At 40.7% G+C, this 71,642-nt stretch overlaps 2 protein-coding genes and 1 pseudogene across 4 annotated transcripts; all 3 read left to right on the forward strand.

Annotated features, from left to right (window-relative positions):
- Window positions 1–3,363: 3,363 nt before the first annotated feature.
- On the forward strand, window positions 3,364–19,643 carry LOC308394759 (axin-1-like; annotated as a pseudogene). The gene is made up of 13 exons (XR_013974792.1): window positions 3,364–3,543; window positions 4,464–5,145; window positions 6,673–6,866; window positions 7,074–7,229; window positions 8,403–8,537; window positions 8,659–8,755; window positions 10,893–11,030; window positions 12,531–12,921; window positions 13,654–13,831; window positions 14,494–14,670; window positions 15,681–15,977; window positions 16,075–16,224; window positions 16,309–19,643. The product of XR_013974792.1 is annotated as an axin-1-like (transcript).
- Window positions 19,644–22,810: 3,167 nt separating this feature from the next.
- gtf3c1 (general transcription factor IIIC subunit 1) lies at window positions 22,811–45,879 on the forward strand. Its single transcript, XM_080880884.1, has 39 exons — window positions 22,811–23,259; window positions 24,898–25,110; window positions 25,777–25,953; window positions 26,070–26,213; window positions 26,478–26,577; window positions 26,659–26,782; window positions 27,213–27,392; window positions 28,207–28,322; window positions 29,519–29,571; window positions 29,678–30,069; window positions 30,193–30,261; window positions 31,394–31,631; window positions 31,711–31,864; window positions 31,984–32,087; window positions 33,122–33,213; window positions 33,568–33,942; window positions 34,087–34,232; window positions 34,818–34,915; window positions 35,014–35,110; window positions 35,321–35,504; window positions 35,594–35,690; window positions 36,206–36,338; window positions 36,429–36,516; window positions 36,621–36,682; window positions 37,237–37,345; window positions 37,428–37,570; window positions 37,664–37,806; window positions 37,880–37,964; window positions 38,058–38,170; window positions 38,258–38,317; window positions 38,400–38,493; window positions 39,014–39,186; window positions 40,014–40,622; window positions 40,941–41,083; window positions 41,984–42,088; window positions 42,178–42,467; window positions 43,355–43,908; window positions 43,995–44,178; window positions 45,480–45,879. The coding sequence occupies exons 1-39, from the start codon at window positions 23,039–23,041 to the stop codon at window positions 45,675–45,677; spliced, it is 6,660 nt and encodes a 2,219-aa protein (XP_080737010.1). The 5' UTR covers window positions 22,811–23,038; the 3' UTR covers window positions 45,678–45,879.
- A 2,358-nt stretch (window positions 45,880–48,237) lies between these two features.
- Window positions 48,238–50,890, forward strand: LOC308395209 (intercellular adhesion molecule 2-like). Of its 2 annotated transcripts, XM_080879957.1 has the most exons (5): window positions 48,238–48,384; window positions 48,681–48,716; window positions 49,272–49,541; window positions 49,709–50,035; window positions 50,269–50,890. In XM_080879957.1, exons 2-5 carry the CDS (start codon window positions 48,704–48,706, stop codon window positions 50,520–50,522), a joined length of 864 nt encoding a protein of 287 aa, XP_080736083.1. In that variant the 5' UTR covers window positions 48,238–48,384; window positions 48,681–48,703; the 3' UTR covers window positions 50,523–50,890. The 2 variants fall into 2 exon arrangements, with proteins under 2 accessions (XP_080736083.1, XP_080736082.1); XM_080879956.1 differs by having other exon boundaries at window positions 48,238–48,716.
- The last annotated feature ends 20,752 nt before the right edge of the window (window positions 50,891–71,642 follow it).

Consider the following 71,642-nt stretch of genomic DNA (forward strand, 5'->3'; position numbering starts at 1 on the left):
ACCAGCCTGTTACCACACAAGAACCTGTATCTGCAGGTGCAACGAGTGTATGTGTGTTGACTGTTGATGATATAGGCCAAAATAATGTGCATACATTTCCATAATGAAGTGTGTTTGCCTTGGCTGTAAAGTCTGCCAATCAAACACACTGCCATTCGCTAAACCTTGCCGCCCGTCTTCATTACTGTCCTCTGAAAGCCTTCTCTGACAATTTCACAGCGATTATCTGTTTAGAGACGATTACATGGTTTTAAATGGCGCATGCCAAATAGAGTTTTAAAGTTAAAGTGCTGGAAATTTCACCGTGCTTTTGTTGGATTCAACGGCACTCGTCGAAAGGGCGAACAAAATTAAACAATGCTAACAAAATAATAATAATATCTTTGAAATGTAAATATATTACAATGGTACAGTGAACATGTACAGAAATGAAAATCAAGATGAAGAAAATAATTTTGTTCTGGATATGTTGAAATAAACGGAGGCGTTTATTGTGTTGGGTTAGTCTAGAAATATGATTTTTTTTTTTATTAGCCTTTGACCGCAACATGTAGGCTGTATCCAATATTAAGAGAGTTACATTTAAGAAGTATCAGCTCTTATGACATAAGTGGAGCATTTACACAGCAGGATTTTCACATGTAGTAGTAAGTTAACATGAAATTGAGGGATCTGTTGTTTTTAGTTGCACACGGTTAATTCATGTGACTGGTAAAAGCTTTTTACCAACAATGTCATGTCATAAGGGTTGAAAACTATACTGTTATATTGTTCTGCTCAAATATACACGATCAAATAAAAGAACCAGATATACAAGAGGGTTACAATTTATTTTTGAATCTCATATGAAATAATAAAAATAATAATTCAATTCACTTTATTTATACTGCATCAATCACAGCAACAGTCCCCTCGAGATGCTTTATATTGTAAGGTAAAGCCCCTACAATAATACAGAGAAAACCCCCAACAATCAGTAAACCACTTATTACCAAGAACTTGGCAATAGTGGGAAGGGCAAACTCCCTTTTAACAGGAAGGATGATGGTGATGATGATTATTGTTATTATTTCCCAGCTTCGAGTTGTTATGAAGAAGCAGTGCATCGAGGAGTGGGCAGAGATGAGGACAGGTGTCTGGACCTCACCTGAGCCACCGGACCCTGCTCTCCTTCACATGGGACAGCTGGCCTGACGACCCCTCAGGAGGCATAGTAAGCTCCATGCATCCTTGGTTTGGTTTTATTATCTCCAAAGAGAGTAAATGCTGCTTCTTCTGATTTTACTGGCATGGGCTATTTTCATTTTCTGATTCAAATTCATACCAAAAACAATTTGTTAATGGACATTTGCATTAGTGTATTTTCTCATGTTTTTGCTGTTGTCAAAGACGAGGAGTGCTGTGAATTGAAATCATTCTTGCTGATTATAGAAATTAAAAAATTTGGCAGTGTGTGCAGTAATTTCTTTAGTCTTGTTACTTACTAAGACACGTGACAGTTTAATCCACGTGTAAGGCACATTTACATCATGCAGTAACACATGGCTCATATCAGATATTTGCAACACATCTGTGGAATAACATTTAATAAGGCCACGTTCAGGTGTTCTTTTTTTCCCAGCCTGATAACTGTAGTCCCCCCCCCCCCCCCCCCCCCCACACACACACACACACACACCCCCACACACCCTTCTTTCTCTCTCTCTGTCTCCCTCTCTCTCTCTCCGTCCCTCCAGCAGCCGGTGGGAGCTCGGTGCTCCTGCATGACTGACAGCCCGGCGGAGAGGAGTGACATGCTCAGGTGGCGGCAGCAGCGTGCTCCCTCTGTCCTGTGGGTCACTGCGCCGGCAGAGATGGGCTCTTCGGACTGAGCACCTGTTCAGACGCAAAGACGCATTAGAGGTGAGTCGCCTTGTTTTGTCATCGCGCGTTGCTCAAAAACTGTCTCACCTTTAGACTCACAGATTGCCTGGAGCAAAGTGAGCCGTAGCCTACCTGATCTATTGTGGTGCCCTGGTGCTGTTTGGGGATTCTGGCTCATTTATTTATTTGTTTGTTTTTTCTTTTTCATCCACTTTTTTTTTTAAATGTGCGTGACAGTGTACGGTGCAGTCGGCTTATCGTGAATAACTTTTTTATTGGAGTCTATTAAAAGGCTACCGTTTGAATTACACTTCCATTCATTTAGAGATATTGTGAAATTGCTCGTTCTTGCCAATGGGGGCGCCGTTGTGCACTTTTTTTGGTTACCTTGACATAGAACGGAGACATATAGAACCGACACGAAGTACAAACTCTTCTTCATAACTCATTTAATGTACCCACAGTGGTGAAAATTAACAAATAAACTAATGAATACATAAATAAATACTTCAATCTTACTTTTTTAACATGTCTTTCTCATTGTGTTGAGAAGCAGTAGTATCAACTTTTTACTCCAGAAGAGTAAAAAGATTTTCACTATTTTTATAGCTACCTACATACAATCATTCTACACAAAGTCGCCATTGCAATAATAATATAATCATATAATCTGTAATAATACTACACTTATGGTTCCAGATGTATTTTTTTTCCTGTGATACTTTTGCATGTTTCTTGATGATATGTCTGCACTGTTACCTGCAACTAAGTAGGTTCATAAAATGGTAATAATAGCAGTAAAGGGCCTGCGCTAACATACATTTCATAGTAATAATACATAATTCAAAAAACATACATACACTAATGCATCAGAGAATGATTGAGCATTGTCAGAAAAGCTCCAGTTGTAACTGGTTGCTGGCAACATTCAAAGTAAGCCTTTGAATAGTGTAGTTACACTACACTATTCTACACTACCATATGGCCTGCCTTCTAAGTGCAAAGCCATTAAAATATCAGAAGTAAGAAGAACCTAATTTCTCTTTGCTAAATTGCAGGATTTAGGTGCGTTTCTAAAATAGGTTAAATTTACTTGGATATTTAAACCTTGTGCAGTTTGCACATTTTCCTTTTTCCATAAATGCTGTTGGAGTCTAGTTGTACTTTACTACATTGACTTGGCGGTCATACTTTGGTTTTGAAACAAACACATTTTCAGTAAATATCCCATAAAACAATTTGAATTAGCTCTACATTGCTGCAGAATCAAAATGCTGCATCAGTCAGTTTTGCCTTGCATAGTAAATAATTTTACATTTCTTGTATTCTTGTAACTATTTGGAAATTATGCACGCTGGACACTTATAATAACGTTCACGTATCGCTGCATTTATCGTGGATAAGATTAAAGAATCTCGGGTATTTTTTCGTGTGTTTGGCGTTTCTATCCGGCGCATTTCTAGAAACGTACTACGCTCCGCTTACAGTCGGCGTGCACTCACGTACTCGCTCTGTATTATTGCTCTGAAAGCAGCCACCATGGGGAGTTAAGGGCAAGACGACGGGTTATTTTCGTTAATATTTAATCTCAAAAGCTATCCATATGCTGCGTTTTGGAGTACACTGTTCGCGCCAGTATCCCCAATGCAGCGGATTACGGGGAACGGGCTTTCAGAGACGGTAGGACGTAAACTTTTGTGGAAAACACGGACGTTAACGGACCTAGCTAAGCTAGCCAGCTAATCAAAACTAGCTAACACATCAAGCTAGCTGGCGCTGCAGCCAGCAGAGTCAGAAACGTGCCCTCGCTTTCTTGTTTTGTTTGATCTTATGCGACTAGATTTGTTGGGGTTAACCAACAAGAAAGTTTGCGTTGCTTCTGTACAAATGTGCTCTTTACGAGTACGTTTATAGTTTCCTCTAGTGCTGAAGTTTTTTTCCTTTTTTTGCACGGAGGCCCGTGTTGTGTGGAGTTTGTTTCGGTGCCCATCCCCCACAGTCTTTGCAGGCCAAGATGAATGAGATTCTCACTTCAAAGCCCTGGCATTGGTGGTGGCATTGCTACAAGGCTAGCTAGCCATTTTAGCTTGTTAGCATTAGTTGGTTATTTGCAAAACAGTGTCCAGCAATACCGAGCGTGTTATTTGACAGGAGTTAGCGCTAAAGCTAGCTGCTACACAGGCGAAATAAACTTGTTGGTGAACTTAAGCTTGGATACTCAAGTAAAGCATGTTGAGTTCGTCATCGTTAAACTGGAGATTGAGTTGGAGAAATACGAGATTATTTAAACTAAGGTGTATTTGCTAGTAAGTTTAGATGCCAAGTTAACAAACTAGCTGTATTTTCAGTTTCTATGACTATATTCTCATGAGTCTCATACTGTTAGTATCATACTTCGTGTGTCTGCTCATCATCTAACGTTATTACTCAGTGATCTCTCGCACTCTAAATATATACATACTGTGTGTGTATTAGTGGGGTGACACAGTTCAGTGATGAGGTGTGACTCAAGTCATCATTCTCACCTTAGCAATAATATTTGTATTTGAGTCATCACCTTCCACTGCTACATCTAACTGCTTTTCTTGTTTCCATTGCAGGGTGAATTGTTTGCCAGCCAAGTCATTGCTAAAGGGGAATATCTGACCTCTGCCTTGTGCAATCAGAGACATGAGCGTTGTCAGAGAATTGCATGGGATCGGGTACAGGGGCGGGGGTGGGGTTGTGGCCTCCATGAGTGCCCCTACCCACTTTACAGAGGATGCACCGCGGCCCCCGGTTCCTGGTGAGGAGGGCTCAGACGTGGACACCCCAGTCCAGTCAGTCAGCACCCGTCCAAACACCCTTTCCCAAACCGCAGGCTATCCCCTGTCGTCTAAAATGGGGGACCCGTCAAGTTATACACCCTCCTCCTCGTCTGCGACCCCACGTCGCCCTGACTTGGACTTGGGCTATGAACCTGAGGGCTCTGCTTCACCAACCCCTCCTTACCTGAAGTGGGCCGAGTCACTTCACTCCCTCCTGGACGACAGGGAAGGCACCCAGCTGTTCAGAACCTTCCTGTGCCAGGAAGGGTGTGCAGACCTTCTCGACTTCTGGTTTGCCTGCTCTGGGTTCAGGAAGACCAGCCAGGACAAGAGGGCAAAGCTGGCCAAGGCTATCTACAGAAAGTATATTGTAGATGGGAATGGGATCGTCTCCAGGCAGATCAAAGCTGCCACCAAGAGCTTCATCAGAGACTGCGTGGGAAAGCCGCATCCCGATGCAGCCATTTTTGAACAGGTTATTAGAATTTTATATTGTAATATTTAACAGAATGCCAGTCAGGTTGAAGAGAACAGTCTAGTAGATACTGTTATTCATTCCTGACAGCTATTATTTTGTTTGTTTAAATGGCCAGATTTGGCTAAGGAATGGAAACTGTAGCCATTAAGGTGCCAATGCTAAGCAGTGTTGCAGGCCGACAGGTTAGGAAACTGAAACTGAATTGTGGATGTTGGCAAGATGGTTCATGATGAAAAAAAAATCAGACAATGGCTTTCATATGGCTGTGCTTTCAGTTGACTGGTGCTGGGAACTTATGTTTTTCGCTCTTCTCACTGCACTAGGTCTATTCCTGTCAAGTCGTTATAATTTTAGTGTCAATATTTACTCCCAGATTTAAGGAACTTAAAGCCATATCTATTTAACCAGCCCTTATACAGATCAGATTTTGTAGTGAGTATCTTTATTTAAAAACATGGAAAGTAGCACATTTATAATTCACAGAGTTTGTTCTTGCATGTATTCATTTCCATTGAATATTTAAAACAATCTCAGAACAAGGAGCTTTTGCTGTCTTGAAACGTGTTAGATTTGTCAGGGCCGTTCAGTTCTGCTTTATTGACTTTAGGGTTTTATTTAGGGGGAGGGAACAGTGACTCAAACTATAAGCTTACCCAGGTTCCCACGGTGTAAGTGCAGCTATACTTCCTGAGTACCTCAATCAGTTTCTGATCTTCTGACAGTGTTCCTGTGGTTGACAGGGGGCATTCATCCTGACAGGAAAAGTAAAAGAGCAAGAGAAGTCACACACTTGTCGCTGTTTTGTTAAACTACAGATTTGTGTTTCCTTGTGCTTTGTTTCTGCCTTAATGAGCAAACCACACCAAAGGATCATCTGCTCCTCTCTGCCCTCTTTAACCCTGAACACTTTCAGTTTTGCGTAGATGACTGCTCATTTTTATCTTCTTAATGTTGAGACCACATGTATACTCTATGAGACTTCTATCACCAGTCTTAAAGACTTGAGTCTCATAGAGTATACTTAATAATGTTATGTTGAGTAAGAATGCATGGGTATTACTGTGATGGACCAAATGAAGCTTGTTTCAATTAGCTTTCTTTATAGCTGTTCCACAGACTTGCGTTTGATTTTATTTCCGTTGCTGTTTCCCCGCAAGTCATCAAAGTAATAAAATCCAAAGCTGTGTACTGTTCAACTAGAATTCAAACCAACTTGACTTGTGCGAAGCCACATCGAGGGATGCACTTTGACCCTTTCAGGTTTATTGCTTGCATGTGGTTTGACACACATTGCTTTTTCAGTCTGGAATAGGTGTTAGCCTAGCTGTGTAGTCTCTGACATAAATGCTGGTATATCCTGTGTAATTGTGTTGGTCTGTAATGAGTATTCATTTGGCATGAAATATATAGTTTGAAAGGGCAAAGCCTTTCAGTCTGGGAGCACTGTGTCACAGTGAACTTAGTGAGAGGTGAGAAATAATGTCTTCATTTTTATTGTACCAACTTGGTCTTTGTGTGTTCCAGGCTCAGACAGAGATCCAGACCATAATCGAGGAGAACACCTACCCTTTGTTCCTTAAGTCAGATCTGTACCTGGAGTACACACGGACAGGGGGAGAAAGCCCAAAGCCAAACCCCAGTGATCAGAGCCCTTCATCAGGACCAGCCAAGCCTGTTTCTGGGTATTTGCCTACACTCGCTGAGGATGAGGAGTGGAGGTGAGAAGAGAAAGGAACCTGAGACTTTGTGTTATACCACATTTCAATTCTGATGCATTGCATAGGATTTAACTGTAAACTTCACTAATCTGTCTCAGCTGATCAGAACAGCTCTAACAAAGTTTTGAAGCTGAAATTCATTTGTCTAAATATTTAAAAGTAATATAATTCATCTGACTTTTTTTAATAACATAAATGTGGTCTTAGGTGTGGAGGAGGAGGAGTGAGGGAAGTGGAGGAAGAGAAAGATGAGGACGACTGTGGAGACACACCAGCTTGCAGGTTGACTCAGACCCTGCTGATGCAGACGGCACCACAGAGAGCCTCAGCCAGTAGGAGGAGGCAGGACAGCAGGGAGTACAGGTGTGTGTGTGTGTGTGTGTGTGTGTATACGCCTGCTGTTTTGCAGTCATAACATAAATAATATCTAAACATTTATTGAAACTTCCATGCGATGTCAATTTTTAAAAAAAACAACATAGTCTAGATCTGAATGTTCTGTGCTAACCAGTCAGCTTCGATCCTTTGCGTCTAGTGTTTCCCATGTCCTGCAGTTGGACAGACTTGGACTGCAGCTGGTTACGTTTGTATTTGGTTCTCTGGAGATCTGATGCAAGCCCTAGATTCAGCTCTAAGTAGAACCCACAGCAGGCGGAGAGCTGATGCTACTGGGCTGAGCTCTCTGAGACTTTCAGAACAGAACAGGGACCAGCTGCAGTCTAAGAGAGTGGACTCAGAATTGATCTGTTTGAGGAGGAACTTTGTGGAGAGGCTGTTGATTGTTTCTGTATATGTTCTTACTAAGTAGATGTCAGGTTATGTTTGTTTGGGTTGGGTTATGTTATGTTTATTCATTTTTAAAATGCTTGAGTGCCCCTCCTTTCACTTGCATACATGCATGTGCGCGTACATAATCACATGCCCTATCATGTCCCGTGGGAAACGGTGGGTGTTTCTTGTTTCGTGTATAGCGGTGTAGATGACCTAGTATTATGCAAGAGTAATATTTTGGTAATTAGAGTTTGTCATTTACAAACATTTCCAAAATACATCTATAATATTTTTCATTATAATAAGTAATAATATATAATACCTGTTGATATTCTTATAGTGGAAATATTCATGTGGCAAGGCTGAGACTTTTTTCTGTTAGCTTCTTTGTAACCCTTTCAAGATTGCAAATAGCTCTTTTCGGGGAATCTTTGCAGCACACCCACTTATATCAAGAGTAGGTGGCATTTTGTCTTATTGCGAAATCATGAACACAAGTCTTTCTTGAGAAGAGCAAATTTAGTGTGCAGCCAAACTTTCTGAGCCTTTTTTTCCATTTTGTGTATTTAATCGGGACGCTTCACACTTTTGAATTCACAATTTTGAAGCCTTTAACACATTTTTTTTTTTAGCACAATTCACAAGCATCACATCAGACATGACTAAGGCAAAAAAAAAAAAAACTGGTGCGAATGTTTTGTAAGAACCCCTGAAAATTTAACATGGCTCCTTCGCATGAATCACGATGTCTCAATTCTTCTTCAGGCCATGGAGAGAGCCGATAAACCCATACTACGCAAACATGGGTTATGCGCGGGCTCCAGCAACCAGTGCCAATGACAGTGAGCAGCAGAGCATGTCGAGCGATGCAGACACAATGTCACTGACCGACAGCAGTGTGTAAGTACTCACAGACAGCCTGCTGCGCCTCGGACAATACTACACTTTTGAGTTTTGTAAAAATGTTACAGATCTGTAATTGATTTTTGTTCATCTTTTTTTTCCCTCTGTGTTTGTGTAGAGATGGTATTCCTCCATACAGATATTGGAAACAGCATCGTAAAGAGATGCATGAAAGTGCCAAAGCCAACGGACGTGTGCCCCTACCTCATATACCTGTGAGTACAAACAGCAATTCGCTGCAATATCAGTTCTTGTATTGCTGCATGCACAGTGAAATATGTGCAGAATTTGACACTGGAATGCAGTTTTAAAGTTTTTCTGCACACTATTAGGCTTTTATGTGACAATACAACTTTGTAATCTTTGCTAAATTCACACCTGTTCGTATTTTTCATACTTTTTTTTTATGTTTAAGTGCTTTCAGTGTATCATTCATACACGGATCGATGCATTGGAGAGCAACTTGGGCTTGGCATCCTGCTCAGTGCAAAATATCATGACGATAATAAATAAGTGATGCACAAGTAAATAAATATGTTAAGTAAGGCCCTTCTTGTTGTTCTGGTTCAGCATTGTGATCGATGTGGGTTGAAAAGCTGGTGTGTGTGTGTGTGTGGGGGGGGGTGTCCTTGAGCGAATGCTGCGACAGGCTGTGAGAAGGATGAGTGGGGACGTTGGCAATGCCCAGACTGCACTGGTTGTAAATGTCTGATGGGAGTTGCAGCATGTGGAGGAGGCGGAGGGTGCTGCTAGGCCTTTTTTGATTAAGGCTGTGGTGGTGTAGTAACTGGAAGTGATGTCATCAGTTTGGCATATCGGCAGAAATTACATGCTTTTGTTTCTACCACAGAACCAACAATCAGTGGAAGGTGAAACTGATTGTCGAGAAGTCAGCAATTATCTCATTGTTGATGTTTTTCCCTGTGTTGAGGTTAAGGTTGTCAGGCTGTCAACTCCTCTGTGTGCTGACTCATCTTGATTGGCAATGAGGCCTACCTTAGCAAACCTTTTGGTGTGGTTGTGTTAAAACTAGCAGAGCAGTCATGTATCCACATCTTGAACAATAATGGGCTGAATACACACCCTTTAAAGCGATCTTGTATTCAGCATATTGTGTTGTTTTCTTCCTTTTCTGGCCATCTGCCATCTCTGTGTAAGAAAGCCCAAGATCCAGTTCTAGGTACCAGGTCCCACACGGAGCAGGTTCAGCTTCTCCACAAGCTGCTGTGGCAAGATAGTGTAAAAAGTTGACTTGAATCAGTAGGATGTGTATGACTTTCTGTATTGCAGGTGAGTCAGACTGAGGTGGTGCAGGGTGGATATAATGGCATCTTTTGTAGGCTGGTTTTCTCTGCATGCAAATTCTAGGGGTTAAAAGGGAGATGTGACTTATTATGTTGCAAGACAAGCCTTTCAAAGCATTTCACATTTCTTGGGGTGAGGGCTAGAGGGTGGTAGTCATTCAAACAAGCTGGGTCAGATTTCTTGGGTACAAAATTATAGTGGTGCCGTTTAGACAAGTGGGAATGTTATTTTTGTCTGAGGAAGATGTTGAAAATGTCCTTGTGAAAACATCTTTCAGTTGTTCTACACATTCCTTCAGAACATGATCTGTTTGGCAGGTGACGACGGGAGCCCTTTGTTGTTGGTGTATTGAGGTTATCTGGCAGTGCGAGGTCATTACAGCATGTCTGATCGGTGGGCTTGTAGCCTGCTACTGTGTTGAATCGCTGCCAGAGGTGCTGTGTGTTTTTTGGTGTCAGTGAAGTGACTTGTGTGCACATTCCACAGTTTAAACTGGAAGTAAAGGTGCTGCATCCCATGCAAAGCTGAGGTCCTGGTGCACTACCAGCTTGTTGGTCAAAATGAGTACAGCTAAAGTTCAGCAACTTATTGGCACTGGATTTTTAAAAGTTCAGGATCAACTTGGACACTGATTGAAATCACCAGCCCCATTAAAAACTAAAAGCACTTGATGTACAGACACTCAGAAGTGACATCTGAGAGGCATCTGATTGATACCAGTTAAAACTTTGGAATAAAACATAGTTACATATTCCTAAATTCTGGGTTTGAAGAAGTAGGAGGAGTAGATGTAATGGTACTATACACAGCAGGCAGATTTAGCTCATAATGTGAGGTGGTCTTAAGGCAGTATTTATCTGCAAGTAGTTGAGAAGGAATTACCATAACTGTCACACATTGCTAACATTGATTGTTTGCACAAGTTAAGTTTTCCCATTTGAATGTGTTAAATGCATATTAGTTTATAAGTTTGCCATTTAAATTATGGCAGCAGACATATGCACCCGTGTGTAGTATGTAATAATTTCTACTTGTGTCAATACACAGCGCACGTATCGAATGCCAAAGGACATCCACGTAGAGCCTGAGAGGTTTGCAGCGGAGCTTATTAGCAGGCTGGAGACGGTGCTCAGAGAGCGAGAGGCTCAGGAAAGACTTGAAGAGAGGCTGAAGAGAGTACGGCTGGTGAGTACACGATCATATATATGCACCCTGCAATGTGATTTTAATTCTTCGAAATTAAAACTTTGTAAGTGAAAGAAAGAGTTGTTTCCATTTTAGTCAGCCTGCCTATGCAGCTCTGTCACTTCTATTCCAGACTCACAGCTAGCTTTCTCATCTACAAGGAGATTTACACAGTAGAAATTTAGACAATGCATTATGCCATATATGCAGAAATGCCTGTGAACAGTTTAGCGATTGATTCTACTCTCTTGCAGTAGGGTAGAGTTGTATGAAGCAGTAGGGCTGCACAATTAATCGTTAGAAAATCGCGATCTCAATTCATACTTATGTGTGATCTCATTTCCAAATGACAACGATTTAAAAAAAAAAAAAAAAAAAAGATGACGATTGTACCGCATTTTGATCCGGGACATAATCTGCATGAAAACAAGCGCTCACTCTTCCTGCTCAACAAATGACAAGGGCGGAGGCTTATACCACGTGATACAGAAGTCAGCTGGCAGGGAAAAAACAACGGAGAGCACGTGAGAGATGACGAAGCTGTAAAGCCCAAGAAAGTGACAGGAGAAAATCCGTCCCGGTCAACCACCCAAACATCAATAACAGGAACCTTATACAGCGCCTCCCTATACCTGTCGAACTCCCGCAGGCACAAAGAAATTACGGAGGCTATCACTTATCACCTGACCAAAGATATGGCTCCCATCAACACTGTGCAAAACGAGGGATTTAGGAAAATGATCAACACCCTAGACAAACGCTACACGGTGCCGTCCCGCAACTATTTTTCAAATGTTGCACTACCTGCTGTATACACGCAGTGTCGAGCAACGGTGGAGACGTAATTGTTTTTATGTTTAGTCTCAACTGTTACGAAGTGGATGTGCAGTTAATAAGTGCAATAAATATTTATATTAGAAAAGAAAATCGTGAGCGAATTGTGATTCTCATTTTATGCAAAATCGTGCAGCCCTATTAAGCAGCAACACATTGTTATAACAAGTGACAAACAAGATTCTTGCCAGAAAAACTTGCCATTTCGGTTTCTTGTGACCAGCCACGGTGGGAATTTAATATTACACTCAGTTAATCTGGCTCTAGCATTCCACTTTAACAGTGATAGCTTCTGTATAGACTCATTGCTGCTGGTAAGAAGAGAGACTATGCCATCAAGAGAAGAGATAATCACTCTGGGATTATATATCGATAGTTTAATTATTGGTGATTCTAAGTGAGTTGATATCAGGTGAACTGGCACAACAGCATTTTTAGATAAAGTTTGCCCAATTCTTTTTTCTTTTTCTTTTTTAATTTACTTTTTTTCCCTTGGGTGTCAGGTTACTGCCACGAAGCCATCCGGCTTGTAATACACAGGCAGAAAGGCTAGGCAAAAAAAGAAACACATTTATTAGCCTCCATCACCTTAATCATTGTCTTCTGTATTGATGTACAACCCAGTTTTAAAATTGAAAAACTAAATGTATTTTCTGTTCTTAACAGGAAGAAGAGGGGGATGATGCTGACGTCTCCATGACAACCTCAATGTCTTCTCATAGCATGTCTCTACCCGTCCCCTCATCGTTTCCACCTCTTTATGGTGCCCGTTATTCCGAGACAACTGCTAACACGGCAACAGTCGCCACTTACGGAGGCCTGGTCCCCATAGATGATCCCCATGACGACGACCCAGAATCTATTTTGGATGAGCATGTACAGCGGGTGATGAGGACGCCAGGCTGCCAGTCGCCAGGGGCAAACAACAGCACCTTAGCAGGAGGGGGTCGGCACACTCCTCCCAAATCATCGCGTTCACCTGACGGGGGAATCGGGCCGCCTCACTACCCTGCACACAGAGGTGCAGGTCACAGTCTGCCTGCTGCTGGAGTCAAAGGTAAGAGGCTGTGAAGGGGAGGGAGAAATGGTCGAGCACGATTTCCACGATCTAAATGTGGGCCCAGGTTACTCTCTGTGTTAAGCTCTGCCCCCAATACCACATGTCGCTAAAGCAACTCTCCAACGGACACAGTTACATGTCCTCTCCAGTTCTACAAACACATTTAGAAAAAGTGCAGACTTTTTCTTACATTACACAACTTTGGGTAAATTATTTCTACAAACATTAAAAATTATTTTATTTATTTGCGGAACTGTGCATTAGAAGTTAATGCTGATACTTCAACATTATACCTGGTTCATATCCTGTGTCCCTGTCTTTTTAAGAGTGTTTTGTTTTGGTTTGGTTTTTTGGAGACCGTATTCCCCACACCTACTGTACACTGTAGTTTTTGGCAAATGTAACCTCAAGTAGCAAGAAATAGTTGTTATTCTGCTCAAGTGTTTGTGTTGCTGTGGAATAATGTGCTGTTGTTGCTCTGTTTAATATTGATGTTGGTATAACAGAGTAGGCTTAACTCGTGCTCATTATATTGAGTTAATGTGAAGATGGAGTCTTGAGATTTTTAATGTGCCTTTACAACACAGGAAGGAACTATAATATGCTTGGACTAACTAGTGCATCCTGTTACAAATTTTTTTAATGGCAAGCCATAACTGACTCTTCAGGTGAAATAGCACAGATGTCAGTGCTGTGAGTTTCCATTTACTTTACTGATTTCCATCTCAGGTATGCATCACCACAAGCCGTTGTACCACCACAGAGGAAGGGATGGGCCAGAGGAAACGGGTAGTAGGTCTCAGCCCAACTTCCTGTGGAATGGAGAGTCAGCCAATCAGTATGCCGGGAGAAGTCGAAACTATGCTGACGGAGCTGGAGCCAGCACACACGAGGGGATGGGTTATAGGTAAGCGTGTGCACTTGGTCTATAGGAAGTTGTATGGAAGGGGAACAGCTTTGCAGAGGCGTCACTAACTTCCACCTACCAGCTTTGAGTGACATCTTCATCTCTTTGCTGCTTGCATACAACTCAAAAACCCTTTCCATCCTGCCTAAAATGTTTTTGAACTTTTACCGTCTGCTAAGAGATACAGATTCATGAAAAATTCAAAACTAGACAATTCCTGAACAGTTTTTACCGTACAGCCATATTCCCACTGAGCACGATTGGCTCACAGCAAGAAGGTCCTGAGTTCAATTCCGTCATCAGGCCGGGATCTTTCTGTGTGGAGCTTGCATGTTCTCCCCATGTTTGCATGGGTTCTCTCCCACAACCCAAAGACTTGCAGTTAGTGGGATTAGGTTAATTGATGAACCTCAATTGCCCATAGGTGTGAAAGTGAGTGCCAATGGTTGTCTCTGTGTGTTTGTCCTGTGACAGGTGCACCCTGGGATAGGCTCCAGAACTTTGCATACATTTGTATTTCTTTAATGTATTATACTATTATTAATGACAAGTCCGTATCCTGGTAGTGCCCTAGTGGCAGTAAAGTATCTTATTGTTAAGTAATCGGATGACTCCAACTGTTTTTTTTTTTTTTTTTCTTTTGTTACCTGTTTGTTCTGCAGTAGTAAAGGCAGCACACTATCACGGCGAGGTTGTAAGAAGACATCAGAGGCATCGGGGAAAGGTGACGAGAGTGGGCGTGGCCTGGAGGCACAGGTACCAATGGAGGATTTGGAGAGAAACCAGAAGATCCTGCAATGGATGATGGATGGAGACAGACAGAGAAAGAGTTCCCATGGGTGAGTCGTTTTATATTTAAAGCTGACAGTAATTTATAGTTGTTGAAATTTTTAAAATTCTTAAGATCAAATAATGAAATAAAAATTAAATTAGGAATACAGGTGATGTGTTTTCTTTCTCATCAGATATAGTGTATTGAATTTTTTTTTTATTTGGCAGTGGTTTGGCATTGATATTTTACTTGGCAAAAAAGAAGAACACTTTGTGTTGTTGGTCGCCATTTAAAGCAGAGGATCAAAGTAAAAGCAGACTCTGCTCCTAGCAAAGTGAATGTCTCTGTGACCTTATAGATGACACTTTGATAACGGCAAATGGAATCTGCGATTGTGCCCACAGCTAAGCAATAACCTGGCTAATGATTACTCTTTATTATTAACCCATGACCACATAACTGTGTGTGCGGGCACTAGTCAGCTGGCATATATAACAGACCTGTGCCAACAAGATTAACAGCAAGGCCGCCCTCCAGCATTAGATGTGTTACAGATTGCCCGTGTTCTGCTCTAACATGGAAGGAACTTGTTGCACATGTTGTCAGTAACAACGCAAGTGAAGTATAACTTTATTTGTGAGAGTTTAATTCTCTTCCCCAGTGATGCTAAAAAATGAGTTTTTGTGTACAACACCATGTGGCAGATGCCCATTCCCCTCAAACAGGATCAGAGAGACATACATATCTTAGAAATATTTAACGTTTACTGCAAATGAATGGAATTTGGAGCCTACTAATAAATGAGAGTAAAGTGATATTTAGGCAGCATCGGAGAGGGAGAATCTCACAGGGGAGCACGTGGATACATCGAACAAATCATTTCTGCTTATGTTGGGGGTTATTCTTCTTCAGGTTTTAAATGTTTGTCCTGAGTAACGCGTACTTGCTATATCAAGAACCAGAATTTCAGTGGTTCTTGATATAGCGATCAATAAGACTATGCTTAGCATAGTCTCATATTGTGAGACTCTAGTTCCTGTGCCCATTTTAATGCAGGCAATTCTCTTGTTTTTTCAGAGGGAGCACCAGTAGCTCAAGGAGGACAGGAACCAGCAGCGAATCGCCACGTCCAGCTTCAGTGGAGCGGCCTGGAGCTGTGCACCCCTGGGTCTCTGCTCAACTACGTAACCCTTCTTCAGTGTCCACCGCTATCCCCGGCTCATCATCCACCCAAGTCCAGCCTTCTCATCCCTTCATCCAGGACCCAGCTATGCCCCCCAACCCAGCTCCCAACCCCCTCACCCAGCTGGAGGAGGCTAGACGGAGGCTGGAGGAGGAGAGGAGGAGGGCTGCACTACAACAGGTCAAGCCTAGGTAGGTGTCAGGCCAAATTCTGTGTACTCGGTTATTGTTATTATTATTAATGTTTATTCTTTATGTTGTGTGTTTACGTGTATTTTTTCTGTCTCAGGCACAAGTCTGGAAAGCGTCAAATGTGCGAGAACATGACAGTGGCTTACTACTTTTGTGGAGAACCAATTCCCTATCGAACATCTGTTAAAGGCCGTGTAGTGACTTTGGGCCAGTTCAAGGAGCTGCTTACCAAAAAGGGCCACTACAGGTAAATACATAGACAGGTTTTAAAAAGCCATAAGTGTGTGTGGGAATGTTAAAGATGTGCTCTTACACTTGTGCTTGTGTTTAGGTTCTATTTCAAGAAAGTGAGCGACGAGTTTGACTGTGGTGTGGTGTTCGAGGAGGTTCGTGACGATGACGCAATCTTGCCTATCTTCGAGGAGAAGATCGTTGGGAAGGTGGAGAAGGTTGACTGAAATTTTGGGAACATGAAAACAAATCAGATGGCATGAAAAAGAGGAAGAAAACATTCAGGTGGGATTGAAATTCACCTGCCAGAAAACGAACAACGGGAAGTAGAAAGGCGGAAGGAGTAACGTGCGACCGAATGGAGATTGCGCTGCATAGTCGAAGCTCAAGCGTTAAGGAGGCGGTTAATTTTACGGAGCATCAACGCCTGGATCCAAACCCACATAAAGCAAAAAAGCTCAGTCAGATGATACAGCGGGTAGTAGAAGAACATAAATTATTTCACCTGTCCTGTCTCCACTGTGGACGATCAAGGAGAGCTGTTCAGGTATGTCTGACCAGTCTTCCACTTCTACTGCAATGGATGGGAAAAGGGTGAGGGGACTGCTGAAGGAGAGAGGTTTAAAGTAGTCTTCCACTTCTGCTCTGGAGGAGCCCGTCCTCCGCAGACCATTACGATGCTGCTACATTACCACGGAAACTCTTCAATCGGTGCTCAGGACGGTAAAGGAAGCAGTTTTGTTCCTCTCGGGAGTCTAGCTGCCTTTTGCTGTCTCTGTTCCTCATCAGCTGGTGACAGAAGATTTTTGGGGAGTGGAACATTTAGCCTGCCTCTCGTTGACTTCATAGCCTCAGAACAGAGAAACCTGCTCACCCTCAATTCCAAGAAGTCACGTAGTGATCTCTCACATCACCTTGTTCAGATAACAGTTCTCTGCATAACTTGTTTACCGTATTTTTAATAAGACAAGTATTCTAGCTACTTGTTTTCATTTTATTTGAATCGTGTATGTACAAGGCAGGTACTATTACTTATTATTGCAGCTTAATTTCGTCATATCTCAGACTTAATGTTGTATTATTGTGTATGTTTTGAAGCTAGTTCATTAGTCATTTCAGGGCAACCGATTTGTTTGTTTCTTCCCAGTATACCACATCACTGCACCTCAGCTCTGTACTGTTTACCTTTGAGTGTGCAGTCGTGTTCTACTGCGGGAGGATTTTTAAATATAGGATTTTTTTTATTACCCTCAAAAAAGACCACAATATATCTTTTTTTTTTTTTTTTAAACGGTCACACTGGCCCCTTGTGTAACTTTAGAAGTCTTCTGCTATATCACAAGCCTGCGCACAGAACTCCAAGCTCAGTCTAGGTGCCTGCCTGCCTGCCTGGCCAGTGCCATTACTATCTACAGTGCTTATTCTGAAGCGTTAAGTGTCCGTCGTGTACACCGGAACTCAGCCAAAGAGTGTAGTGTGAGCCCCCTTCGCCTACATACACATGTATGTGCAGTCCACTGCTATCTAATGTGTGTTATTTGACATAACTGTGAGGGAATGTAGTATTTCCTCCTACATCTTTAAACTTTGTAGAGGAACACTGAGTTTAAAAACTGCAGGGTTGTTTGTTTTGTTTGTTTTCCTTTCTCCAAATTAAATTAATAGTTTGACATTAGAAATTTTCACCAGGAATACTGTGATAAGTTAATACAGCTCATATATCTAAGCGGTAAATGCAAAGCTAAAGCCAGCAGTTGTTAGTTTATAGTTTACTAAAAAGATTGGACCTACCCTGGCTCTTACGTGAGTTAAACTACGTGAGTTTCAACTACAAGTTAAGTTAAGTTAATTTAATTTAATTATCAGTTATTTGTTGTTCATTGGTTTATAAGAAGGGTGGCACCAGTGGTGATGTTTAAAATAGTTTGCTTGATAGCTGATTGTTAGTTTTTGTTTATTTATTTATTTTGTTTTTGTCATTCTAAACTGTTTAAAGGTTTTTCAGATTTATATCACACTAGCTCAGCACAAAATTGGTGACACGGTAGATGATTCAAAATATGCCAGTATTGATATTTGGTTGATCTGTGGATTGCTAGATTATTACATATAAATTGATGATTCAGAGGACCTATCACGATTGCCTAGAGCCTGATGAGCTGTCTAATAACTACTCGCTTTTGCGGGTGGGGAAAAACAGATTTGAGGTCGGAGTAAGATTGTAAGATCGTAATGATTGTAAGGCCTTCAGCTCAGGTTATAGATGCATGCTGATTAGGAAACGCTGAAATGTGCTGGGAGGCAGACTGCGAAATGTAGACAGAGCCAGGCGAGATGTCTTCTATTCTAAGCTCAGCTAATTGCCTATAGCTTCATGTTTACTGTATAGACACGAGGAGTGTTACACATTTGGTCACTTTTTTGTTATGAAAACAGCAGAGTGAATTTTTCAACATGTCAAGCTAGTCTTTTAACCTGCTTGTGTTTGTACCATAACGCGGTAAAGCCTTGAGGTCAGAATATAAAGCGCAGTGCAAACGTTGCACTGAGGGCACACCAGCTACGTAAGCCGAATGTAACTTTATGAATTTTTTTTTTTTTTTAAAGTTTTTGTTTTTTTTACTTTTGTCCACCATATCCTCGAAGGATCGATCATGTCAGCTACTTGAGGACAGGTTCACTATTGATCTGTTCACCTGATTGTTTTGTGTCCTCGATGCTGATTGTTAATTGAATGTGTTGCATTAATGTCAAATAGAAATCATCCTGGGTTTGCCCCAGCAAGAGGAGCATAGGATCAGAAAATGTGTTTGTCCTTACTCCAACCCATTATGCCTTCAGTATGAAATAAAAAATTTAGAAATGTATTTGTTTATAAGAAAAAAAATGTAATTTTAATAATCAGCGAGCATGTTCTTTAAGGAATGTTTCCAGATGAATTGAACTGTCTATTTTGGTTTAATGTTTATGTGCAAACTGCTTTTGGCCCTCTGATATATTTTGCATCTGTTTTATTAGAAAGAGCACCCAGGGACAGTTGAATGACTACATTGAGTTGTTTCTTGTGATTTATGATTTGATGGACAAGAACAAATAACTGCATCTGTTGCGTTGTTGATTTGTGTGAAACACAGTGCCTTTAACCTTTCAAAAATGTGTTTATTGAAACCAATCCATGCTTTTTATTATTAGTTTTAATCATCACTCAGTCCCATTTGTATTTTTAGCTGCAGTCATGCTATTTCTATTTCTTCTGTTCTGATCAACCCTCTGCTGTAAATATGTACATTATCATTTCATACGTGTCTTCAGACCTGCACCACATGTCCATGGTGTTTTCTGTTTTGTTTTTTTCCAACGCCAAGATGTCACTGTGCTGGTTCCACTTGTACATTTCTTTTAAAAGGGTACTTCATAATAAAGATGTTGAATAAATTCATCAACTTTATTTTTGAGGTTAAATGTATTTTATATGGCTTTCTCTTTTTGCCTTAAACTAAAAGTCTTAACTTTCAGATGCATTGCACTTGTACACCACTGCAGTTTGGAGTTTGTTTGGCTTCTGCATTTATGTGATAGCTGTAGCTGGTGATGAAAAACACTAAAATATTCAGGCAGCCTTTAACAATCACACATACACTCATGAGCCACTTCATTAGATAAATTTATTGTGAAATGAAATCAGTATTTTGAGTATACATACAGCATATTTACACGTGTGTGTGTGTGTGTGTGCGCGCGTGCGCGCGCGTGTGTGTGCGTGTGTGTATAGACTCTGTATAAGGGCTGCATGTACGTACACTCGCTAGCTTCTGCAATAGGTATACCTTACTACTATTAGTGTGGACCCCTTTTAACTGTCTTAATACTTCATGGCACAGATTCAACAAGTTTCTGGAAGCATTGCTCAGAGATTTTGGTCCATATTTACATGATAGCATCACACAGTTGCTGCACATTCGTGATGTGATGTCCCAGAGGTTGGGCTGACATCTGGTGACTGTGGATATCATTTGAGTACAGTGAACTCACTGTCATGTTCATGAAACCAGTTTGAGATGATTTGAGCTTTGCGACATGGTGCGCTATCCATAAAGGGATTAACATGGTCATCAACAATACTCAGGTAAGCTGTGGCATTTCCCCACACTATTACTCCACCACTAGCAGCCTGCCTTACTGATACAAGGAAGTTTGGATCTGTGCTGTCATGTTGTTTATACCAAATTCTGACATCACTACCCAAATATTGCAGCTGAAACTGAGACTCATCAGACTAGACAACATTTTTCAAACTCCTTTGGTATTTCAAACGCCCCACTTTGGTGGGAATGGGCAAATTGTAAGCCTCAGCTGACAGGGCCAGTGTGGTCTTCTGCTGCTTTAACCCATCTGCTTCAAGGTTCGCTGTGTTCCACATTCAGAGATGCTTTTCTTCTGGATATTTTCTTCTTTTTCAGATCATTAAATCACCTTTCTTCCTTGTTCTGATGCTCAGTTTGAACTTCCGCAGGTTATCTTGACATGTCTGCATGCACTAAGTTTCTGCCATGTGATTGGCTAATTAGACACTGTATTTGTGTTAATGAGAAGTTAACCTCCTCGGACCTGGCGTCCACATATGTGGACATCACATTTTTGGTTATTTAGACCCAAATACTAAATTTTGCTCTACAAGGGCCTGATATCCACTTAGAAGGACATTATACTGCGACCGTTCTATCGAAATTTTAAACGAATACCCTCATATGTGGCTCTTATTTTTCTTAGAAACAAAAATTGGGTAAAAAAAATAAAGCTGGTAATTCTTTGTTTTTACATTCACTGGGCCCCACCCAATATGCCCAAATATCAAAGAAAAATTAAAAATGCATGCTGTGGAAGAGTTCGGGTCTTGGCAGGTTAAACAGCTCTAATTAATAAAGTCGGGCCTGATTTATTTTAAACCAAGAATTGAATGTCTTTATATCAGTTATAGCTTTGTTCACTAGTGTATGATATATAAAATGTCCTCCTAGAAGCAAATATTGATCCTTCGCTTGGCAATGTCTACAGGCACTTATTTAGCTTAACTAATTGAAACACTATCTAAGAAAATGTAATTTAGCATGATTTCAATAATCATACATGTCTCCAATATCAATACTTGTTCCATCAGGGGGTGTGGGTGTAAATGTATATAACTTTCTGTTGCATATAGTTAATGTACTCAGCATCTTACCAAATGTCATGTACCATCCACTTCGCTTTCATGTCCACAGGTGTCACATGTGACGCACTGTCTTCAGCAGCAGATGGAGTTAGGTCCCCATGACCTAAAAAGGAAAAGGAGAATTGCTGGACAAACTTAATTAGATTATGTCAGGTTTGAAAAAAAAAAATTAAGTCAGATAAATTCAACAGATTTAAGTCACACAAAACAGCAGGATAGCAGCACGTTGGCACGGTGGTTAGCACTGTTGCCACACAGCAAGAAGGTCCTGAGTTCAATTCCACCATCAGGCCGGGGTCTTTCTGTGTGGAGTTTGCATGTTCTCCCCGTGTTTGCGTGGGTTCCCTCCGGGTACTCCGGCTTCCTCCCACAGTCCAAAGACATGCAGCTTGTGGGGATAGGTTAATTGGATAATCCAGATTGCCACTAGGTGTGAATGTGAGTGTGAATGGTTGTCTGTCTGTCCCTGTGTGTTGGCCCTGCGACAGACTGGCGACCTGTCCAGGGTGTACCCCGCCTCTCGCCCTATGACAGCTGGGATAGGCTCCAGCGCCCCCCGCGACCCTGAAAAGGAGAAGCGGAAGCGAATGGATGGATGGATGGGAAGTCACACAAAACACTTAAATAAAAAATATTTATAAATATATTTAAAAACAGCAAGTTAAGGAAAAAGGTTGTAAGTTAAGTTGACAGAAACCCCCCAAATATACCACCGTCGTTTGTCGCGCTGTCTCAAATGAATAAACTCTTATGCTTGACTGGTACATATTTATTATTATTATTTTCGAGTAATCGGCTCAGAGTATTGTGTTGTAAAGAGATAACCTTTCCACTGAATAGAAGGTCAATTTATAGCAATTACAAAAAGTAATAAAACAATGGCCATTTAATATTGGTGTAACAAACTGCAGCGGTTACTCAGCAACTTAAAAACAAAGTGACTGCTGAAAGAGTGTATATTCAAAGAAAAGCATGATTAATATGCTGATTAATATGCAGACATCCGCTGGGAAGGGTTGTGAAGCAGGCAGAAATTTGTTTCAAGGCGTTCAAATCTGGAAACTGTCCAACTGGGTGAGAGGACAATATAGGTTCAATTATGGCTAATATACAATATACCTCAAAATTTACTAGCACCAGTACTTAAAAAGGCGGCGGGGGGAATATAATGCCAGGGCTCAACATAAAACCAGAATAATTTTTAAATGGGAACATAATTGTAAAATTTTCACTTTCCTGTAAAGCAAATATGTTTTCGAGTTATTCTATTTTAAAATTTTTTTTTCAAAATATGCCAGTGCGTCGATGAAGCTCATTCAGAAAGTGTACCTGTACGCCCCCTGGTGGATTTCATTTTCCCCCAACTAATCACGCAACGTGAGGTCAAAGTTTAAATATGACGCAGGAACGTACACGGACACAAAGTAGCTGGAAGACGTAGTAGAAGTAAGAAGTAATGCTTTCTAAATCAATCTTTTTATTTATTCTGCCACTAACACAGATATCTGAGCCCGCGAGCTCTCCGGTCACATCCCGTGACTTTACGAGTCTATAGCGCGCGCACAGACTGCAGGATAGTTGCCGGTGAGCTAGCATGTTAGCTAGCCAATAGCACGGAATGGATCTGCTGAGTATAGTTGTGGATGAAGTGGCTCTGGAAGGGCTGGACGGGATAACCATTCCGACTTTGTGGATACGACTGGAAGACAGGCAGCCCGGGTTTCCCCTCAAGCTCGACGACTGCACCAAGGAGCTCATCTGGAAGTCACTGGTCATCAACAGCGACCTGTTGTTTTACGAGCTCCCGGAGGAGAGAGACGATGTCGTGCTGACCGACAGGTGACGTTCTCATCCTCACAGATATCATAAGGAATCTCACAGTTTTAACACAGTTAAAACAAACGGCAGGCTTCCACACAACAAGTAAATCAATCCTCAGATTTGTCACGATGGTTCACAGACAGGCGGAACAATTATTTTCTGAGTGGGGCTGTTGTTTTCCTACACTTTAACACTCTTGCACTTTATGTACTCCATCTTAAACCCTGCAGTAAACCAGATTGTGATGCACTTAATAATCCTCTGTGTGCATCTGTGTTAGAAAATCTCCCACTGTAAATTTATCAAGCCTTTGTTGTCATCCTCCATTAATTTCTTTTGTTCGACCAAAAGAAAAAGATTAGTCATCTTAACCTCATCAGTGACTCCTGAGATTTTAGTGACCTGAAACATCAGCTGGATAGCACTGGTGGTAATGGACTGATCCTTTAAAAACAACATTTAGCTGTGCGCCCTTTACCTAAAAGCAAGTAGACCAGGAATGTTAAAGTCATTTTGCACCATTGATCGCATCCAATCCATGCTGATCTTAAGTGAGCCGAAGCAGTGAAATTCTTTTTTCTGTTGTTGTAAAGAAGTGTAATTACACATTTAATCCCTGAGATATCTTAATATAAGAACAAAAGTGCAATTTGAACAGTATAACTCAGTTTTCCTTCATTGTAAGAAATTAATTGCACAGGCTGTCCTGTAATTATAACAAAAGTTGATTCTGTTCATCTGGACGTAGCGTTTTCTGGGAGAAACGTTTCGTCACTCATCCAGTGACTTCTTCAGTCTCAGCTGACTGCAGGTTTCCCCAATCTTATAAACAGTACATTTGCATAATGACTGAAACCAGCCCACTGAAGGAACGATGGGCTGGGAGGTCAGTTCCTTAATCACAATTATGCAAATTCTCATGACCATTGATCAACAACCACTGACCAAAACCCATTGATCAAAACCCACTGATCAAAGACCACTGATCAATGGCCATGAGTACCATTCACAGAGAGTTGGGGAATGGCTGCAATCACAGCATTGTAAGATGGCGAAAGATGTATAACATGGAAAATTGTTGTTAATTGACAGAATGTCTTTTCTTTCTTTCTTTCTTTCTTTCTTTCTTTCTTTCTTTCTTGAACTGTGAACCTACTGTAGAAATAATAAATTTCTGCATTAGTTTTAAAACAAGAACTTTCTGTTCTTCATTCATCTGTTTCTTATTTACCTCGGTGCTGTATGAATTTCCATGGTGAAGGTGATTATCAGTAGGAAAACCTGTAAAACTCAAAACATCCAAGGTTTATGCCTTCCCTGCTTTGAAGATGTCCAGTGGGCCAAATTTGAATCTTTTGTGGGCCTATTCTGGTCCTCGAGCCTTTTGTTTGACAACTCTGATGTAAACTCTTTTTGTGGACATCCTAACAAAAGTTTTGGACTTTCCTAATGCTCTTCTGGTTGAACAGAAGTGAATTCTTTTGTTTTTATTAGTGTAAATATTGATAGTTATTAATATTACACCCTAGTTTGTAGAGGTAGTAGTAGTTCTAAGAGCATTTTTCTTTCAGGGTCAAGTTTACCATTGAAATTTAATGCAATAAATGTGTTATTTTGCCATCTCCTTATGTTTGGAGTTGCTCTTGTTTCTTTCAGGTTTAAGGACATTGATGCAGAGACAGGCATCGAAGTGACTGACAGCTTTACGGACACTCCCAAAGACATCTACCCCATCGACGTTGTCCCAGAAAACAAGGATGGGATTCAGGGCTCGTGTGCCTTCTTCAAAACGAGGAAAGACGTCACAAAGCAAGTCCGCTCCAAGTCCCCGCTGACCCCATTGGTCAGCTTGAGCGAGGCTTTGGAAAGGTTTGTAGAGATGCGCTGATACTGACAAAACCCTACCTGGAATTAAATCTGGTTAAATATGCTGCTTATTGAAGATTTCTCATACAATGTCACATGCACAGTGCTTCAGAGTTGCCTGCTATATTGGATGTGATTAATAATACCGGTTGCTAGTGGTTGGCGTTGTGTGACATCAGAGGTGCTGTTTCAAAAACCTCCTATTGATTGTTTTGGTTGCTATTAGATTTCCTAGTGACAAGTGGTTGCCATAGGGGCAACAACTGGTCTGCAGGCCTGCATGACTGGGACATTGGCAATGATTTTCCTGCAGCAACCACTCCCAACCTGTTGGAGAATACAAATTTTTCCAGATGACTGGTGGTTGCTAGATGGTTGCAGACAGGACCTAAGTGGCAGAAAAGTTAGCAACACATGGTTATGCCTACAAAACATCAATAAAATGCAATTTTTAAAATAGTGTTTATGAAAGCTGCTCGTGTTAACCATGAAACTATCTATGCAGGATGGTGAGATTTTTAGTGAGGGATGTTGGATGTTTCATACCCCCCCCCCCCCCCCCGTGATGATTAACATGCTCTGTGGAATTAGCAGATGTATTTGTCCTTTATTGTGCTTTCAAAGTCTTTCAGTAACATATTCTCCTCTTCTCTCTCTCTTCCTTCTAAGATACGGGAGAAAGCTGGTTGTCGTGGCATCACAGTGTCTGCGATATCGTGCCCTGATTGGCAGCGAGAGCGATCCTGATGTAAAACTCGGCAGCGACTCTTACTGCGTGCTGGAGAGAGTGGGCCGAGCACGATGGCAAGGGGAGCTGCAGAGGGATCTACATGGAGGCTCTTTCAAGTAGGAGACACTTAAACCCACCTTTCGCACGGTTCCATCACTGTTCTGTGTTTCCTTTACAGACCGGCTTGCACTCAGGTGTCCTCCTTCTAACAGTCAGTGTTGTGTTTGAGCAGGGTGGATGCCCGAAAGTTTCACTACTTCAGAAAGTCTCTTGTCCGATACCAGTTGGTCACCATGCAGTCCTACGTCAGGCGAATGAAGACCGGACAGCAGCAGCACTCCATCCTTCTGCTGCTCAAACGCTTCCATGTAAACAGGTATGTTTGTGCTCTGTGTTTCACATTTTATCTCATCAAAAGCAGAAACGGGAATGGTTGGTTTAGCATCATCAGTGACAAAGAAAAGCATGAAATAAAACATGGTCTGTCCTTGGACCCTCAGTTGAGAGTCTGTCTTATGCACGTCACCTCTGCAATAAAGATACCACCTAAATCTGTGCACGGTTTTTGCAGCTTTAAAATTTAGGTGCATCCATCTGTGTGTTGGCTTTATCACATCTGCTTCCTGTTTTTGTCTTTCAGGAGGACCAAGTATGATATACTGATGGAAGTCACGTCCAACTTTCTCCAGCAGTGTCCGAATCAGTTTTCCACAGTCATCATGCTCAGAGAACAGCTTGTTGTGAGTATCCCTCTAAGTTTCTGTCGCCCCTGTCTGTCTAGCCTTCTGCTTGTGGTAGAAAGTTGTCTGTTTTTCTCGTAGAACGTGGACGACAGGACTTACTTGCGTCTATTCAAGTACATGCGAGCGTCCAAGTTGATCGAGTTTTGCCGATTCCCTTTGGAGGAGTTGGACCCCAGCGCTGGACCCCGCACCAACAAAAATGGTAATGCAACACTGAAAAACCACATAAGCCTCACAGTGCATGAGTGCACCACAACATATGCTTGATTTGGATATTAATGACCTATCAGAAAGACAAGAAATCAGACACAAATTGCTTATGACTCAACTGCTTCTTGATATAATCAACGTCTTATTTGTCCTTCATGTGCAGTTTACAGAGTTGCTGCTTCTGTGTGTTTAGTTTCTCAAATATTTTGATGTATATGCACACGTTTTTGCCTGGCCTTCAGTGCCTGGCAAAAGTCGTCATTCCATGTTTAGTGGTGAGGTAAAAAACAACTCTGTCACTGCTTGACTTTCTAAAGTAAAGAGCCATGAAGAAGTGATTTTGGAGTATTCGAAATTAGTTTTTGTTGGTGCGTTACTAAAATTTAAACATAAAAGAGTACACTGCTTTACTTATTTCTCAGGCTCCAAAGTGACTGTTCGCTGTGTGAGGCTGTTAAAGCCATACATAAAGAAGGGTGTGGCTGAGGAAGATGACGATGACGATGAAGACGAGGATGATGATGGTGGAGCAGGAAGAGGGGGTTTGCTTACAGAGGGCCGGATCATGGAGAAGGACCTGTTAACACAGGCCTATCACATCAGTATGTTTGATCTTTTCCTTAAGTTAAGAAACAAAAGAAAAATGAAGTCTTGATGCTTTTACTGGTGAAAGCTAACACTTCCATAAACACAGCGATATTTTTCTGTCTGTGCTCCAAACCGTTGCATGAAGGTGCAGATGTTTGAGCGTGATCACAGCTGTACTGAGCCAACAGCAAAGGGCTTTTACCCCATTTAGCTCTTTTTAACTCGTTGATTTTACTACAACAGTTAAAATCTCATGCAATATTTAATATTGCCTTCCTTCTTTGCGAAGTTCTTTTTTTTAAATTTTTTAAATTTTTTTAAGGTTTCTGCGATAAAATAAGATTTAATTTTTACGGGGGATTGAAACCTCGGTTTCCATGGTGACATTCACCACATTGAACCATGCTTTCAGTGTCCAAAGCTGCAGAGGACTAATTCTCCTTCAGGCCTTTTTCCTTACATTATAAATTGTTACTACTTAATTTGTTATTAATAGTTTGATTTTGTGCTAAAGCGTAATCTTCTCGTGAAATGTACAATATCATTCTTATGTCATCTCTTTCCATGAAGACAGTGAGGTGTAAATAAGGCAACAAATATTGTTGTTTCTGAAGTTCATCACTAGTCCTCATAACTCAAGAAAGTGCAGCAGGACAGTTAATAACAGACTGCAGTTCTCTGCACTCTCTAATGAAGGCTGCATTTTACCTTCAAATCACTTTGTTTCTGTTCAGTCTCACAGGAAGTTGTTTGTCTTGCTCGTAATCAGCTGAACACTCGAGTGTTGTGTTAACTGTAGCCTTTTGTCTTTTTTCTCTTGTAATGCAGTACTATCCTCTGGCACTAAGGGCATCCCCCAGCGTGATATTGCATTCAGACTGAACGTCAGCAAATTGGAAGCTCGCATGCTCTGGCGAAGGCTAGAGAAAGATGGGTTGATCAAGGTGACGTCTGGGCACATGCTTTTATTCTTTCTTTCTTTTTGCCCTTCTCTTAAAAAAAGATCGAGGCTAAAAATAGAAAAAGCAGTACTGATGACCAGGATAGCTTATTTGGAGGTATACTCAATTGTCAGATGTGTTTCGGCTTCCCACCCACACGACCAGAGGTCAGCCGCCACAAACAACGTCCTTCCTAACGCTATTATTAATGGCACATGTGCTGACGATCAGATACCCACTTGAAAGTTTATTTGGTGTCAAATTGGAGGATTGCATATTTATTTAAATGGAATTTTTTTTTTCCTTTTTATTGGTATTATTTTTTTATTTGTGGTGAGCTACAAACTGTAAATCCCCAAGTTTTCCCAAAATTCTGCACCTAATCTTGCCTCTGGTGCTCTCTGATTTGGCCTTTAGTGCCATCAGCAGTTTCTAATTGCCCTTATTATTATCTGCTTGATAGATTGATACAGTTTTTATTTATTTTTAAAAATGTATATATTTATGGTGCTAGAAATGTCCCTGCTTAACCTCTAATTCTTCTGCCGTTGTTTCTCTGACACGCGAAAGGTCGTCGGTTCACAAGTGAGAGGAAGCACAGGCATTAGGAACCCACCCTGGGCTGTAAAATCTGTGCCAAATTAAATATGCAGGTCCATGTTCTGAAGCAACTCCTTGGGAGCAGCCGAAATTATCGGTTACAACCTTTTTATATCAGCTCTTCTCGCCCTCATGAACGGCAAATGCCAAACCTGACATCACAACTGCCAGCCCAGGATCATTTCTGCTTGTCATCCAAAGAGTAGCAGCTGCTCTGAGCCCTTTTCGAATGATGCCCCACCCTGTCTCTGAGTCAGAGGACAGCCACCCACTGGAGAAAACTCTTTTCTGCCACTGGTATCCATGATCTCATTCTTGATTCAAACGAGGAACAAAAATTACAAACTGAATATCGCGTTGTTTTCAATAAAACTTGCAAGTACTGACTGCGATCATAAACTCATCAGGAAATTGTTTAATGAGGTCATAGATCTATAAGCCGGCACTTCAGCATTGTCTTGACTTTTCATACCAGGAAATGATATGCCGCAGCAATCTACCAAAGCAGTGGGTCGTTTAGTGTTGCTTAGTTTTGTTTTACATTGTAAATTTCTGTTTTTCACTTGTGTGTGTGTGTGTGTGTGTGCCTCGCTCTGTAGGGATTCATGGAAGATGAGGGTCGGCAGAGGACTACAAAATTCATCAGCCATAAGTTTGTAACCCTAAATGCATAAATTATACCTTTAAATTCTTATTTTCGCGCCACTTTGCACTAAATCCTGCCGTTAAAAATATCTTTTGCTCACATCTTTTGGCAGGTGTGTCGGCAGTAGCAATCAACTCCAGCTGTTTGCTAAAGAGCAGGAGCGGCAGATGCTGCTCTTTTCTTCCGCACCTCAAACGTCAAGTGCAGAACCGACCTCCCCTAAAACGCCGTCATCGTCAAAGGCGCCAGTGAAAGGAAGCTCCAGAACTCCTGAAGCCAAGAAGAATAAAAAAGAAGTTAAGGGAAGAAGCAAAGAGGCAGAGGAAGGGGGGCAGACATCTGAAGACGGGAAAGGAAATTCAAGAGAGGAAGGGCTGGATGGAAATGAAAGTAAAGTGAGGGAAAACTCAGGAGCCAGGAGAAAGACAACAGGGGAAAATGGCAGCATGACAGCAGAGCACACTCAGCCTGACGTTCCTGTCATGCAGAGTGCACCAGCTGAGTGTGAGCAGTCATTACACCTTTGCTGATTTCAGAATAGATACTAAATCTCTATAAGGTAAAATCCACATCATAACCTCTTAATGTTGATGAGTTGTTTTTTTTTTTTTTTTTGGAACCTCTCAGGTGAAACTTCAGTGTGCAGCAAACCTGCGACTCACGGGACACCCGACTCGGTGTCTGGTGCTGTGACAGGTAATTCCCACATTTTAACCTGAAGAGCTCTGGCTGTAGATTAAAATAAAGTAAAAAATGTTTTTGTATATTTTCTAGTTGGAGAAAGATCAAACTAATACTTATTTACAAACGCGTGCATTTGAATTAAAACTTAAAACACCGAGTAAATATTCATTTCGATTTAGATTTGCTTTGCTGTCTGCGTATAGTTACTGGCAACCACTGGTCACACCTCCTTGCGATCACTTTGATTGTTAGCAGGTTTCTCCACTAGTTTCCGTGGAAGACGCTGACTTGTCTGCAAACACAAACTCAACAAGCATCTGTAATTGGAAATTATAGCAAACATGGTGATCTGCTAACAAGCAGACTGAAGACTGAAGCCTAAAGTGGATTTTACCAGGGTTTTTTGTTTGATTGTTTTTGTTCCCCAAATCCAGGTAAAGCGGTCTGAGATTGTTCCAAATGAGCCACAGGGTGGCGATGAAATCAATAAAGAATAACAGTATAGATGAAAAAAGTTTGTAGACGTTAAAGCAGAAGCAGAATTTCACTATAAAGCTGAAAGAAGGTGACAGAAGGTGCAGTCAGGTGATCCAGTTTTAAGAAATTGTTTGGGCTCTTCTGTGCTCCTGCTATTATAATGCATTTATTTTCAATGTGCTTATGTATGCATAATTACAACATTCCTTATAGAGAAATGTAGTCACAGTTATGAAAGTGTAAAAATATGCATCTGATGGCGTAGTGTCAAAAGCAGGAGAAACACATTCTCTGAGTGCAGACGTGGATTAATGTTCAACACACATGGAGACAGCTGGGGTCACCAACTGTTAGTTCAGGACATTTTTCAAGTATTTTCTATTTACATGTGAGGTTGGGCTTTAAAACCAGCCTAAGGAATTTTTTTGTTGGGTGATTCAGAAAGTCCTGCTCAGGTGCGCTTTGGACAATTGGTGCAGAAACCTAGCTAACAAAGAAAAGTGCCACCAGTTTATTTATAGCCCTAAAAAACCAAACATCTGCCAAATTGTAATTTCTCCTTTTATGGCTTTTCTTTGTTTGTTACTGAAATAACTTTGATAGTTTTCTTTGGGATGATGATGATGTGCATTATGTGCCCGTGAAATTTCCTTTCTCTCCTACAAAGCTCCGGTTGAGGAAAAGGAAGAAACCAGTTCAACTGATGCCAGCTCTTTGCATCAAAGTGAGACACCAAATGCAGCTGATAATGCGGCGCCCATCACAGTGGTCGTTAAAAGTATTCCCTCTCCAAAAAAAGCCAGCGTAACTCGGGAGAGGTCTCACGAGACGTACCGCCTGCTAAGGAGGAAGAACTTGATAGTTGAGGCTGTCTGCAACTTAAGAATCATAGAAGGTCTTTTCCAGTAAGTTTGTCTGAAATGGCAATAGTTCAAGTTCAAAGTGTTTTTGATGCACGGTAAGAGCGTGCTGTGCTTTCCACAGGCTGCAGAAGATGATCAATGATGATGAGAAACAGGACGGTGTCAGTTCAAAGTGCTGCAAGAAGACTATCGTACGTCTCGTCCACTGTCTCGCTAGAGAAGGCTTGCTTAAAATATACACGACCACTGTTGTACAGGATGGGATGACAAGGAAGGTACGTGAACACATCACATCTGCTCTGCCTTTCTATACAGGCAAGATGGGAGTTTTATGGAGTCATATATAAAGTCTCCTCTGTCTGCCTGATGTGTGTGTCTGTTGTTGCACCTGTAGGTTGAAATGATTGTTCATCCGTCCATTCAGCCCAACAATGACCGAGTCAAACAGGTTATTGAGCAGGTCCGATTCAGAATTTCCAGCTCTTCAGCAGTGTTACGGTGAGCACATAATCAAAGATAAGTCACATTTTTAAAAAAACAAAAACAACAGGATGTTTGAGCTGTCCTAATGTCTTACGTGACCCCTCCATTTTAAAAAAATATTTTACTAGGAAAATGGAAAGTAGTGGCAGTGCTTTATTAAAACAGGTGTCAGTGTGTTTCTGAACAATGATGAGATTGGATGATCACTGATCATTAGTCCAGCAATTTTGACGAGATCCCCATCACCACAGGCTCAAATGCTGCCTCAAAAAATGTTAAATTTAGATCCATCACTCCATCAGACCTGTTGCCACTGATTCTCAGTCCAGTTCGTGTGTAATTTGGCATATCTTAGTCTTCCCGCCTTTTCCCTTTGACCTTTTCCCCCTTAAACGTCTACTTGGGGTAACCCTCATTTTTCTTTTGTCCTCCACTTGTCCATTTTTTAAAAATTATTTTAGGACATGCTGCACACCAAGCCGAGGTATTTTCAGCTAACACTCTACAAGGTGACTCTCAAAAACACCATTTAATGGCTGTGAAACTGAGGAAAGTGGTGTTTCCCATAGATACAACTAAAAAAGAAATTGTGTTTTTTGTCTAAATATAACTTAAAATTGGTTCTTTGCTAATTTATCTGTTATGTGTAGACACAACACAGGTTCATCCCTTGAGTTTGATGCCTTGTTTATCCTTGAGTGTTAAGAGTAAATGAGCAAAAAGGCAGCCAATGTCTAAAGGAAAACTTTGAAAGATCCATTTTACCATATTCAGAAAGTCTGGAGAACAATGGAAGCAAAATGCAAAGAAATATCGTCTCACTTAAGACTTTTGCACAGTACTCAGTGCCTTTACTGTTACCTGGTGTTTGTTGACATGTGAAGAGATTTAAATGGACTTCTGATCTTGGTAATGATCACTCGGCCTGCCTGATTGCTGTGTTTATGTATTCAGATCTTTCTATACCAGAATGTGAACTTCTGTGTTGTCTTCTGTGTTTCACTGGCTTATGCCTGTTGTGCCCCCGGTATTCTTCTTCTGTCCCTCAGCCATGCTGAAGACAGAGCCAGAGAACAAGAGAAGGAGGCTGACAAAAAGAAAGCAATTATCGATGATGACCCGGACTTCAAGCCCACAAGAGGTTGTTTTTTGATTTTATACCACAACAAAAAGACAACTTTAATTTCCCACAGATTTCTATTCCCAAGAACAGAAATGAGCAAAAACGAATAGTTTCTCCCAGTGGGTCAATCATGTGATTCAAGCTCTATATCAAACTGGCAGAATAAACATTATTTTCATGATTTCCTTAATACTCTTCTAACAAGTGAATGATGGTCATCAGATGGTCAAAAATAAGAAGAGACTAAAAACATTTTTAAATTCAGTAAATTGAGCAGGCGTGCTAAGATCATGCTGTTGTGTATACTAAATCAGATCTGTCTCCAGTAAATGTTTGACTCACTTTTTTATTATTATTATTATTTTTAAATAGTTCCAGGGTTGAGTAAGACTTATGGCTTCCAGCCTAAAATGCATCGTCTACGCATGATGCATACCTTCCTCTGGTACCTGATCTATGGGCATCCGCTCCGACACAACTGTAGCAGCTCTGATTCAACCAGTCAATCATCAAGCGGCGCAGACGGCTCCGATCCTGCTGCCAAACCCGCAGACAGCAAAGCACAACAGGATCTGAAAGAAGCAGAAAGCTCTACACCTGCAGACAGACCAACACCGTTGTCTGACAGTGTTGGCACCGGATGTGACGGCCGGAAAAGTGCAGACTCCAGCTTATCTAACATGGAAGTGGCATCTGGTGATGAAGGAGAGGAGCAAAAAGATAGTTACTCTCAGTCTGACATGAAAGGTGAGACAGCCTCATGTATACTTGCATTTCTAATGAAAATGTAATTTGGATTGCTTGTTTCTGTCTACAGGGGTGTGGAAGTTTTGCATTTTCCCAGCTAATGTTCTTGGTTCCCCTTTTTTATTTCCTGTGTGACACTGATAGTCTATCTCGATGAAGACTCCTGGAAGAGATTCATCCCTCCTGTCCGTGTTCACGAGGAGTACAGCAGCGGCTGGGCGATGGTGGGCGACCTGCTCCTCTGTTTGCCTCTTTCTGTTTTTGTGCAAATTATTCAAGTTACTTATAAGGTGAGTGTGAAGCTTTGTTTTTGGGGGAAAAAAGGCCATGCAGTTCATTGGCTAGTGTGGAGTGGAAAATATGTTTTCTCTGAAAAGATGAACGGGTCAACTTTGTGGCAGATATGTGCAGATTTTCTCAGTTTGAACTCATTTTGTAGCAGATGTAGTGCAATGTTTAGGTATTTGTGGATCAGTTACCTTAATACTGTGTAAATACTAAAAAATGTGCTCACATATTTTAAAAGCATCCGTCTTTCAGTTTTCTCTGAGTTTCAAGTGGCAAACATCAGCCCTGTTATTGTTTTTTGAGATGCACTATATGGACGGTAGTATAGTTCTTGTGCTGATGTTAATGCCAGAGGAGGGTTGGAGCTCTGCGCTTACTGAGTCTGCAGAGTGCTGGTGATGTTTACACACTGTGCATCTCAGCACTTGGCTAAACTCCAGTTTGGGACTTTATGTGGTCTGCTGCTTCATGGCTGAGATGCTGTGCTCCTAAATACACTTGTACCACTACAGTGCCATGCATAAATTCAGTGAGCTCTTTAGAACGACCCATTCTTTTGAGTTAACACTGCTAACTTGTGCCCACAGGTGGAAGGACTGGAGGAATATCTCAATGATCCTGTAAAGCAACATCATCTGGTGAGAGCGCTGCCTGCACGAATGAGAAGACGGCTGCTTTATAAACGGTGATTTTCATTCTGTCCTCTCGGTAACACGCCACATCTGGGACCTGAAAGTGAGCATTTATGGACTATTTTTTTTATTTTTTATTTTTTTATTTTAGGAAGTACATCTTTGTATTTCATGAAAACCTGCTAAAGTTGGTCTACATGGGTCTTCTGCAGTTTGGTCCAATTGAGAAGTTCATGGAGAAAGACCAGGTACACAAAACCTTAAAACAGTAAAGTACGTGTAAGCGTACGAGGACTATTAAAAGGAATACAAGCACATGTTTTTGATTTTTAAGGTTTTTTCTAAGGTTGTAAAAATTGCTTGATCTTCACAAAAATCTTACTTATCAATGACTGTAAATGTAGCTGCTCAGGAGCATTTTTATGCACTAATATGTCTTTATCCATTCAATCATCCAGGTGTTTGTGTATCTTAAACGTAATGCTACTATTGTTGACACCACCAACACCGAGCCTCACTACTGGCTGGTCACAGAGTGCCTTGAAAAACCGTTTGAAAGGCGCCCTTACGTCTTCAACACTGCTGATGACCTGGAAAAGTACTGGTTTGACCTGATGTGCGTCTGCCTCAACACACCACTGGGTACGTACATACATGACCATAAAACGCACGCACTGCTCTGGCAATTATTCAAATAATAATATGTCCCTGTTTGAAAATGTTCTTTTTAGGGGTAGTTCGTTGTAAGAGGAACACCACTGATGAGGAAACGACTCCTTCTTTTGTGCAAGAACGCCACGTTTTCGCAGGAATGGCGTACCTGCTAAAGTACGTGTGTAATGATTTCTCTCCCTCTGGCTGCAAGGGAGGAAAAAAACGATATGAAGGTTCCTGGCTGTCGCCGAGTGAAATCGGTTTTAAAGAGGGTGCTGCATCATAAATCGCATTGTGACTTATTAAAGTAAAAGTTGTGCCTTACCACAGCAGCCAACTTTGAAGGCAAAAGAAATGTAGTTTTACTTCACTACTTGGTGAGTAGTTTGCGAGTGTTTGCAGACAAGTTGGCAGCTTCCATGCAAACTATTGAGCTGCTAACAACCGTATACCACTTTACAACCAGCTTCACACTAGCGACTCCCGGCAGCCACTTGTCAGCCAGTCAGAGAGCACCCATTTTTCTGTGTGGCTGGGTTCTTATTCACTGTGCTTCTTTTCTTCCATTTCTCATTTTCAATTAAAGCTGACTAACTCGAGCAGTTACAGTACTACAGTAGCACAGAAACCTTTCATACACAGTGTTTTAAAGTCACGCTGATGAATGTGCATCTGTCAAACACACACAGGGGCAGTACTGAAGTGTGTGATGACGGATTGATACCAGGAGACGGTAAAGGAGCAGGAGGACTGGACTCTGAATTTTTTGGTCATCTTAAACGCAACTGGTTTTGGACCAATCAGCTGCTTTCTGTTAACATGGTACAAACACAGTATGCAATACAGACAGTCATGTGCATGTTGAATGCATGCTGGCATTTTTGACATATTGGGGTTTTTTTTGTTTTTAAGAGGCAATCTGGTTTAGAGGCACAGGACAACAAAACCAGACTAAAGAGCCTCCTGAGTAAAGATGCTCTCAGATTTGCGCTTAAAGCTGGTGAGTTTTTTTTTTTTTTCTTTTGTCCACTTCATGTGATCAGCTATGTCACATCTGCTCCTGGAGCTTTTAACATTTATATTAACCACAAATCTCTACAACAGGAGGTACAGCGACACCGCGTTATGTCACATCCAAGCGGCCAGCGAGGGCAGAAAAAGTTCAGGTATGGGATTTTCTATCTAACTCTAACATATGCTCATCTTCCAGTTTGTTATGTCTATTAAATAAGTTCAAAGCTACTCAACAGCCCTGCATTAAATCCTGCCTGCAGAAAATGAACAATGTTCAGAGGTTTTCTTTTCCGACATACAATTTGAGGAAGCTGTTGAACAGTGGGGGTGTTTCTGGTCTTCAGCCACGTCTTAATAGTAATGGGATGTGCAGAAGAATAGAAACGCTGTTGCAGCAGTGCAACATTTGGTCTAATAATCTAGTACGTCACAACGCTAACAGAAACTAATAATTCTAACTTTGTGGAAGAAGCTTTTAAGCAGGTATGTTTAATTAAGCTCAAATTGAGAGTACAATCATAATGTGGGCCTTTATTATATAATAAACAACATAATTATTTACCTGCTCATTCTTTGTCCAGTATTGTAACTATCCAAAGGCAGTAATGGTGTTGTTTCTTTTTATTTAATTACTGGTCAGTGCTCAAAGACATCTATTTAGACTGTCTAGAGGTTATTGTTTGTATTCTTATTCACTGATAACCAGGTGGGAATAGAACCAGCATCCAGAAACCAGCGGGTGGTTGGAGGAAAGGGGCAGAAGAGGAAGAGAACCAAGAAAGATGTTGTCAAAGTTCCACGCAAGAAGAAAAAAGGTACAAAGTGTCCATCTTAACCTAAAAATGAATGCATGTGTCTGCTGGATGTGAGGAAAAACACGTGTTTTCATAATCAAAGAGCCCAAGAAACGCACTCCTGCACACGATGAGACGGACCACCAGGCTTTGAAACGGATGACCAGACAAAGAGTCAACTGGACTGTACAGGAAGACTCACTGGTGATGCTCTGCTGTGTGGCTGCAGACCTGCTCAACAGCAAGGTACGCACAGAAATTCAATCATCTTTTTAAATTTTACAGCTTCTCGCACGTACTTCCTCCAAAACGTGCTGCACGTTACGTCATGTGTTGCAGTTAAAAAGGCAGTTTGTACCTCACTGCGTGGTGAGAGACCTGCTCCACGCAGAGTTTGAGATATCATCGGATAAAACGTCAGTTGCCGTTGGACGTCGCTCAAGATACATCCTGAAAAATCCTCAGACACTTCTGAACTACAGGTGAGTGCAGATAGCAAAGAAACACATACTTTTAAATCCAGTCATTCGTGAAACTCGTGGAATTTTGCTGCAGGATCTGCCTGGCTGAAGTGTACCAGGACAAGTCGCTGATGAGTCTTTTGGAGAAGGAGAAACCTGCTGATCCCGAAAAACCAGAGGTATGTGTTTGCCGTTCTTTTTATTTCCATTTTCTGTATTTTTATTTATTTAAGTGAATTGAAAGTGTAATATTTCTGTCTGTGCTTTTTTAGGATTGTGCCAAAGTGTTCTCAGAGTATATCCGGCTGCTCAGACAGAAGTTCAGCACAATTGTCAATGCTCATGATTTGATCATCCCTGACACCAAACAGCAGCTCTTCTCGAGGTAAAAAGCTGGAAGATTGATGTGCTGACATACAATATGTAGCTAAGTGTAAAGCTAACAAGTGTTTGTTTGTTTTTTTTTAAACAGGTTTAAGGTTTCTGCAATAGACAGCGGGAAAAAGCTCCCATACAAAGACACTTTGAACAGGTAAGGTTATCTAAGATTTTTACATTAGAATATGAATGTTTATGGCAGTAAGTGATTGTTTGTTTGTGTGTCTCCACTGCAGCACAGATGACATTCATTCTGTAGTGTTACATAACTTGATCCAGAGCACTCTGGCCATGACCAACAATCAAATGAAAACCTCCAGATCCTTTCAGGTACAGCCAACCTTCAGTTTTAGTCCTTTTTTCCATAAAATCTCCCTTTAACCTCCTAGGACCTGGCGTCCACATATGTGGACATCACATTTTGGGTTATTTAGACCAAAATACTCAATTTTACTCTACAAGGGCCTGATATCCACTTAGAAGGACATTATACTGCCACTGTTCTATCGAAATTTTAAACGAAAATCCTCATATGTGGCTCTCATTTTTCTTAGAAACAAAAAAAAGGTAAAAAAAAAATCTGGTAATTCTTTGTTTTTTACATTCATCAAGTGCCAATCAGCCCAAATATCAAAGAGAAATTAAAAATGCATACTTTGGAAGAGTTCGGGTCTTAGGAGGTTAACTAAGTTTATCTGTAAAGAATGTTTTTTTTTATTCATGTCTTCAAACAAAAAAATCATTAAAAAGTGTAATCAAGCTTTATATAGGATTAAATTCCCTTAATAAGTAGATCTGTGTCATGTTTTAAGGCTCAGTCCTTTGATTATTTGTCTCACTTCTGTCGTAGATCTTCCACTTGTACAGTCAGTATGACCAGGAGCTTCTGTGCAAAGTCTTCATACAGTGCAGGAAGAGGGGTCTGGTCAACCGCCGGCGTATCAGCCAGCAGTTTGGGCCGAAGAAGAACCGAGCGCTGCCCATCCTGCCCATGTCCTACCAGCTGTCCCAGTCCTACTTCAGGTACGCGACCAATTGAGAAATGATACGCTCGCACGCATCACTGAAACAACACTTGATCCTGGTAGCTGGTCGGGAGTGAACGTCCTGCACTACAGAGAACGGAGTGGGAATGTTTTACTAACTGTTTCATTACCATGGTAACCCACGGCTCCTCCTCTGTCTTCCACATGTTATTTGCTCCACTGTTTGCTCATCAAAAGTGGCGAGGTATTCAAAACAAAGAAGAAAAAAAACCTACATTATAACTAATGGACACTTTCCAAATGTACTGTATGTCTGAATGAATGAGTTGATTAATTAGCTGGAATAGAGCTGTAGCCACTTTCACCTAAGTAGCACTCATAAGTAGGACTTATAGGTGATTTTTGTAACTGCTAGAACTCGTCTAGAAACCTGGACGTCTTTGGTTTTTTTAAATTTGTCACACAAAAGCTGCTTTCATGACAAATAGTTATGTGCACTATGTTATGGTAAGTACCCTTTAGGAAGGGGTGCCCCTGGGATCAGCGTAGCTTCCAGCCCTTTGTTTCTGTTTGCATTTGACTGCTTACAGGAAATCCAGAGTGATTCATTACCCAGTTGTGTCCGGTGTCAGGCCCTTTTTATTATATGGTGGATTCCTAGAAACAAGTGAAGATGGTAAAGCTTCAAGATATTCACCTAAAGCTAGCAAGCGTGGTTGATAAGCTGCATCCATAAACTGTACAGGTGGATACAGAATAATAAAAATAAAATAAAAATCCAGTAGTCCAGTATGTGAATTCTTCCTGCACTACTTACTGCCCCCTGAAGTTTTTCACCACCCCTCTCCCTCTCCTTCCTTATAGGTGTTTTTCATGGCGTTTTCCTCATTCCCTGTGCACCGATTCCTTCCGCTTCTTAAGGAGTCTAATTGACAATGGCACGCATGATGACAGGCCCATCATCACACTCTACAACGAAACTGAGTACAGGTCACAGAATGGAGAGGAAGTGCTGGAGACAAAAACAGGCTCCAAAAGTAAAGAACATGGAGGAAAAGAAGCTGACAGACCAGCGAGTGAGCCGGAAAGGGCAAAAGATGTCACCACAAAGGAAGGAGATGACAACCAAGGTGAAATTAAAGGAGACGAGAGTATAAAGGACGCTGACACGAACAACGAGAAAACTGATGTTTCGAGCAAGCCGGACGAGCAGAAAAAGCCTGACGACAGCTCCACATCTGGATCTGGTGAAGAGGCTCCAGGAGTGTCGGCCACGTCAAACACGGTACCTCCAGCTTCAGACGAGCCTCCAGATGTGTCGGACATGCTCAAGTTCTCTCTCCAGTCCCCGGGTGGAGCCTGCCTAGTCTCGCTCAGCCTGATGTCTCTAGGACTGCTGAATGTGTACGCCTCCATACCTAAACAGATGGTGGTGGTGGACAGCAACCTGGTGGACAAGGATGTAGTGAAGAGGTGAGGCATAAGGATTCAGCACCGTAATGACTTTTATACAGTTTCAAAGCATCTCAGGCAAAGATATGTACATCATCTTTCACACATGAAATGTTGCTTGAAGTGTTAATAAACAACAGCAGGTTGAAAGTGTAGTAGTGACAACACATTGAAGTAAAAGCAAAATCAGAAAGTAGTTTTTATTATTAAATTGTACAGATATATCCCGTTTTTAGCTAGAAGGAACTGTATAGTGGGCTCTCATGAAGCTTACAAACAGAAAACATAAAAAAATTATTTGTAGCCCGATTTACAAAAGTCACAATCTTTTCTTTTCAGTATGGCAGAACTAGTAGAAGAAGAAGAGGAGGATGACGATGATGGTGACGATTACGATGGGAAAAAAAGGCAACAAGTGAAGGCACAAAAAGCTTCGCACACCAAGTACTTAATGATGCGAGGATATTGCACCCCGGGCATCGGTAAAGCTTTAGAAACCTTTTACTGTGTAATAATACCTGGTGGATGATTGAACGGAAAGTTTGTTGGATTGATTGAACAATTTGTCAGCAAACTTCCAAAACAGTTTTGTAGCAAGTGGCAAGCAGTTTATGTCAGTGCATTTTGTTCTAAAACAGTTTACACACTCTTCAGTGAAGTTCCTGCCATATTTGGAGAAACTGTTTTATTTATATAGCACCAAATCAGAGCAACAGTCGCTGTGCTTTATTGTAAAGACCCGACAGTAATAGAAATAGAAAGCTTAATATTCAAATGACCATTTATGAGCAAGCACTTAGCGACAGTGGGAGGGAAAAACTTCCTTATACAGGAAGAAGCCTCCAGCACAACAGCTGTCTGTTGGAGGGACAGCTGTCTGCTGTGACTGGTTGGGGGTGAGGGAACAAAGACATGACAAAAAGACACACACCAGAGATTAATAATAACAAATGATTAAATACAGAGTGGTGTCTAAACACATAGTGAGTGAAGAAGACAGTATAACTAAAGGAGGGTTCAGGGTCACATGATCTATGCCTAACTGTAAGTCTTAAGAGAGGTGAGGTAGGTAGGTGGCTTATAATTTATGCACAAAGGTGGAAAAGTTTTGTGATCGTTGAGCCGTTTCATTGTTTTGTAAACAATTATAACTCGATCAAGAATCTTCTTAGAAAATCTTCGGAGAAACAACCTCCAGCCAAAGCTGGTCCCGTCTGTCTTTCACACACTCATGGACAGCAGTCGCTAGCATTGTGTTTATTAGCAGCAGTCCTGCAGTAGCATCAGTTGATTGCTAGTAATATAATTTGTAGGTGTTTTCTGTGTTAAGAAGATTAAAGGATGTTGCATTTCTATTTATGTTTGTTCTTCTCTTTTTCTAGTAAAAGTGCGCAACCTAAACACCAATGATAGCATTGTGATGGAGTCGTGTATTATGAGGTTGCAGCTGCGCAACACGCCCGCTCACAGCCTGTTCAGTGAAGAGAGTAAGAGCCACCGCATTTTAGACTTTTATTTTTGAACACCAGACTCCGTTTGTATAAAATCCTTTATTTTCTGTTTCCTTCATTTTTAGACTTTGCACCTCTGGACTTGACAAAATGTGGTCCATCCCTTCTGCCCTCCAACCTCACCTCCTTCGTCCGTTCAGCCTCCTTTTCTCCACCCAGTGTGGAGGAGTGTTACAGGCGCTTTGTAAATCAAAAGGGATACACCCCGCGGGACATTGAAGCGTGCACTCAGATCATGAGGAGCTTAGATGAAGCTGGTGAAAGAGGTTGGGATGCTTATGACTTTCTCGAGGCTCACGCGAACCTGCTGGAGCGGCAGTCTGGACGCAGCAGGAAGCTGCAGCAGTACATGGAGGTAAAAATCAAAATCTAAACGCAACATCCTTATGTGAAGGGTGAAGAAAACAGATTTGGTGTCTAAGTTATGTTACGATGTGTTTTCTGCATCGTTTTAATTTATTTCCTGCTACAGGATCTTCGTCATCGTTCTTATGACTCTTTAAGGATTTCTCCCTTTGTTTGCGTGTCTGCACTGCAGGAACTGAAAAATGACAAGTCCTCAGGATGTTTTAAAATTCTAGGCATTACTGCTTTCATTGTGCTTCAATGGGAAATCTACACTGTAGCGATGTCATAAATGCAAACCCCATGGAACTACATGTCGTTCAGCACCATCAGTTCATTCTGTGCACTACTTTTTCACCAGTTTTTGAATTTATTAGTGAGAGAATAACAATCATTCTCTCAGTATAAGGAATAGTAGTCATAGTATAATATAAAGATTCCCAAATGCCAGCAAATTCCTCGAGTTGAAACTATCTGAATAGAAGCAAATATGTTTTTCCTGAAAAAAAAAAATGACCGGAACAAAAAGTGGAGACCCAGGAGGGGAAAAAGTTTTTTTTTTCCCTTCTATAAACTGGCACCGGGACACGGTTATTACACATAATGCACCAGCATAAATGTGGGCAATAACATCAGACACTAGGTAGGTAGGGAATAGGTTATGTTGTATGTCTCTACTAGGATTCCCCACAGGAGCCTAAGCCAGGCTTTACATCACGCACCTCTTTCCAATGATGAAAGCCACAGCAGCTCATTCAGTTTCTTTAGTCTGTTCTAATTTTCTTGATATGTAGTTGAAATGTTATACAACACTGAAGCTGCAATAATTACAGAGGAATCACCTTGTAAAAAGTATTAAAAATGGCAGTGACTCATAGCAACATGTTTGTGTTCTAGGAGTTGGAAGAAGAAGGCCAGGTGGTAAAAGTTGGGAGTCTCAGTGTCCGCTGGGTGCTCATGAAGCTCGCTGGACCATGGCTTCTTACTGTCAGCTCCAAGCACTGGTCTCAGTCATCCACTGCGTCACACCCGTTTTTGGAGAAGAAGCAAACCATCCCCTTTATACGGAAGCGGTGCAGCCGCGAATTCCAAGTGGAGAAGGAAGAACCACCGGCGAAAAGATTGGCTGTGGATAGAGAGGACGTCGCTGACAAAGAGGATGTGGACGGAGTGCCGAGTAACCAAGAAACAAATGAGGAGAAACAGCTGGAACAACTGGAACGGCCGATGGAGAGGGCAGATGAATCGAGGGGAGACCAGTTGTTGTTATTGGAGGAGGAGGGAGGAAAGCAGATACAGGAGGAGGAAAAACAGGCTGCAGAAAGGAAGAAGACGACGGACGCAGAGAGAAGACAAGATAACAGGAAAGAGCAGAGGTTGAGAAGAGGAAGGAAAGAGGATGAGAACAACGATGAGGCGTGCTCTTCCTCCACAGGCCCCGATACTGATGCGTGAGTACCAAATTTAATCATACCAAGGTTTTCGTTTTTCCCTTCATCAATATTCCAAGTTTCATCTCTCTCCTTTTTGCATCCAGTGAAACCAGCTTCATCAGCCGGCCCTGGCGCTTGGTTGATGGTAAGGTGAACCGGCAGGTGTGTAAGGGCATGCTGGAAGCTGTTCTCTACCACATCATGTCTCAGCCCGGCCTGACACACCAGGCGCTGGTAGAGCATTACAAAGATTTGCTGCAGCCAGTGGCAGTTCAGGATCTTGTGCAGGTATTCCAGTCTAGTAGTTGTTACTTCATCTATTAGTTTTTTATTTTTTCGTTTAAGTGTATCAACATTTCATACACACAAACACTAGAAATCTAAATCTAAAGGATCTAAAGATAAAATAGACTTTCCATTATTTGAGCACTTGGGTCATACACGTCCAATATTCAGTCTCCCTTCTGACCTCTATCAGCTCCTTTAGCAGGTAAATGCTTTCTATAGTGACAGTTTGTTGCTGGGCTGAGCAAGTGCACTGATGAGAGTAGTGAAAATGAACCAGTCAGCCTTATAGCAGCACTAAATCCATGCTTAAATGTTAAAAATATGCCTGTATCTTTGAATAGCAGACGCAACACGATTGCTGTGTAAAACGTGATTTTAAAAATAGGAAGCAATGATTTGCAAATCTCATAAACCCAGATTTTATTCACACAATAAAAGGTATCAAATGTTTAAAGTTGTGAAATAGATCAAGTCTCAGAAAAGTTGTTTGCTGCCGTTTAGCGTCTGAGGAGACCGACTGCTGGACTTTTGGGAGAGGATGTTTTCCCATTCTTGTCCGATGGAGGATTCTAGCCGCTCAGCAGTCCTGGCTTTTTTTATTGCATTTTTGGTTCCATGCTCTAAATGTTTTCAGTTGTTGAGAAGGCTGGGTTGTAGGCAGGACAGTTCAGCACTTGGACTCTTCTGCTATGAAGCCATACTGGTCTGCAGTGTAGTGTCTTACTGAAATATGCAAGATCTTCCCTGAAAAGGACGTGATGCTGAACATTCTCAATTGTTCCACAATTTGTAGACACCGTTATTTTTGCAGATTGTGAACCTCTTCCTGTCCTTACTTCTGAGAAACTCTGAGCGTCTCTAAGATGCTCTTCTTTTATCCAGTCATGTTACTGACTTGTTGCCCATTAACCTAATTGGCTGGAAGTAGTTTATGAGATTTGTAAATTGCAGCATCCCAACTTTTGGGGGGCAGTATACACAACATGAAAAATGACAACTATAAAATTTACCACAAGTTTGATGAGGGCAAAGGAAGAAATTCTTAAAACGTGGTACATCCCAGGATAACTAGTTTTTACACATTAGCACTCTTTAGCTTGTCACAGTTTTAGCATTGCTATAAAAGAGCTGTCTTTCCTTATTTTTTGTCCTATAGATAATGTGCCCATATTAAACATGTTCAAAGTTTGAGATGACAAGTTCCGCAACTTTGTTAAGAATACCCGTGAGCCAAAATGCATCAAAGACAAAAATTGACCCTTTTTATGGTTGTGTTTTTACTCTTTTTGTCTCTTCCACAGGCACTTATCGAACTGGGCTGTGTGACGAAGAAAACTCTGGCTAAAAGTCCTAAACCCTCACTGTTCACTCGTCCTGCACAGCAAAGAAAAAGCGAGAGAGAACCAGACATAGTGATGTATGAGCCCACCATCAGCTGCTGCCTGCGACTCTGTCGAGTGTTGCCCAACGAGCGAACCTGGAACTGTTGTATACCCTGAAAAGTGTTTGCTAAACTTCTTTTAGATCTCCAAGGACTGAGAAAATATTGACACAATGATCAAGCCTTTGAGAGCTAAGTGAGGATATTTTAAAAATTTGATCAGGTTGTTTGTATTTCTTTTGGGAAAGTTTTTTTTTGTGTTCAGCTTTTGTGTACTCTAACTTATAATTCTTAATAAAAACCCATAAGTCTTCTTAAAACTTGTATTTATTAGTTAATCACGTTTTTGTCATTTTCTCTGAAACATGCAAAAGCTGTGTTTACACTTATGTATACAGTATGCAGGTCTTAAAGGTTAAAATCAGCTTTGTAAAGTCTTGAGAGAAACGCACTCGGTGTACTCTATTTTTTACTTTATTTAGTAATAAATTTAGATTCTTTACATTACAAGTTTTTTCTACATGATAAAGGTGTGAAATCACAGAAAATGTTTGCGCTCACTGCCCACGCTGTCCCATATTTCCCATATTTTTTTATAGTACAATGGAAAACAAGAGATTTTCTGTCATTTAATTGTTTATCAATTACTTAGATTCTTTGGTGTTGCGTGAATGACTCTGGGGGAAGTCTTTCATGCAAAAAAATGGTATGTCTGATATCTGTTTGCTGAGGAGTCATCTTTTTGTCAGGTTTTCATGGCTCCTGTTGTTGGACCCATTCGTTCACTCATGTTCTCTCTATAGCCTGATTGGGTACCTTCAAAGTGTATCAAGAGATTGGTGTAGTGGAGCGAGGTTGTTTCTAGCTGCAGAAGACTAGTAATGCGAGTAGTGTTTACAGAACGGGCAGATATCTGGAAAAGGGCGAAAACACCAGCACACTCTAATGAAAAACACTTTAATAACTGTTTTATTACAGGATAAGAAGGTGGAGATGTTTTAGCAATAAGCTGTCATTAGGATATTTTAAGACAATCACAATATATAAAAGCCAGGTGAGAGTGCAATATGAAAACCAGAGCTCTAAGTACTTAATGAAAAGCATCTGTATCTTTGATTGGCAGTGGAAGCTCGCCTAACCTTTATTACATTTATTGTCATTTGGCATCAACAGGACATTTTGCACAGAACTTGCTCTATATTTTCTCTTTTTGAGACTTGTTTGTAAACCCTAGAGATGCTAGTGTGAGAAAATGTGAAATGCTCAGACCAGCCTGTCTGTGACCAGTGCTATAATTTTATTTGTTCAGGTGGTTTTGTAATTACTGGCGTACGCTGTGCTTTCACTTCCTAGATGGTTGTAAAGGTGCTGAAAGTCGGACTAGGCAGGACTGCTCTGTTTTTTTTTTTTTTTTTTAAAGACTCACAGTTTAAGTCTAGTTATGATGTTCTGCCGTCATCTGTTGATACACTTGAGATAGGTACAGTCATATAGAGAACTGGGGTTACAACAGAAAGTGCAGGAATAATACCGTTGTTATTGGGTGAATAAATACAAGACTGATACAGAATGGGGGGAGTCTCAGGAAACCGTGATAACGATCACCGGGGAAACAAAGAGGAAAGGAATGTACCACAGTCACATTCATTTCAATGTGACTTATGAGCACAAAACTTCCTCTTTTCCTTCAGCCAAAGTACCAAACCTTCAACATTGTTGACTGTAAGTGTGGACCTCCGATCAGCCTACAGATATTATGTACAGATAAATATGTTTGAGTGCACTGTGCAGGTGTGTGTGAATTCCTTGAGTTCTCCATAGCCTACAATACAGGACTGAAATGGGACACTCAGAACATGTTAAAATGGATAATCTTCACTTTAATCAGAGCCACTGTCTAATGCTGGCTCACGACTAAAGCTCTCAATTGCACAACTGATGTTTCTCCCATATTACAGTTTAGAAAAGTTACGATGCATATACAGAGTACTCTATAAGCTAATGCATGGTATACTGTAATGGCATTAAAAGCAACAAGCAAAAAATACAAAACAGTAACTGCACAATAAGTACAAACTGGATATAAAGCAAACGTTTGGAAGCATCCACTAAATGTTTAAACCTCAAGACTGATAAAAAAAAAAAACAGTGCATGGTGTGTTAAGGTCATACTGATTGACATAGAATCAGTATGTACTAACATAGAAGAGCCACCTCCACGGGACAAGACTCGGCAGTCCATCTGCATCTAAAGGTCAAAGGTCACTCTTTCGAGGATGCCAATGTTCACCTTTTGGACAGAGAGGACAGATGGTTTGAAAGAGGGGTAAAAGAAGCCATTTATGTCCACTGTAAGCGACCATCTTTGAACAGAGGCGGTGGTTTACGACACTGTCTGCCATCTATGATCCAGTTTTGAGATCCCTTCCCAGACGCCTTAACGCCCACTCACACCCTGGGCCATCTGACCTCAGGAAATCACATGATAGGGTGGGGCCAGGTTTCACAAAGAGCTCACCCGAAACCCTGGCTGGTTGTGACCCACACCCATTTTCACACCTTGGCTCATGTGATTAGGTAGAGGATCATTAGGGGGTCCATTGTCCCTCTCGGGGGGACACTCCCACAGGGGTTAAATCTGGGTCTCTCCAACATTTGACCCTAGACCTGAAGAAGCTTCTCGGATCAGAGGTGAAACGTCTTCAAGCAACTTAAAGAAGTCCAGACGCTTTTCTTTCCAAGCTCCTTAGTCATACTGATTGATTTTTTAATTATTATGAGGATATTACTACTTTAAAGTCAGTATATAAAAAGATTGCAGTACGGTATGTATAATGGTGACAATGCTACACTTTCGTTTTCACAATTTGCCAACGTTGATAACTTGATGGCTGTAAAACAGGAAAGGAAAAAACCAGCGGATGTGTGCTGTGAAAACAGGCTACACTGCCAACATTGTTCTCTTACAATAGAAAACCAAAATGAGGAGCTCGTAGAGCACATTCCCCTCTGCGAACGCCTTCGGACTAAATGTTTGATCATCTTCTCGACAACATTTGATTTCTAAAAATCTAGCTGGGAATAATGTTTTCCTATTTTATTTTTCTGGTCGCCTCCTCAGTTACTTTTCTGCGTACCCACCAAATGTCCAGTCAAGGTAAGTGAAGGGTTTTCCAAGAGGCTGTGTTCACGATGTGCATGGTACAACTAATTTACAGCTCACGCTGCTGAATGTCTTAGAAACTTAGAGCCATCGTTACAGGTGGAAGCATACTGTAATACCCCATTAATTTAATGGTTCTCACTTTTTATTTTAGATGTTGTAAAGTGATAGATTAATTACTCTAACTGTGGCTCTTAGATTAGTGCTTGATCAGTTTGTAATGTGATCATTGAATTTGATCAGTCAATCTTAAAATTTTTAATAACTCAAGCGAAAAACAAACACACATATATAACAAGACCATCGTGTACAGTTGTGTGGTGAAGGATTATTATTTGTGGATATTTTGTATTTAAAGAATATAAAGCTTTGTGGGATCTAGTCCAAATGTGACAGACATCCATAAAAAACAAATGTTCATTTTATTTGTGGATTTGTTTAAACTTTTACTGCCAAATCACCCGACAGTATCCAAATACTGTGAGAATTAAGTATTGTTGTAACTACTGTTTTATTGATTTTCTCAAACATGTACTGTGTTTCTTACAGATTCTATCTGCACAGAGTATCCTGTGTTCACTCCATCTGCGCTGGTAGTGAAGTACGGTGACCCAGCCAATGTTACATGTGTTGCATGTCAGAAGGACTGCAGTGGAGATGCTTCAGGTTTAGAGCACGCTGTGGGAAAAGTTTCACAAAATGGAACCACGATGTTCTGGACAGTTGACAGACTGACTGAATGGGGCATATCTCTACAGTGCTATCATACCAATGATGCTGGTGATCAGTGTGCTAGCATTCTGAATCCAACTCTTTATCGTAAGTATGCTTACTTTATAACAGGAGACTGAATTTTGCATCATGTTGCATCATTTATTATCAGAATTTGATTTCTTTGTGTTAATACACGGTTAGATGGATTCATGCTCTCAGCAGTTACTGACTAATATCTACCTGTGCTACTCTTTCTTTCCTTGTCTTCTCAGAGCCTCCAGAAAGTGTCTCCATCAGCTTTGTAAACCACACTGAGATGATGTTTGAGAATCAGCAGTACACCCTGCAGTGTAGCGTACAGAACGTAGCTCCTGTTCAAAGCCTCACTGTGACCTTCTACAGAGGAAACACAGCACTGCGTCACCTACAGTCCGACAGTGAACATAAGAAACCAGTGAATAAGACCTTCACTCTGAACATCACTCCCAGAAGAGAAGATGATGGAGCCCAGTACTGGTGTGAAGCCAAGCTGGAGCTGGGACCAGCTGGACCACAGCGCCCTCCAGTGGTGACATCAGAAAAACTCAATGCTACAGTCTGTAAGTCACTGTGGGAAAATTAAAAGAATCAAACCTCAGTTTTATATTCACACCAAACCGACACAGTTTTTTCTTTGTTTGGTATCGCTTCCATATCTGTGCATAATCTTAAACCTTTTGCTGGGAGCAGCTTAGCTTATCTTAGAATACAGACTGAAAATATTAACAGACCGACCAAAACACGTGATTTATACATGTTTATTTGCTCAAATTACCTGTTTGTCTTTTCCTAGATTTTACTACCACAACCAGAAAGCCAGAACCTACAACCATTAAATCAACAAGGTCAACCACAAGAGCCACAACACCCCAAACTACAAAGTCCACAACTACAACCACCAAATCAACTACAAGCTCAGCCACAACAACAACAGCGACCAAGACAGCAGTAATTGCACAAGCAATCACTACACCACAGAGCAGCTCCAACAGAATATTAACTCACAGCTTCATGTGTTTAACGCTTCTGCTCTCTGCTCTCATCTGATTTCATATCAAAAGATTCCATAAGCCTATTATAACAATGAATGTAATTAGATCATAGCAAATACTTCATTCATTTTCTGTATAGCTTCTTAGCTTTAAAGGCAGTGAGTGAGCAGTATTTAAATGAGTTGTTGTTCTATATATGCACACACATAACGAACTAAGGTGAGTAGTTAGAGTTGCTTTCTTTTATTTAGACCATTAGAGTTGTTTACAGCTGTGCTAGAAACACCAACAAGCTGATGTTTCTCAGCTTGTAGTGTCGCTCTGGGATGTCGTCCTCATTTTAATTCATTAGAAATTAAACACCTTCATTTTCCTATAAATAAGAACACGTCCATTCTGACAGTGTTCACATTTATAATCTATTTGTTTTACAAACAAATGAGGAGCAGCAGAAATATAAGTTCAATCTCATAATATTGTCTTTATTTTTCCTTTTGTGCACATTCTCTCAGTCGACTTTAATCTCCGGCATGATCGCAGGAGGAAAAGTAATACTTTACTCTAAGAACTTAGTACATTTAGATATTTAATCATAAATAACACTGCAGGGAAATGTTTTCATTTGAGCTGTCGATGGTCTTTGATGAGGTCACAGCATTACCAAAGTTGCAACAAATCATTTCTGCCAGAGAAAAGTCGGGATCAGTCTGTGCATTAGTCCTGCGAGGATCATGAATGCCAAACTGGTGACCAAACAGTCTGACATTGGACCCATGTACCACATTGCTGATTTGTATATAAATGCACATTATACATTTTGTTTTGCGTTAATGCTTTATTCACTGACAGCCACTATAACAGATCTTCCTGTAGTTACAATAACACCAGTTTTAGCTTCCTTCTATATAATGAAACATATGATCTGAGAATGGCTTTAATCACAGAATTCTGTTTTATGTGTGTATAATGATTTTTCTATGTATGTACACCAAATATGAACCAAAATAAAGTTGTTGATTTTTTTAATGTAAACAACTTCTTCCTCTTGGTCACAACATTTAATGTGTACATGAGAAGTTTCTGTCTTTCTGTTCATTTAGCCTGTTTGAAAAGACAAGTGGCACAAGCTGATTAAACGATTTTTAGACGAAAGAGAGGAAGCTGGAGAACCGCGATAAACCCAAAAGGCAAAGAGAAGCCATGACTTGGTATTATTAGGATACACATTTGTGCATAATATTTAAAGTTGAATATATATGAATTATGAAGAGTTATGACGTATGAAAAATCAAAAGACTTTGAAATATATATGTACAAAATACTGCTGTTTCAACTACACCTGCTTACAGAAATTTAAGATGTGAGTGAAGTTGGACCCCCAACCTTCTTCAAATCCAACAAAAGTGGTATCAAACATTTGTGCTGCAAAAATTTTAGTTTGTGCCGCTATTATTTTAAAGATATTAATAAGAATTTCTAGAGGTCATCAGAGGTCAACCAGTCCCCACATTAAGGAAATCAAACAAAATTGGTGTCAATCAACTGTGCTACGTTTGTGCTACTAAAATTGTTGTTTGTGCTGCTTCTGTTTTAAAGTATTAATGAAAATGTAAAGGTCAAAAGGTCAACCAGCCCCCCACATTACCCAAATCAAGCAAAAGTGGTGTCAAACTTTTGTGCTACGTTTGTGCTGCAAAAATTTTCGTTTGTGCTGCAATCATTTTAGAGATATTAATAAAATAATGTCTTGATGCATGTTCAATCATCCAGGATTACCTTTTGTAAATCCCAAATTGATTCTTGATTCTGTTCATCTGGATGTTGTGTTTTCAGTGGGAGAATGTTTTGTCATCCAAGTGACTTTTTCAGTCTCAGCTGACTGCAGATTTCCCCAATCTTAGTACATGTACAGTCAGTGAAGAGAGATGTTACATCTCCCTTCACTTGCATTCCAGTCACTGAAGGTAGTTTGCAAGAGATTAGAGGATGACCCCAAATTCAGCAACAGAACCAGCCTCAGCACTGATCAGTTGTGTTTGCTTTTGGAACTGTGTGTTAATTCTACCTTTTTCTGTCATGGTCTGGGTGAGTCTGAGTAACTTTCCACAGCATCGGCTCTCCTCCTCTGGGTGGAGCCCTCCTTTGCCTTGAGAATCTAAGTTAGGAATTCTTGTAAATAAAAGTTTTGTTTTTGCAAATCACTTCAAGCCTCTGATCTCTTGGTTCTGCGCTTGAGTCCATTCCACTCCATGGGCCTCTGAGCCATGACAGTTTCACACCCAAGGGTCAGTATTATTGTTCCATTGTGGGTCAGTACTACAGGCAGAAACATGGGTCTGCCATGGGTTCCCCAGTTTCACCCTCCGCGGCCAACGTTTTTTTTTTTTTGCGCATGCGCACAACACCAAACCCAAATTAACTTATTTTTCTCTCATCCAAGGTTATGGTTCTTACGGTTATGGTTAGGGGGTAGGTTTAGGCAAGTTTGCAGACGACACAACTGTGGTAGGTCACATCAGCAACAACGATGAGACCTACTGCAGGGGTGAAGTTCATCTGGCCGAGTGGTGCAGCAACAACAACCAGTACCTGAACGTGGAGAAGACCAAGGAGATCATCATAGACTTCAGGAGAATTCACTCCCTGCACACTCCACTAACCATCAATGGTGCTGCTGTGGAGAGGGTAAGTTCCTGGGTGTGCACATCCCAGAAGATCTCTCCTGGTCAAAAAAGAGAGAGCGATATCCTCACCACCTGGATCACTGTGTGCTATGACTCCTGCACTGGGTCCTGCTGGAAAAAATTACAATGGTAGTGAGAGCAGTGGAGAGGATTGTGGGTACTTATCTTCCCTCCCTGCAGGAGATCTACTGCACCTGGCTCATCTGGAAAGTTCTCTGGATTACAGGTGACTCCACTCATCTGTCCAACAGCTTCTTCAGTTTGCTGCCATCAGAAAGGAGATTGAAGAGCCTCCAAGCTAGAACCAGCAGACTGACAGACAGCTTCATCCATCAGGCTGTCAGGATGCTGAATTCACTTTCTGCTCTCACACACACAAACTCCAGACCTGCATTCACCTCCTCCCTCCGAACCCCCGCCCCCCAAACATACAAAACTGCCCCATCCCCATTTGCACATGAACTTGCTCACAACACTATGATTGTGTTGGAAACTGCTGTTTATACAGTTGTATAGTATTGTGTTGTACATAAGACTTCCATTTTATTCTATCTTTTTATCTTTATATTGTTTTAGTATACTTTAAGGGCCATGTGAGCATTGCAATTTCAAATTCCTGTGTATGATTGTATATATGGTCTTTGACATTAAAGCTGACTTTGACTGTTTCCTCATGTGTTTCTCCTTCCTCTGATCACCTCCTGTGTGTCTTCCATTGTTCAGCGTCAGGTTGTCTGTTTTCAAGGGGGGATGAGTCGGACTACAGAGATGAGGTCAACAGACTGACTGAGTGTTGTTCAGTTAACAACGTCCAACTGAACACCACGAAAACTAAAGAACTTATCTTGGACTTCAGGAAGGGCAGAGCAGACCCGGCCCCACTTTACATTCACGGGAACTGTGTGGAGAGGGAACACTCCATGAGGTTTCTGGGCGTGCAGATCTCTGATGACCTCTGCAAATACCACGGCGGTGGTAAAAAAAGGCCCAGCAGCGTCTCCACTTTCTGAGAGTGCTCAGGAGGAACAACCTGGAGGAGAGGCTGCTGGTGACATTTTACAGAGCCACCATAGAGAGCATCCTAACGTACAGCATAACAACATGGTATGCAGGGTGCTCAGCTGCGGACAGGAAAGTACTGCAGAGGGTCATCAACACAGCCCAGAAGATCACTGGCTGCTCTCTGCCCAGCCTGGAGGTCACTGCAAACTCTCGGTACCTCAGCAGAGCTGGCAATATCATCAAGGACCACTCTCACCCCAGCAACCAACTGTTTGAACTATTACCGTCAGGCCGACGGTACAGGTCACATAAAACCAGGACAAACAGATTCAGGGATAGCTTCTTTCCCAGAGCTATCACCGTAGTAAATAAGCACAAAATCAAATGAACCTGCTTAGCTATACCATACCGTCACTGCCATTATATTATGCTGCTATTCATACTGTCATTATATTAATGCTGCTATCCTGTATATATCGTACTTACTATTGTTTGAGTACTTGCGATTGTTTTATTGTACTTTTTATATTTTACATTTATATTTATTATTGAATCTTGCACCAAGGGAGTGGCACTCCAATTTCGTTGTACTCTGTACAATGACAATAAAGGCTATTCTATTCTATTTCCTGCCCTCCATGTCACTTCAGGTTTCCAAGGTTTTCATCATTTTGTTCAGGGCATGTTCATGTATCTAGTTCATGTTTGTATTTCATAGTTTCTTTCATGCCTGCGCAAAATCATGTTCATAGTCGTCATAGTCTTTTCTAGTGTTGCCGGTTTGGGTCTTAGTTTAGCCCCTGCCACTGTTCAAGTTGTTTTGTTTCACACCCTTGTCATCAGCCCTAATAAGGGCTCGATTTTTGTTTAAGCTTCAGTTCCTCTCACTAGTGTTTGCTAAATGCTAAATGTATAAACACTTAAACTAAAAATTGGAGTCTCTTCAGCAGTCAGTGGTTATACGTTGTTGTTCTACCTGCACGCCATCTGTTAGCTGTAATATTAGTTTTTCAAAGCACTTTATAAATGAGGACTGTAGGGAGGAGAGCCTGTCTGAGTCACCAGGCCAACAAGTTGGAGTCCTGATTTTGTTGCCAGTCTGGGTGCAACGAGCCACAGAATCATCTGGCAAAGCAAATGTTTGCAAGATGTGATCAGTGCTTTTTTATGGAATAAAAATATTCTCTCTTTTCCTAAGCACAACCAAACCAAATAATATTACACTATTATATATTATATATATTTTATTACGTATTATATAAGTTTATATAAAATTACTACTATTTTACTTATATTTTAAATGAAGTTTATGCGCAAGTTCAATAAGGAAGATCTATGGCCTCACATCTGTGCGCTCACAGGTGTTGCCAGTTAAATCTAAGCTTTATCACTTTCTCATACTGTCAATCTGTTTGTGTAATCACTGGTCTAGTCCAGTCACCTTCTCCAGGCCAATCGGCATTCAGGTCAAGTAACTGAAATCTCACATTTTAAGTAAGCTCTGCCTGGGTTTTTTTAGGCAACAAATGTGGATAATGTAAGCTCAGGGAACTAAATAGATTACAGAGAAAGCTTTTTTTAAACGTTAAAAAGAATAATGTTAATCCTTTTGATTATTTTTTAATGCCAGCAGGTCTTCAATGATCTTTGTCAATGATCATGATGTGCATTAAATGCATGTTTTATAAAAAATGCATGTAAAATAATATGGTGCCTATTTGTCTTCTTTGCCTCCTAAAACCTAGAAGCACATCTGCATTTTGTTTAGTCCCTGAAACTTTTAGAAAGAAAGAAATCCGCAAATTATTTCATCCTTCTATTTTTAACTTGTGTTCCACTTTTATATGTTTGTTGTTTAAATCTTTGTGGTCATTGGGAAAGCAGCAAGGCTTAAAAGAATCAGTCAATACTAACGCATACATATCTTCATAAAATGAAGGCAAATGATCAAAGTGTGACTTTTCTTAAAATTTATTTTACAATTACGGTGAGTTTTGAGTCTTGAGTCTTGAACTGGTACCTGTTATCCAACTCAAACCTGTCGACTCATCTAAAAACAGGAAGTCATATTAAATAAAGCTCAGTTTAAGTTATTCAGCTTTTCGTAAGCACTGCTAAACAGTGTTTTTCATCAGTAATGTTAAAATTAAATAAGCCCCTGAAGCACACTGAATTTATTTGTGTATTTTATTGAATAATTAGCCCCTGAAGGAGGAAGATGAAGCTAATCTTGGGAAGAAGTCCTTCTTCCAGAAGATCCCGAACTGCTTTCTTTTCTTTTTTAGGCAGATTTCCTGCAGATCTTTGTTTTGCACTATGAGATTTGTCATGTCGGTGAAAAAGTGTTCATCCTGCACCTCAAGATTCTTACAATGTTTCCCCAGTTCTTCTAATGTTTCTTGCTTTTCATCAGTTTTTTCTTGCACTTCTTTGTTTTTCTCATGCATGTCTTTTTGTCGTCTCTTCAGCAGTTCTTCAAGCAAAGACTGCGTGTCTTCTTGAGATTTTTCCTGCCATTGTTTCTCCTCCTGAATTTCGGTGTTTGCACACTGGGCTTTGTTGTATAACGCTTTCAAATGGATATTTTTTGTCACCATTACTTGGACGTTGCACCGCATATCCCTGCATTTTTTTTCTAGTTGCCGTTTCTCTTCCTCGACTTCAGTGTTTTTGTGCTTCACGTCATTGTAAACTAGTTGCGATTCTGCCTTTCTTGTTTCAAAGTCTTGGAGAATCTGCTGCGTCTTTCTGGGTTTCTTCCAGTTGTTTCTTTTCATTTAGCACGTCTGCATTTTCTTGAAGTGCTTTATCAAAGACTTCCTGCAGTGCTTCCATTTTTATCTCTGTGTCATGGAGTTTGCACTGCATCTTTTGATGAATTCTGTTGTTCCTTCGCTTTAAGCATTTGTGTATTTCTTTTGAGAGCTTAATCAAACATGATATGCAAACCATTGTTTTTCTCGGTGTCTTGAAGCCTGCACGCAATCCCTTTGTGTATTGCTTCCTGTTGCTCCTTTCAACATTTCCTTGTTTCTTCTTCGTGCTTCGTTAAACATTAAGCGCAGACCTTCATTTTTTTTGTCAGTGGCTTGAAGCTTGCACAGCATCTTTTGGTGAACTGCTTCCATGTCTCAAAGTTTGCCTTGCATTTCTTGGTGTGTTGCATCCTGCTTTAAGCATTTTCTTTGCAGCACTTCATCAAACATCACTTGGAGGCCTTCATTATTGCGCTGCATCTCTTGGTGTATTTTTGGTTATCCCAGAGCTTGCATTTCTTGGCTCAGCATTTGTGTTTCTCCTCAGTGGTTATCAACATTACTTGGAGGCCTTCATTTTTTTTCTCAGTGACTTGGAGCTTGGATTGCATCTCGTGATGTATTCCTTCCATGTCTTGGAGTTTGAACTGCATTTCTTGGTGTATAGCCTTCTGCTGTTCCTTCTCTTTTAAAAGTTATGTGTTTCTTTTCAGCATTTCATCAAACATCACTTGCAGGCTTTCATTGTTTTTCTCCATGTCTTGGACCTTGCACTGCATTTCTGTTTTTCTTGTCCTGTTTTTATTTGTCTTTCAATATTTCTGTAAATTGTTTCATTTTAATCGTTTCGGCACTTTTCTCCTCTTGCATTTGTTGAATCCTGTTTGAAGTTTCCAAATTCTTTTTAGTCGATGCTAAACGTTTGGTAGCTGCGAACAAACTGACGTATGGACAGACATGGGTGACTTGAAGTTTCTCTTGCCTGTTTATGACTTATGAAGCTGAGGATTTTTGTTTTATTTTATTTTATTTTGATAGAAGAATTACCAGTAAAGTTTAAATCTCTTTACTACCTTTTTGAAATTTATTATTATTATTATTATATAACATATTATCTGTTTGTCTGTCTTGTGTGAAAAATACATGAAAATGTAAAAGCTGTCTAGCAGTGTCCTTGAAAAAAAAAGACACAGCCAAGTAACAGAAAATTGAGTCACTGAAAGTCACAGCACATTCGAGCAAAACAGCCATTAAATTCTCACATTATGAAGGACTTTAAATACCTCAGAGTACACAACGATAATAAACTGGACTGGGTTAAAAACACTACTGCCCTCTACAGGAAGGGCCAGAGTCGTCTCTATTTTCTGAGGCAGCTGAGGTTTTTCAACATCTGTTGGACAATGGCCAAGATTGTCTCTTGTGGTCAGTGCTATCATCTAAGCTATTGCATGCTGGGGCAGCAGGTTGAGGGTCGCAGACTCAATAAACTGATCCGGAAGGCCAGTAATGTTGTGGGGACGGAGCTGGATCCCCTGAAGTTGGGTTCGGAGAGGCAGATGTTGCCCAAGATAAGGAAAATATTGGACAATACCTCCCACCCACTTCATGACATGCTGGCCAGTAACAGGAGCATGTCCAGTGAGAGACTGAGATTACACAAATACACCACTGAACGACACAGGAAATCACTCCTGTACATCTAATGCACAGTACACACTGCAATAGTCACATTTGTTTTGCTTCTTAAACTCCTGAGCATAAATTCCCTTTATCCATGAGCAGCACTGGCACCTCATTCACAGTTTCACCCAACACTTCCCCTTTTTAAACCCCCAAGAGCTGCCGATGAGAGAGACTGGGAACTGATACAATCTCTATAGCATCCACTTAAGATATAACATCAGTCGTACTGCACACTGCCTGGAGCTTATGTTATCAAATATTTGAAGTGAGAAAATGTACCATAAAAAAAGGTCAATTTGAATTTGATAGCTGTGGTCTGTGCGATAAGTATAATGATGTCCTCATCATGTGGTGACAGATCCGGTGGGCATTACCCTCTGTCTCTCGTTTCCTTTTTTGATTTTGGTCTATAACTTTTGGGATAAATAAAGTGTATATTAATGCTGTCCTGCCATGCTTAGCACTCTGCTTTGTCTCCAAGAGACTGATTCTAGATACAGAGCTGTGCAATTGAGGGTAGCCCGATTCTATCTATCCAATATTTCTCTAGCCAATAAACTAGGGCTGCCACAAACGATTATTTTGATAGTCGACTAGTCACCGATTATTTTTGCGATTAGTCGACTAATCAGATCATCATCCATTGGACGTACAGCGTACAGCTTATTGCACCAGCAGCATCTGCTCTTATATAACTATCATTAGCTTACAGCTTTAAGTGTTTAAGATCTGTGCTAACTAAAAATAAAGACAAGATGATAGTTTATTAAACTTCACCGAAACAATCTGCAAATTTCATTAAAATTTAATAAACTCCTTGCTATCTAAAATATAACAGGACACCGGAGTAAATTCTCGAGCATCTCACACTTCTGATAATCAGCTGTCTGCTTGACGTTTATTCAGTTGTGTAGAAACTATAACTTTAATCAAACCGATTCACTCAGGAACAAATAAAATACTGAAAAAAGCCAAACAATAACATTTTTAAGTTATCTAAGTGACTTATATATCATGTTTAACCTGAGTAGCGAAAGACGGCGGTGGGTTTGAAAATGATTTGCCAGGAGTCCGGTGTTCTCACCGGCTCTAGTGAGCCTTGCCCCCGGCTCGCTATCGAGCTAGTGGGTAACAGACGTCTCCGAAAACGTCGGAGCGCTTTTGAAAATATGTGGTGTCTTGATAAACTGAGCAGATATTTGAGGTTTACACAGCTACATTCCTGCCTGAAAATATGTTAAACGTTTATTTTGTGACCCAGAAAGAATAATAAGAGTAACATTAAAACTAACTAGCTGCCGCCATTGTTGGAAACTGAGCTGGGCTGCGCTATGAATTCTGGGACACAGCTTCTTCTTCTTCGGGGTTTAACGGCAGCTGGCATCCTTGTACATGCAGTGCTGCCATCTTCTGTTTCAGTCCGTTATTACACTCTTAAATCCTGCCACTTATTCCTGCGTCTTTTGTGATCTTACAAAGCTTCAAACGACGCGTCGACTATTAAATCAGTCGTCGACGATTTTGATAGTCGACGTACTCGTGACTAGTTGACTAATCGTGGCAGCCCTACAATAAACCATAGTGCCAATAAAGAAACTTCCGAAAATATCAGTGCCTGAACAAATGGGGGCTGAGTGAACATTACATACAAAAAATTAAATAGCCTTATCTCAGGGCTCGCAAAATTTCAAAGTCCCTGGTAGCCCTTCGGGCAGGGACTCTTCATTTTTTGGTAGCCCAAAATAAATTTAAGTAGCCCGAATAAAAAAGAGAGCAATTTTTTGATTGATGTTTTGTTTCCTGCTTTGTTTCCTTTACAATATTATCCATTAAAGTATAATATTGTAACGGAAACAAAACATTAATCAAAAAATTGTTGAAACACAAATTACAACATTGTATAAAAATTACAATCATCAACTCAAATACTTGGTTCTAATTGAACAGACATATGAACTTGTAAGAACTGTGTAGGACATGAATCAGTCTGTGTCAGATCCTGAATTTGAAATTTCCGCTGAAGTCACGGGTAAGAGGCAAGTGGAACCAAGATCGAGGCCATTTGCTTTTTGAAGTTTGCAAAGACTGCTAAATTGTGCCAGTGGTAGTTCACTCTTTGCAACATAGTACGCTGTTCTAAACAGATTTTTCAGGTTTATTTTTAGTATGTTATTTGCAATTGGTGTTTGTTCTGGGAAAGATATTGCAGACTGAGCAATAATGCATTTCTTGCATTTCTCATGGGTTCTAATGGGAGCCTTTCTTAAAATTACTGGTCCCAGTAACAAAGGCGCTTGTCGACTCAGAAATCGAGGGAAAACCAACAACACACCCGGCAGAACATTACGTTATTTACACGGTGCACATAAGTGGTCCGCATGTCGGCATTCGCTGTCAAAATAAAAGACGCGCACCAGATAAGAAGTTGCAACGCGCGTTTGCGTCCATATAAAAGGCACTGTTTCTGTCCGCTAGAGTGGGATTTTCACGGCACATTCTGCACCACATCTCTGTGCGTTCATCATTTGTTTGAAGCCAGCTCACCTCCTGCAACCACTTTTCCGAGAATACGTGCTTCTGTTGTGGTTTGGACTCCTGACATTTCTTTGGAGGTGGAGGAACACCAAAGTAATTGCTTAAAGGAGCTTGCTTCTTCGACATCTTTAAGAGTTCTAAACAAATGTCTGTCCTCCTCCAGAAAATCTTATGTACGCAAACACGCGTTGCAACTTCTTATCTTGTGCGCGTTTTTTTTATTTTGACAGCGAATGCGCACCTGCGGACCACTTATGTGCAGCCCTGGTTATTATTTAGCTCGTCATGTTGCAGCCACAGAAATTCTTTTGTCCATGAAACCATAAAGCTGCACTTTCTTTTTGCCTCATAGTCTGATTTGTCATAACTTTTCTGTTTTGTGGTAAGCTTTTCTTTGGCTGTCACTTCTTCACCCTGACCTGTCTTATTTGGCTCAGCAGAAGCCCAAATTCAAACGCGATTTCAATATGTCACATATTGACAGTGGCTCACCAATGCCAATGACATAATTACCCAGCTACATTTCCAAAAGAATGCAAAAGCATTGACATATATTTTTCCTTCCTATGATAGCCCGACGGGCAGGGCAGAGATAGATTTTGGTAGCCCGACTGGAAAAATTGCTAGCCCTGGGACGTTGGGCTAGCAATTTTGCGAGCCCTGCCTTATTCTTTTCGTAGGCATCCTGATGGCTACAAAGTGTAAAGAGATTTAAAAATGTACACAAAATCTTCCTTTCTTACTGACTGAGGAATTTCTATATTGATAGGAAGGTACTGAGATGGCACAGGAATTAAATCAAGTTGTTCATTCACAAGAAGCCATTGTTCATTTAAGGAAGTCTTTTGTTATCAGCGTTATCAGCTGTTCTATCAACCAGGTCTCTGATACAGGAAACACACAGTGTTAGGAGAGCCAAAGCTACCATGACGCTTGTTATCAGGGACATTAAAAGAATATTTTTATTTCTATCCAAAACTCTCTTTGTCAGCCAATGTCTCCAGTTTGTGAGCAGCAATACTGTTAAGAATGAATGCACAACATCTCTCACACACAACTTTCTAAGCTAATATGACACACTAGAGTAATCTTTAAAACACGTCCCTAGGGAGCATCTGAGTGATTTAACAAAACACTTTTTCCTGTGTTTCCTGTGTTCATGTTCGGTGCCTCATGTGGAGACAGTCTGGCTCTGTAAATTGAAATGGCAGAGCACAATGTACACCCTCGATGTCTTTGTCTGTGTGGAAATCTGTTTAACCCTTTGTGTTGTTATTGTGGTTCTGGAATCCTCTTTGCAATGGCTGACATGGATCCAAGTGGCGCAATCTTTGACCTTACCTGCTGTCTGGGTTTAAAGTACAGGGTGGGCCATTTATATGGATACACCGTAATAACATGGGAATGGTTGGTGATATTAAAGTCCTGTTTGTGGCACATTAGTATATGTGAGGGGGCAAACTCCTCAAGATGGGCGGTGACCATGGTGGCCATTTAGAAGTCGGCCATCTTGGATACAACTTTTGTTTTTTCAATAGGAAGAGGGCCATGTGACACATCAAACTTATTGGTAATGTCACAAGAAAAACAATGGTGTGCTTGGTTTCAATGTAACTTTATTCTTTCATGAGTTATTTACAAGTTTCTCTTTGTTCACAGCCATTGACATGTCGAACAGGTTAACACGTGAGGAGCGGATCGAAATTGTGTTGATATCTGGTGAACGCAGTAACCGGGTCATTGCAGCAGATTTCAATGCAAGACACCCTACGAGACCACCCATCTCCCATGCTACAGTTAGCAAACTGCTTGCTAAGTTTCGTGAAACTGGTTCAGTGTTGGATTTGCCAACATGTGGATGCAAGAAAACTGTCACTAATGAAGAAACATCAGTGGCTGTCCTAGCTTCATTCAGCAAGAGCCCACAGCGTAGCACTCGCCGCATGTCACTGGAGAGTGGCATTAGTCGAACATCCCTTCGGCAGATATTAGCTACTCACAAATGGCACCCTTACAAACTCCAGCTACTGCAGCATCTCAACGAGGATGACCCAGATCAGCGCACAGAATTTGCAGAATGGGCAAAACAAAAATTGGAACAGGACCCTCAGTTCATGCAGAAGATTTTGTTCAATGATGAGGCAAACTTTTATGTGAATGGTGAAGTTAACAAACAAAACCACCGCTATTGGTCTGACACTAACCCACATTGGATGGATCCCTCCAAGACTGTTGGAACAACAAAAGTGATGGTTTGGTGTGGTATATGGGGTACAACGATAGTGGGTCCATTCTTCATCAATGGAAACCTCAAGGCCACTGGATATTTGAAATTGCTACATGATGATGTGTTTCCCTCTTTATGCACTGAAGCTGGCACGTTCCCTGAGTTTTTCCAGCAAGATGGTGCACCACCACATTATGGGTGCCAGGTCTGAGCATTCCTAGATGAACAGTTTCCTGGAAAGTGGACTGGTCGTCGTGGGCCAGTTGGATGGCCCCCAAGGTCTCCCGATTTGACCCCCTTAGACTTTTATCTTTGGGATTATCTGAAGGCAATTGTCTATGGTGTGAAGATACGAGATGTGCAGCACCTGAAACTACAGATACTGGATGCCTGTGCTGGCATTTCTCCTGCGGTGTTGCTATCAGTGTGTGAAGAGTGGGAGAAGAGGGTTGCATTGACAATCCAACACAATGGGCAGCACATTGAACACATTTTATAAGTGGTCAGAAACTTGTAAATAACTCATGAAAGAATAAAGTTACGTAGAAACCAAGCACACCATTGTTTTTCTTGTGACATTACCAATAAGTTTGATGTGTCACATGGCCCTCTTCCTATTGAAAAAACAAAAGTTGTATCCAAGATGGCCGACTTCTAAATGGCAACCATGGTCACCACCCATCTTGAGGAGTTTGCCCCCTCACATATACTAATGTGCCATACAGGACTTTAATACCACCAACCATTCCCATGTTATTATGGTGTATCCATATAAATGGCCCACCCTGTAGAACCTGGAATGATCCCTACAACTGTTTCTGCTTACAGATGATTCTCTTCATTTAGCAGGGCTTTGGCTACTGAGTCTTAATCCTGTGTGCTAGACGGGAAAAGCTCCCTCCAATTTCATATGGCACTAAACTTCAAGTAATATGTTTTATCATCACATCAAGTCCATTTGGAGATGATCAAAAGACTTATCCAGACATGAATGTGCTGCCTGTAAAATTTGGATACCTGTACCTGGATTATTAGTTCTACAAACCATTAAAGATTTGCAAAATTTTTGATAATAAATTTGCAACTTTTGTGGTACTATCCCTCTTTCTGACTTGGAGTTCTTCCATCATTTATCTCATAATATAGACAAATATGACATGTATCATGAAAACAAAAAGGATCAACAGACTGTTCTGTCCAGAAAAACTTAAGTTACCAGATATATTATCAGTATATGTCTCAGTCACAGAAGTAGGTTGGATTAAAATACAGTAAAAGAGGCTTAACTGATTTTTTTTTTTACACAAAAGGTTCACAACAGTTCAACCAAAGGTCTCCTATAAGCTACAGCCCCACACTCCAACACAAATTACTGTCCTGATGAGGACACTCATATGATCTTTTTCTTATTATTTAGGTATGACTAGAAAGCTGAAAACACAACGCAAAGATGAGAACCAGTACACCTCAAGGTGCGTGGAGCCAAAGGGTGAAGAACTGAGGAAAAGTCCCACCTCTGAAACATAAGGGTAAGTTTAACTTCATCACATGAAACAGACTCAGACAGTCAGATTGCCTTCTTGGTGATGGGTACAGTCTTGAACTAAATATTTCCAGAGTGAAATTCCTACATGCTTTCAGTCACACGTTTTTTCAACAAGAATGTTAAAGTCACACACCAATAGAACAAAAAGGTTACAGTATTTTTTGGACCCAAAGACACACCAGATTATAAGGCGCACTATCAACAAATGGGTCTGTTTCATACATAAGGGTTGTTGTTGCAGTTTATTAATGACTAACCTCGTATTGTGGATGGATTGTCTCAGTTGTTCTCCTGACTGAAGTTTGGTCCATTTACAGAATCCTGCCATGCGATCGCATTTGTCCCTAACCATCAGGAACCCTCATGTTAACTTTTATTGAGTGGAAAAAGTTAGCATTCATCCTCCAGCTTCACTTTGTTTATGTTATGCTAACATAGCTGTGTTGCTAGCGATCACGTAGCACATCATTACATACCAGCTAGTTCAACTTCAGTAACCCTACAAACGTCACTGCTGTTTAGTTTTCTGTCTTCATTTATGTCGGAAGTAATAGCAGAGCTGTACGTTTTAGTTTTTTTAAATTTAGAAATCTCTCAGTCAGAACATGACATATAATGTTTGGAAACTAGCGAGCTAACTTCCTGCTAACTTCTAACTCCATTAAATTTAATAAATTCTGTTTTCATGGATGCCTGGATGTTAAACTTAATAGTTACAGCTGGTAAATGTTGCAACGCTGATCATTTTATTAAAGATGAAAGACTTTAGACAGTTTTTAACTCAGTGATGCAGCAGTGTTCATTTGACTTTGGGACCTGAAGCGGATGGAGTTTTGGACCCAGATTACTCCAAATCCGCAAGGCTCCTGACTACAGTAGCCGTAAAGCCGTTAAGTTGTTCTAAACCATTTTTTTTACAGATTTTTGAACTTCGTGTATCACTTAAAATCGGTTCGAGGTCTGTAAGCACAATCAGAATTCATACATAAAGCGCACCGGATTATAAGGCCACTGTCAATTTTTGAGAAAATTAAAGGATTTTAAGTGGGCCTTATAGTGCATAAAATATGGTAAATGAATTGAAATACAATTTCTTTTCTACTACAATGATCTGCCCTCATATGCTTGTACATGGGTTGAAACGTACAGAGAATGGGGGGTGAAAAGAGGAACTGCAGAACTGATACAGTTGTCTGTGAAGATTCTCAGTAATAAAGGTTATCGTAGTCTAAGGAGCTTGGAAAAAAAGCGTCTGGACATCCTTAAGTTCCTTGAAGAGGTTTCACCTCGCATTCGAGAAGCTTCTTCACTTCTAAGTGCAATTGGTGGAGAGTCCCAGATTTTAAGCCCTACGGGAGTGTCCGCAAGACAGTCATGGACCCCCTTTAGAGAAGTCCAGACGCTGTTCTTTCCAAGCTCCTTGGACAACTGATACAGTTGTTACTGTTATGCAAGGCTGGAACTTGGTACTTACAATAGGCAGCATCCGAGGAGTGTTAGAAAACAGTGATAAAGGTCTCCAGGAAGGGAAGAGGAAAGGAATGTACCGCCCATTCATTTTTACTGTGACTTATGAGCACATAAATTTCTTCCTTAAGCCTGAACTACCAAACATTCAGTATTGTTGCCTCTAAATCTGGACTACCTATAATCATACACAAATAAATTTATAAATGTGTCTAAGTGACTTTACTCCAATAGAGGTATTTTTCAGCCAAGCGGTCAGAGTATACAAAGGAGCTCACGGTGACTGCAAAGCGATTTAATGTTCTAACTAAGGCCTGTAGAGTCTAACATATAGCATAAAGCTTCTGCTTTTACACAGGTGATCCCACGTGTTGATGATCAAATATTCAGGTGCATTTGATTAGCACCTCCTGCCTCTCACACTCTTGATTCTTAAACGAATAATAACGACTTGTTAATCTTTCGTCATCCTGCCTGTAAGATTCTCGTTTGTGTAACCTTTGTCTCACCGCTTTTCCTCAGAGCTCCATCCAAGCCTCCATCTTCATCTCTGGGGGAGTCCCATCCTAACTCCTATCACTGCTGGGATCCTGTTGTGATTTGATGGGTCATTGGCATTTAATCATCAAACTGTGCATCTCTGTATCTTTGCCTCAATAAATGTCTTGCTGATGCCTTTGGTTTATTTGGTTTAGCTTAAGTACAAATTTCAAATTTCTAGTTTAGTTATTTCATTTCAGATTCTGGTGTTTGCTTGTGATGGGCATTATGTTCAAACAATGTCAACCTTTGGTTATAATAGACGATGCATATTTTCCACTGGTGGCTACATCATTTTTAACAAACCAGCAAAAGTGCACAGTCCTTTAAATCCATGCAATAAGGTTTCTAGAGACCATCTAAAGCAGAGTTGGGCAATTAATTTAACATGACAAACTGGATCGCATCACTAAGCTGAACTCAGTTCTGTTCAATATTAATTTGATCTTTTTTCAAAGTGTTGGTGAGAGTCGAGGCCACAGTTAGGCAATTAAAGATAAAACAGACAGTGTTAACCAGTATTCACCCAAATAATTGTGAACAACATTTGCCCATGAAACACACTATATTATGCTATATTATGAAAGAACAGGTAACTATAGCTGTCATAAAAATGTGGTCAGGCAAAATTGCAGCAGCTTCCCTGATCATTTTACTAAGATAAGTGAAGAGAAAATGATCTAAATATCTTAGCCCAGCACCAATTTAGCTCTTTATTTAATAACTGCAAATCTCCATAGATAATTCCAGTCAGTTTCCACACCTATGTGCCAGGTAATTATGTTTAGTTGATATTTTTATTCATTGGTACAGCACACAGTCATTACACTAGGATATTTAGATCATTTTCTCTTTATTTTTTATGTACTTCAAAGGTCAAAATATTCACAACCTGAACCTAAAATTTCTCTTAATATACCAAAGTTATGATGCATTAAAAGTCTGCTGATTTTGGGACTTTTCCAGATTTGCTTGTCTTTATGTGGAGTGGCACACTTTACAACATTTCTCTTTGCTTGTTCTAACGCTGCCTCTCGTTCTTCGTCAGTTCTAAAAGCCGTCGGCTCGGCCTCGGCTATCGCCTTCAATGTGACGGCCTACCATCGCTCGCTGCGCTCCTTCCTGCCTGCCAAAGAAAACCAGAAAATAACCTCATCAGTCATCTACTTCATGTGGAACCTGGTGCTCTTCTCTTCTCGTCTCACTGCCCTCGCTCTTTTCGCCTCCGTGCTGCTCTGCTTCATCTGACTGATATTTGCATCCTCTGTGCTGTGTGGTGCTGGAAGATGAGCACACATCCTCCTGATTTTGTAAAAGAGTCCATGTCAGCTTTAATTATAGCTGCCTGTGTTGTTGCAGTTTATGTCCTATGTCTAATATTTAAATTTATTTATTATAGTCTTTCATCCAAACCCCGAAAAAGACAACACAGAGCAACAACCCGAAGATGAGGTGGGATTTTGTATGCTTGTCCCTGCACCAAAGATTGCAGACCACCGTCCATCCTCCCCATCAGCACACTGCAATAAAAGAATGAGGAAGCTGGCTGAGAACGTCTACTGCTGACGTGCACTTGACATCCACAGGACGACTAGAAAGAGATCGAGTCATGCAGAATGTTTTCATCTAGATCACGTGGCTGAGTTTTGTAGCACTCTGACCTTTGTCTGATTTAGCCACAGATATAATGTCTCAAGGCATTACTCATCTTAATGTGGAGATGAAATTGAATATGCACTTTCTGCTGTGCATTAAATCATTTCACTGTGTGTCAAACCATTTCAAGATATCAGTCTTTAAATTAAATGAGAGGCTTTAATTATTAAATCTGTATTAAATAGTTGTTGTTTACATGTGAAGAGATCCTTTTTCAAAGGCTATTTCACTGGATCATCTTTTCTAAAGAATCTAACAGGTTAAATGAGGATAAAATTATTGTCAGCAGTGACTGAGTCTGCCATCCCACCTACCAGAAAGAAGGTTTATATGACTGTCCATGAGATCAGTCTCACTGTGATTAGCACTGGAATAACTTATTGCTACTAAACACTGAGCATGCGTGTCAACAAAAAACAGACATTTATAGCAATTTTTCCTCTTCACACAGTTAGCTGGTAGATGGCAGGCATCTGACTGTGTAAACTGCTGTATATGTGTCACAGTACTGGATCTGCGACCCAGTGTTTTGTCTATTTTAGTTTTTTTTGTTGATAACTGTATTTTTCTCCATGTTTCTGTTTTATTTTGAAAGAGTCTGATGTGTTCTTGTTCATTGGTGTTAGTTTGACTTTCCCTGTGACGTCATGTTTCATTTCAGTCAGCTGTTTTCCTCATGTGTTTTCACTTCCCCTGAACACATCCAGTGTGTTCATAGTTGATTATAGTTTTTCACAGTCTGTCTTAGTTGTACCTAGTTTTTCATAGTTTCATGTTAAATGCCGTGACACATCAACATGTGGCCATGCAATAAAGCCCTTCCTTACCCATATCAGTAAAGGGGCTCTGTAGCTTCATGATTAGTTTGCTTTTTTTATTCCTTCACTTTGATCTGTGTTTGTGGACATATAATGTGTGTAGCAGGACCTGGTTTGTGGCACGCTTGTGGGGGAGGCTGACACAGCGGAGCTCCATCAGTTCATCACCCCTCCCCTGCATAAGACATGCTGGGACCTGAGGTTGTGTTGTTGTTGTGTGTGTGTAGCTGGCAGCTGGGGCTGAGGGTTGGAAGAGACAAAAAATGAGTAAAAAGTGTAGTAAAGTGCGATCTGTGCGGTCGGGTCCGTCATTCACTGTCACTGTGTGCAATGTACACTTTCCATTAATCTCACAGTGGAAAATTCATGGAAATCAAAGTCAAATGTTTATCAGTTGAAGAATCAGACTCCTTTTAAACATTATATTTGTACTAAATGTGTATGTAAATATGGTGTCTGTATATTTAATGCCTATATTTGTGACTGTGTTTCTGTTGTAGTTTATTCCTGTATGAATGTTAAATACTTGACTGAAAGTATTAAAAATGTATTTGCATTGCTTTACAGAAAAAGGGAAAAATCGTAGGACTGTGGGGGAAAGAGTGATTACCTCAGTTAAACAACTCGTGTAATTATATTAGGTTCATCTTTAAGGAACTCTGCATGTCTCCAAACAGCTTTGAATGTCTTTGAAATGAGAATAATACAAATAGAAAAAGAAAAAAAGTGGACACATGCAGACAAAGTAAAGAGATGAATATTCAGTAAGCTATAAAGATTCAAAGGTCTCTCAGTTTTTCTCAAATGTGTGTGAGGACTGCTTGTTTGTATTCTTGGATGCACTTAGTAAATCCAACAGCTCAGCTATTTGTTGTTTGTTGTTTTTAAAAGTTGCAGGAAGAACAAACTTCTTAAATAGTAAATGAAACAAAGCACAAATTCAAAGTTTTTTTTTTCATTTTTATTATTTTTAATTTTTGTTTTTTAACTCAAAGTGTCCTGTTGTAACTGGACTTTTTGAGTTAAGAAACAGACCAAATCCCAACAACACTTCCCTCATGGTGCTTTATAATGTAAAGTCAAGACCCTACAATAATGCACAAAGACTCCAATCTCCTAGAGCAAGCACTTTGGCGACAGTGGGAAGGAAAAACTCACTTTTAAAAGAGAGAAACCTCCGGCAGACCCAGGCTCTAGGATGGGGTGGCCATCTGCCTCGGCCAGTTGGTGATGAGGGAAGGAAGTTGGGAGAAGAAGAGTAGTGATTTTTAACCACTCTGGTTTCAAAATTAAATTTAGAAAGCCCAATTGAAATGAATATTCACATGCACGTGTTGGTTCGACTTTAGCGTGCACATGAGAAAGCCCTAAAGATGATGTTTTGGCTCCTCAATTTTGCATGTTTTTTGAAGCTGCTGACGATTGCTTCATCCATTACTGGGTTTCTTGACCACATTAAGAGTATTGGAGAATCCCACCTGTCATGGAGTTCATTGTATATTGTCAGGGCGAGTTCTCCAATGTTCTCCAAGGACATTTTGTACTTTTTTGACAAAATTTTGTCCCAGATCTTCTGGAAAAGCCTCTCTACAATAAACTCGGATGCTACTGGATTCAGTGTCATCGTCTCATTTCCTTCGCTCATGGCGTGCATTACCAGATCTTTGGTCACATTTTTTACAACTTCCTTGTACTCTTGCCTGTCTTTAGAGACACTGAGTACTCTTGGTGGTAATGCCAAGAGGTGTTTGGTGAAGACTGAGACGGTAATATTGTCAAGCTGTTCCCTCAGATTAAAAACCAAAAGGTTTTCTTTGCAGTTGTGTGTGTTGCAAAGATCCTTGAGAATGGCCTTGCCCACATTAAAAATGCTGTCGTGGGATAAATTCAAGTGTTTCTCCTCAACTTCAGGCCAGATTTTCTCAATCAGACGATGGCTGATGCAGTCAGGAGTGAGGCGCTCTGTGAAGATCTTGTATTTGGAGGAGACTTTTTCTTTGGCCAGTAAAACCACCAACTGAATAACCCAGTTGACGCGCACCTTTTTCTGCAGCTTCAGTGTCTTTTCCAAAGCTGAAGCTGAAGCCCGATTGGTCTCATCTTTGAATACAAACTGCACTTCTTCTAACACTTGTTTTTCCTGTTCAGTTTGTCTCTTTGTGTCCTCTACCATTGTCTTCTCCTCTGACAGTGCTGCCTGTGCTTCATTCACTGCTTTTTTGGCCTCTTCACACTCTTTCTTTGCCAGTTTGGTCGTT

Source organism: Rhamphochromis sp. 'chilingali' (assembly GCF_963969265.1).
Source record: "Rhamphochromis sp. 'chilingali' genome assembly, chromosome: 4".
Classification (NCBI taxonomy): Eukaryota; Metazoa; Chordata; class Actinopteri; order Cichliformes; family Cichlidae; genus Rhamphochromis; species Rhamphochromis sp. 'chilingali'.

Excerpts from the sequence above, each read along its gene's own strand:
- gtf3c1 (XM_080880884.1), top strand. The coding sequence starts at position 23,039 with ATGGATCTGCTGAGTATAGTTGTGGATGAAGTGGCTCTGGAAGGGCTG. Across the intron at positions 29,572-29,677 it reads ACAAAATTCATCAGCCATAA|GTGTGTCGGCAGTAGCAATC; the intron begins GTTTGTAACCCT and ends ATCTTTTGGCAG. Across the intron at positions 30,262-31,393 it reads GGTGTCTGGTGCTGTGACAG|CTCCGGTTGAGGAAAAGGAA; the intron begins GTAATTCCCACA and ends TCTCCTACAAAG.
- LOC308395209 (XM_080879956.1), top strand. The coding sequence starts at position 48,644 with ATGTTTTCCTATTTTATTTTTCTGGTCGCCTCCTCAGTTACTTTTCTG. Across the intron at positions 48,717-49,271 it reads CCACCAAATGTCCAGTCAAG|ATTCTATCTGCACAGAGTAT; the intron begins GTAAGTGAAGGG and ends TGTTTCTTACAG. Across the intron at positions 49,542-49,708 it reads TCTGAATCCAACTCTTTATC|AGCCTCCAGAAAGTGTCTCC; the intron begins GTAAGTATGCTT and ends TTGTCTTCTCAG.